The sequence below is a fragment of the Anabrus simplex genome, chromosome 2 (assembly GCF_040414725.1).
Source record: "Anabrus simplex isolate iqAnaSimp1 chromosome 2, ASM4041472v1, whole genome shotgun sequence".
Taxonomy (NCBI): domain Eukaryota; kingdom Metazoa; phylum Arthropoda; class Insecta; order Orthoptera; family Tettigoniidae; genus Anabrus; species Anabrus simplex.
In genome coordinates, this window is record NC_090266.1 from 1110463709 (window position 1) to 1110535797 (window position 72089).

A 72089-nucleotide genomic window follows, 5' to 3' on the forward strand; every position below is an offset into this window, starting at 1 on the left:
TTTGCTTGTTCCTTTGTGTGAGATCTAGATAGAATTTCCTGAAGTACAAGAATAGAAAACGTCAAATTTCTGCATTAAAATCTCTTTTATCGTAAAACTGATTACGAAACTACATCAGAGTTCCCATACGGTGCGGTTTAGACGACGCCACAAGTAATAAATGAGGTTTTCCAACGTCGGCAAATTAAGAAACAGCACGGCATGGCAGCGCATTCTATGTTCGAGAGTGGACAAAGCTGGTATTAATTTCTTAAAGTGACAACTATTGACAGTGACAAGAGCTGTGTCAAAACGCAAGGAAAGGTGTTCTTGGAGGCTTTGGTATCGCCTGAAGTCCTGCTTAAATAATTGCTACTACTACAAGTACTAGTAAATGTTTTTATTCTTCCCCTGAAGTGTAGAGGCGGGCCTCCTATACGGTGACGCCGTCTCTCAGGCCAATAGATTTGTGTCGGAGAACGGGTTGGTGGCCGTGGCCTACACCAGGAACTGTCCCGTCATTCGCTTTGGTGCAGGAGAATGGAAGACCACGGAAATTATTCTCAGGACAGCAGATGGCGGGAACCAGCCCCTCTCCGTCTACCGAATGCAGAGGCGTAGAGCCATGGTAGAGCCGTGGCCACCGCTCTTCTGCTCGCTTGACCGGTCGGAGTGCAGAGCTGTCGGACCTCTTGCGGACCGAGACGCACTCTACATCTGTCGACCTAAAATAACTGCAAACTGTTCGATATTAATCGACTGTGGTAGCCCTGTATCCAGACATTGTACGAGCTCTACTGGAGACACAGCCGACCAATAAAAAGACAGAAATGGTCGCGGTCCCGTTACACAGTCTCCGTAATTAAGCTGTTTGGAAGGTCCCTGGTAAGTATAAATAAAAAATCTCTCCTCTCTACTGAACATGCGTACGTGTACGTTACACAATATAAAAGACAGTTTCCCGTCTTCAACGTTTCGTTTACCTTACGTAAATAAGAACGCTGATGTTCACTAACTTACAAATATCTCCGGAAATACTTGTTCCCTCTAAATCCTGTACATAAAAAAGTTCTAGAAACTCGTATTTATGTTACCGCTCGGACCATGATGACAGAGATATTCGTGTATTTAGATTTTAGTGCCTAGTCTATCAGTAGTGATCATCGTTGATATGGAAAGGCTGTTCAATAGTTGTTATTATTATTATTATTATTATTATTATTATTATTATTATTATTATTATTATTATTATTATTATTATTATTATACTTGAGTCGAAAATATACATCTTTATAGTTAATGTAAAAGACAGTTTGAAGTACACAAAACATAACATGTGATATCACATTAGACATGTCCAGTATTATGTAATGTCCAATGCACTTTGAGTGGCTTGCTGGAGATCATCCTCTGTCCAGGATGTTGGACACAGAGGGCACTGAAATATGTGGCCCGTGGTTTGTTCTTGCCCAAATTCACACCTTGAATCACTTACACTGAAGCCCCATTTATTCAAGTCATCCCTGGATCTTCCCAATCCTGATCGTAGTCTGTTCAGGGACTTCCACACCAGCCAGCTTTCATTATGTCCAGGTGGTAACTTTTCAGCTGCTAGCATCCATCCGCGGTGTTGAGGAGTCCTCTTCTTCCACAGCTCCAGCCTTGGCTTCTCTGGTGAGACAGTAAGCACTACCCATGTTCTCAGGAAGCTCTTCCGGGATCTCAGCCCTTGCTTTAAGCCTCGCCTTGTTGGCGGCTACTTCTCTACGCACACAGGGTGGCGCTATTCCAGCCAGATAATGGAGCTTATCTGAGTAGGATTTCAGCAACTTGTAATCAACCTGCAGGATTCATTGAGAGCCGTATCTACTTGTCTGGAATGAGATGAACAGGACCAGACTAGGGAAACATATTCAGCAGCAGAAAAACACAGTTCCATTGCTTAAGATCGGATTGTTTGACGATGACTGCCCCATTATGACCCTGCCAATTTGCGAACAAGATTGTTTCGTGTGAAGATTTTCATCTTTTTACTCTTACAATGGGAACGTAAGAGCTCTATCATGGGGCACTCCAGGTATTTTGCAATGTGAGAGTGCTGCAGTTGGATACCTGACCATTCTACACGTAACTCGCGATGAGCTTCCCTACTTCTTGAATGGAGGGTACATACCTGTGTGTTAGAAGGACATGGTTTGAGTTGGTTTTGATTGTACTACCTTGACAGAGTACTAAGGGCAGCTGTAAGATTTCTGTTCAAGGATTCAATGCTTGAGTCTTGCCCACTAAGGGCTAGATCGTCTGAGTATAAGAAGCTTCTTGTATTTGGGGTCAATAGCTGCTCGTTGGTATAGATGTTGAAGAAAACTGGATCCAAGATGCTCCCCTGAGGTAGGCCATTTTTCCGCTCTCTCCAACGACTGCGCTGACCTTGAAAGTCAACAAAGAAGAACCTGCAGTTTTGAAGGAGAGTACTGATAAGTCTAGTTAGATGGAAGTCTTTGATTAGATAGTACAACTTGATTGTGATAACGAGTTACGCAGTTGTTACTGTCATGATTAGTCGCGTGATCATCAGCACATACTGATCGAGAAGATAACCTTCAAAATGAGAAGGAAAACGCGAAGGAAATTATTATGAGGAAATGGAGTCATGAAGGGAGGTGGCGATGGCGTGGGATACTCTACAATGTCCTAAGCCCATTCCAGTGAGAGCATTCATATGCCCGCTAGGTACTATAAAAACTAACCCGTCAAAGACAGATTCAGCATCTGGTCTGCTAATAACAGTCCGAACATTATAACTGATCAAAACCATTTAAATATCAAGCATTTTACAACAACGACCAGGGAACTTGCGAAAATGCAACTCTCTTATTATTTAAAATACTAGTTGCCAGTGCCGGCACGTATAAGAACTGTTGTTGTTGTTGTTGTTTGAGTCATCTGTCCATAGACTGGTTTGATGCAGCGCTCCATGACACCCTATCCAGTGCTAACCTTTTCATTACTACGTAACTACTACATCCTACATTTACTCCAATCTGCTTGTCACATTCATTCCGTGGTCTATCACTACCGTTCTTGCTGCCTAAACTTCCCTCGAACACCAACTGCACAAGACATGGGTGTCTTAAGATGTGTCCTATCATTCTATCTCTTTCTTATTCTCGTCAAATTTCCCCAAATCGGTCTCGTCTCACCGATTCGATTTTGTACCTCTTCATTCGTAATTCGATCTATCCCTCTGACCTTGGAGATTTTTCTGCAACACCACACTTCAAAAACTTATATTCTCTTTCTTTCAGGTCTAGTTATCGTCCATGTTTCACTTGTATGCAATGCCACGAACCAGACGAAAGTCTTGAAAAACATCTTTCTAATTCCTTCATCAGTGTTCGAAGTGAGGAAATTTCTTTTCCTAAGAAAGACATTCCTTGCTTGTGTTAGTCTGCATTTTATGTCTTCCTTACTTCTGCCATCGTTAGTTATTTTACTACCCAAGTAAAAATCTTCACCTAGTTCCTTTAAGACTTAATTTCCTAATCTTCGAAACTGTAAACTATTTTCAGTATATTAACACATTCCATTTGGACCCATTCATTTATTCATTCATTATCATTATAGACTGTTATGCCTTTCAGCGTTCAGTCTGCAAATGAGAAATATTTTAAGACGCGAAGTTTCATGATACTTGTTAATATTTTGAATAGGAAGAGGTCCAAACAGAACAGTCACCATGAACACCTGCGGTCTTCTGAAAGGAGGGTCGGAAAGAGTTCATGCACCTCACGAGTACTGTCTTGAGTTATTCACCGGTGAAAGTACAATTAAACTCCAAGTGCATTAAAATGTTTCTCATTTTGTTTTTTTGAAATAGTGCTGTGAATTGAAGGGCTTAATTCCAAAGTGACGCAACTCCACTTTTTTCGGATTTCAAGTTGAACGTGCAAATGTATTCCCACAATAGTATTTTATCATGTGAAATAGCTCGTGGTTAAAATGCCATCCAAAAGTAGTATTAGTTTTCAGATTGACGGAACTCCTCGCTGTTTTTATTTCCAAAGTGCACGAACTCCACACGACCAATAGCATGGCGCGCACGTCATTGTGACTGATTACACTGATAAAGAAAAAAAATATTTCGGTGGATACAATGGTATTCAACATGCGTTCTAAGACAACTGAAACATGTTGATTCAAAATATACAAACCATTTGTCTCCATCGCCCACTGTTCTTGAGAGATACGACATCAACCACTTGCATATTTTTAACATGATATCTAGGAAACCAGCACACAGATATAAGTTTCACTGTAGCACTGATTGTTACGTGGAGTACTAATGAACATGGCTTTAGCTAAAATTTGTAGGGGATAGTCTGATGAAAAAGGGTACTGTACTTTTCTCGTATAATATGTGCTGCCATCTCTCGGTAAACATAGTAACCTCTTTCCCACTCGATGACCTTCATTCTTAGAGTAGCTGCAGTCCGTTGAAAGCAACCGTGAGTTCTCTCGGTGGAAAAATATATTTTTACAGTGTTGTGTTGTAATTTTCGACTTGAGTTGTGCGTTTATATTTGCAAGACACTATTTTGAAGACTGTAAAGTAGTTAAACGTTGTCTGCACTACAGATCGTTGAGTGTTTCAAAATGATTGTCCCGCTCAAGGGCTGTTGAAATCAACTTGTTCTTAACATGGCGTTGTCGGATAAAACAGGATGGTTCCCCGTTTTATCGAACTGATTTAAAAATCGCCGTTTGCGATTTCAAATGGTTTATTTAGTTTGTTCAGTTAGAAAATTTATGATTTATGATCTAACTTAAATTATGCCATAATTATGGCGCCTTATAAAAGGAAAACCGACAGACAGTCATGGAGTCAAGAGAGTATGAAAGAAGCTGTAGCGGCAGTTTTGGCCCAAAAAATGGGCTATTTGAAAGCATCAAAGTCCTTCGGGGTTCCTCAGAGTACTCTGGAAGCCCGTGTAAAAAAGGCCCGGAGTGGAATGTGTTTAGAGGATGCTACCAAGAAAGGTAGGCCTATTTACTATTTTAGAAGAAATTTATTAAGCTGTTGCAGTTATTATTATTATTATTATTATTATTTATTGTTGTTGTTGTTGTTGTTTTATGTCTAGGCTGCTACAAACAGGTATTTAATCAGGAGCTGGAAAATGAACTGGCTGAATATATCCTGTTAATGGAAAGCAGATTGTTTGGATTGACCATCGATGAAGTGCGGAGTCTTGTTTTCGAAATGGCAGAGAAAAATAACTTGCCGCATAACTTCAGCACGACTAAGAAGATGGCAAGAAAATGCTGGTTATATTCGTTTTTGAAGAGGAATCTGGAAATAAGCCTTCGTTCTGCCGAGCCAACGTCTCTTGCCAGATCAATGGGCTTTAACCGTGCAGTGGTGAAGCATTTCACAGCCGATAGAGTCTATAATGTGGATGAGACAGGAATAACAACAGTCCCTAATAAGCAATCAACGGCGCTTGCCTTGAGGGGAAAACGTCAAGTTGGCGGTTTGGTTTCTGCGGAGAGAGGCATCTTAGTGACTGCTGTAGCCTGCACGAGCGCTTCTGGAATTTATATGCCCACAGTGTTTGTGTTCACTGAGCTGCTGGATAATGCTCCGCCAGGATCTACTGTGGAGTATCACCCTAGCGGATGGATGCAGAAAGATATTTTCCTGAAGTGGTTTCAACGATTTGTTGAATTTTCTAAACCAACTGCAGAGAAACCCGTTCTTCTGCTCTTGAATGGTCACTCAACACACACAAAGAGTATTGAACTTATTGATATGGCTAGAGAAAACCATGTTCATCTCTTATGCTTCCCCCACACTGCACCCACCGAATGCAGCCCCTGGATGTTGCATTCATGCCCCACTGAGTAATTATTACTCTCAAGTGGTTCGAAAGTGGCATCAGTGTCATCCTGGACGAGTGATAACCGTCAATCAAGTTGCAGGGCTGTATGGGACAGCATTCATGAAAACTGAGACTGCTGTAAATGCATTCCGTCAAACTGGAATCTTCCCACTGGATGCAGATATTTTCCCTGATTGGATTTATCAGCCTGCTGAAACAACACGCACTGACCCACCGTTGGGAAAAGGTGATGTCCCGCCTTCGGAACCTACTTCAGAGTCATTAAACAGAGAAAAATCTTTTCCAACCACACCAGGGTCTTCCCAGTCGGATAGGCCCAAGCCTTCAACTTCAGCTTTCCACGTCTCTCCGAAAGACATAAAAGCAGTGCCGATAGCTAAAGGAAAGGAACAAAAACCTGATAGAAGAAGAGGAAAGACAGCTGTTCTTTCAAGTTCACCTTATAAGGAAGAATTAAAGTCTTCTATGAAAAATGGGAAGACTCCCAAAAGGAAACTTCAAATGGGGTCACATGCTAACAGATCTAGGCCAACTGAAGTCAGAAATGTTGGACAGAAGAAAGCAAAGAAAGTTGGAAAAGTACGGGAGTATAACACATCGTCAGAAGAGGAAGGAGAAGATAATAATACAGCTTGCATTTATTGTAATGAACGTTTCTCCAATTCTAAGTCTAAAGAAGGCTGAGTGAAGTGTTATAAGTGTAGTGAATAGGCTCATGAGCAGTGCGCTGGCATTGGTGATGATGATGATGAACCATATAAATGTGATTTTTGTACATGAAGTAATTGTCAGGGTTTGTAAATGGAGTTTTTTAAAATTTTCATTAAAACGTAGTACCCTGTTTTATCCAATTAGTCTGATATAACGGGGTAGTTGACACAATGGTAAAAAATTCTTTTCTGTGATGAGGCATTTTTTAAATGCATGTTTTTCATGCCCAATTGTAAGCAGACAGATTGGACAATTAGTCATTAAAAACTCAACTGATAGGTATACATAGTTCATTAGATATGCCACTTTGTTTACTAAGTACCCTGTTTTAACCGACTCTCCCCTACAAATGCACCACATGGCACATTAATTAGATTTGTCTGTTGCTTAGCCGTACACGTAGCAAAACAAATCTGGAGAATTTGTGCAAATTCTGGATGCCATAATATCCACTGTCACTGATAATAAAAAGAAGCAAAGGAAAAATTTCGTCTTTTAATGAAAAAAACGTAAAAACAACGAAAACTATTCCGGGGTATCTGTGGAACAGCAGAGGTGAAAGAAGGTGCCGGAATGAATGGGTCTAACTACAGAGTCAAAGTAAATTTAAAATTTTAAGAAAAGGTTATCTTTTCTTTTCTTTAAAAACAACAACAAATAACAATGTAACAGGTGCCAGTATCAACAAATAGGTCGAGTCAAGATAAGAGAGGTGGCATAAGCTGATCTTGGGCTTCAAGCCCTTACTTTACAATTTTGAGCTCCTAGCTCACATTACAACCACAAATTCGTTCAAAGAGCAGAAATACCCTAATACGTGGAGCCCTTGCTCCTCATTACAATATTAAGACTCCCAGAGGCATTCTTACAATACTAGAAAAGAGCTGGCACGCTCTCAGATTTCCAAGTCTCTTAAAGGCAATACTAGACTTTACAATTAATTGCCATCAAGGCACAACTTACAACAATGACACGGGGGTATCTTGTACCCAATCTACTGGACCTTAGCAGAAAAGAACAAGTTAAGTAAATGGCCCGAAATACAAAAAGTGTACTTGCACTCCTAAATACTCATTTTAAAACCTAAAAGGCGCTAGGCCGATGAAACAGGGGCTATTCCCAAACTATGGAGGTGACTCGTATAAGAATAATTTAAGACATTACAGAAAGCAAGAAAACCAGTTACCAAAACGCAGTCACCTCAAACCAATATGGAGGGGAGCTCGAGAGGGTAAATCACTCTCTATCCCCGAATTACAGTTGCAGATTTTATGAAGTCTTTATATAAGCCGGCAGAAAATTACATGTTTAGAAAAGTAGGTTACATATTAAAGTTTCGGACCTTTCCCGCGGGTTAAACTGCTGAGCTAGCAAGAAATAAGGTGTTAAGAGATGCTGGCTGATGAAAGAGGCACCATCCGCCTCCTGCTACACGTCCACACACTAGGTTAGATATTGATCAAGTGGCCGAGAGACGAGAAAATCAACAGTTTATGAACCCTCGGGGAAAGTTCGAGACCTTTCATGAATAATTAAGCCACACCCTCTCGGTTTTATAGGTAGATGAAAGGTTACACACAAAATCGAAGAAGAAGCCCGTGATTGGTTAGAAATTAATTACAGAAATTCTGGATTGGCTAAATTCAAAACTGGCGGAAAGAAAGATAAATATTGCCAACCCACAACTGAATGAACGAAATTTAGTAAAGAACAAACTTATGAATACAAAATTTCTTCAAATAAAGTTCCTTCACTTCGCACCAGGGTGCATGATCATAGTTTTTTAGCAGAGACATCTATGAGAGAGTGTCCACACTTCTTGAGAAACAGAAAACAAAACGAGTTGAAATTCACACAGTACTGGCAACTTCATAATCACAAAATTAAGGTTGTGACATCTTCTGAGCAAAAGTTTAAGGATGTCTAGTTTTAAATTCAGAGTTTCTCCTGTAGGGGAGTTTTATTGGCGCAAGATTTAAAAGTGCGGCGTAGAGGTGTACCTCCCGGTACAGACCTCCCCCACCAAATGTCCTTCCAAGGGGTGACACAGAAGAATTTAGAAGAAAAAAAGAAAAAAATTGTTTTCCAAGAAAATTTCCAATTTTTTATAAGTTGATAATTAAAAATTAGTTGAACTCCAGCTTTAGAGTGTCTTTGTTGCAGTATACTTTGAAATACATGCTGCCAATTTTGACGACAAGACCTGCCGCCGCTGCCGATATCCAGTTGAGGACGCCCGGACCCCTCAAGTACCCTCAGATACACCTCTCCCGCTGCTATGAGAGGGGTAGTCGTGGTGAAGGACGCCGCAGATCAAAGACATATGTACAGTCCCCAGATGAGTTGGCGGTTAGCCTTTGCCGGGAGATAGACTCCGGCGGGCCGTACACAGGAAGACATCACGGGAGTGGAGTGGGCCCGTACCCCACCTCGGTGGCGGTACGGCGCCGAACGGCTGCGGGGACACTGAAACAGTAAGATCTCGGCGACAGAAAAGAGTGTTGTTGGTGACTTGTGATTTAGGGTACGATCTTTATTGATGATGCTGAGGACTGGGCGACGTGGAAGGCTTTACATGCCACGGTGTGGATCTGCAGGAGGCGGGGCTTGGTAATGGCCACTCAGGGGCTGACAGCAGGAAAACCAGGGGGAAAGATCGTACATCTAATGTACATATTTCTATAACAATTAAAATTAAAATAAATTGGGGCAGAAGGCCTCTTAAACAAAATATAACCTTCACACTGTTGCAAAACATAGATGGCTAAGTTAACATTGACATTACACAGGTTTCACCCTAAAGATCCTCTCGGTGGATGGATTGCTCACTAATAATGTAACAGGAGTCAGGAAATCTAAACTGATGCACGGCCCATGAAATCTGGTGGCAAGCTTGCCCGTGGGAACAAAGTTTTTAACCATGACTTGTTTTCCTACTTTTAGATTGGTGGGCCTCCATCCACGATCATATCTTTTCCTAACCATTTCATAAGAAGCCATAGGATTGGCCTTAGCCTTCTTCCATAGATCTCTAATGTTATCGGGATCTATTGTCTCAGGTAGAATATCACTAAGAGGCCAAAGGTTAGAGATCGGCGTGTTAGGCACAAACTTAAACATTAAAGAAGCAGGAGTGAACTTATGAGATTCATGAACCGCCGAATTCAAAGCGAAGGCCAACCAATGCAGGGATGTGTCCCACAAAAACATTTCTCCAAGAATGCTGTTTCGTGAAATATAAAACGTCCTCAGTTTCTTCATATCTTGACGTGATAGAGCAAACCGGTTTAAGATTTGAAATCAGCATGAACAATTGCACTGGAGACAGCAAACATCATGTGAATCAGTGTTATCGGTTGTGTGCAAACAGGTAGGAAATGTTCGTCTCTTGAAGTGGAACAAGGACCATAGGACAATGTATTGAAAGAAGGCCAAGTCGAGGATATTAAGATCCTCCTCGTTAACCTGGGTGTACGTGAGGGACATTCTGCCATGATTTCTTCTACTTCAAGTGCTGAATATTGAAACCCACAAAGAAAAACACTACGTCCTTCAACTCGAATGTAATAATGATTTTTAAGTATTTTAGTTTGTGAGGTGAACATGTGAAGTGTATGGAACAATAGCTCCTTCCAAACATTTTCCCCCGAAAATTTTATGTGTTCAAAATTATATATAACTCGAAATAATCATCTTTATGTTTGTTTCCAGTCATATGTTTGGTTTTGTTAATTAAATTTTTATTTTAGAATTGTAGACATTTTTATTTTCTATTTATTTCATATGTATTTTGAAATTCTTAAATTGTGAATAAATACGGCATTTGTGAAGTATTTGATTAAATATATCATTAAGCATTCATTATATTTGAAAGTTTGAGCACCTTTAAAGTAACCTAGCGTACACCGTTCTGCATAATTCGCATTTTGAACCCCTGTTTAGTTCCAAAGTGACGTAAATCCAACACCCCCTACCCTTTTTGATGGTACTCTTAGCACAAGGATTTTAGAAACCATGACAAGCAGATTTTGTTTGAAGAGATGTGGCTACATAGAAAAAATGTTCTTTATCTCATTATTAAATCAGTTAATAATAATGGTGTTTCCTGAAAAAAATGTGTTTCTTGGGGATGCGTCACTTGGAAATAAGCCATTCAATATTTTAGGATATAATGATAAACGGTTTTATCCTGCATATTTTTTACAGTGCGTGGATTCGAATACAAAGTTCTATTCGTAACTGTTCTCGAATTTTTCTTGTTCGATTCTTGAAAAGTTTCCATTCTGCCCATGAGAGGTTTAAACTTACTTCAAATTCACCCGTTCCCTTCCCCACTTGATCCAAATGATCGTGCGGGTGAGTTAAAAAATCTGGCACTCTAACGAGTCAATTTTGCCCCGTCAACCAGGACTGCAATAATTAGGTGGGTCCCGCAGAGTGTCACTGTTGCTAGAATTCGTCGATACAAACGCAGAACGAAAGCTCGCTGTGTGAAGTGTAGTGACTAGCTGTGCCTCTCCAAGGAAATCAGCTGTAATAAACGCCCGCACACGTATGTAATGTTGAGAAAACATATTGAATAGAACGTCTAACTGGATCCTCTTCATATAAATTGCTCCAATTTTCAGCCGTATAATTTGTTGTCTCTCCCGAATTGGAATTACAGTCCTTACATGCTGTTAAAATATTCTACTTATTGTTCTTTTCTGTCAAGTAAACGGGAATTTTCCTCAGTAAACACCATTGTGTTGATACCTTTCCAGAACACGTATTTTTTCAAAAGTACTTTTTCCCTTTTCATGGCCTTGTGGGCCTGCTCATTCAAAACACCATGTCTAAAAATCAACGAAAAAATGTTCAGATTCGAAAGTGATAATCTGAACGTGAATTTCTGTCTCGTCCGCACACTCCTCCAGTTGAATTAACGCGTGGCATGAGTTGTTCACACCAGTTTCTAGGAAATTTCCTTGCTGGGTCCAACGCACACGAGTGTGCTAGCAAGTGCCCTGCCTTATTTAGTAAGCAGATAAATGCATTTCCTACTTGGGTGCCCACAGGCTCCCGTGACGCATACCAGCATATCTGTCCGGCACCCTACAGTTAGACATCTAGGCTAAAAATGCAGGAAAATATCACATGTGTTGATGGAATGGATGAATTAATTGACTAGTAATATGCAGCTTTGGTCGTACAAAAACTGTTGGATGTGAGGAAAATAAACTCTCAAATAAATATAAATTAAAACATGAAATTAAGTACTTCACACTTGGATCGTTTACTACAGAAACCTCCATTCGCCCCAAATCGTAAAAACCTTGTTCTTATTACATTCAGGGGCGTACGCAGAAATTATTTTGGGGGCATAGTATTGCTTCATTATTTTTGATCTCGCATGGTTTACCCATAACATTTAAAATCACAACTTTAGGAAAATATTAACATTTCGGGACAGCTATAAAATAATGTTAGGTGCATATTGTGAAATTAGAAGCACACAATTAAAACTTTCAAAATAACACATTTATTCAATATTAAGACACATTAGTATTCTTGTTGATTATTACAATAGCAGAAACCTCCTGTTTCTTTTGGTCAGCTCATGGCATATATTTTCTACTTCCACACGTTCTTCTTTGTGTTTATACAAAAGAGCTAACCAATTCAATCTTTCCTGTGCAGTCATATTTCACAAGTAACTTTTTCAGGTATTACGAGAAACTTTCTGGTGTGGCAGTTTCGGTACTCAATGTAATCACTGTCATAAAGGATGATTGCGTTTAGAAGAAAAATTTCTTTTCCACATTTTGAGTTCATTGAAAATACAGTTTTACCCATGAAGATATCATCTGGTCATTGATTCATAATGGCATCAACAGCAATATTTATTTCATAATCCGATGCCTTGACAATTGATTAAGGGAGAATTCTTTCCATGTTATCCAGGATATATTTGTGTTGTAGAAAACGATAATATAACAGACTTACCATGTAATCAATGAAGGGGAAGAAAATTGATATCCAGTAATACTCCTCTTCGTCATTAGGCCCAGTGTATTTGTCGGCCAACTTTCCGAGGAATCTCCAGTTTATCAATTCCAATTTGTTTTGAAGTTTCTTCCGATTGCAAGTAAATCAAATTGAACTTGGATTTCATGCCTATCAGTTCTTTTTCAAGATCTTCAGACAGATTAACACAAGTCTTAATATCTACCTGCTTTGATTGATGAGCTGTGGAAAGTCCAAGGGACAAACTGAAAATGTGATTGACAATAACATTTGACAATATAAATTCAGAATGTTGAATAGCAGCTGTGAATGCAATTGCCTTGTTTGACGTTTCAGAATCTACAAAGTTTTGAATTTTTAGAGGAGAGTGAACAATGACATCGTGCAGCAAGAGCATCCAAGTGTTCAACCCAGCGTGTCTTGCAGAATTTAAGTAATATTTTCCGTTTAGCATTTTACGTACATTGCTCAATGTGTTTCTTTAAAATACGCTCAATTTTAGTATACTATTCATGGAGGCCAAACAATTTCTTATACAAGGCACGCTGCATGCTTGGGAAAGTGCTAAATTAAATTTATGGTTTGCACAGTGTTCATAAAGTGCCAGAGGGTACTTCTTCCATATTTTAGTAGCCCAGCCAGTAAACTGTCCACTAATATTGCTGGATCCATCAGAACCCATAACTCTTAGATTGTTCACATTTACACCAAGATAATGCAGGTTTTCGATAAGAACATTGGCAATGAAAAACCACGAGCATCATATACGGGAAACATTTTAAGGAAATATTCCCGAATGACAAAATATTGTTTCTGAACGTGTACATAACCAAATACACAGAGAGAATAGTTCAGTACCTGGACATTTTCTGCAGTTTCATCTGCTAAAACACTAGAATATGCACACTCGCTAATTTTATTGGCAATATTGTTGGTAATAGTTTGTCCACATACTTATTCTGTATCCTTGGACTGGTATAAGTTGCATTAGCATCACATTGTGCAGGATGTTCTTTAAGCTCACTGTCTCGGGCGTCAATCCCAAAACATAACAATGCTCTAAAATTGCCGTCAAGCAAACCTTGATTTCCTTCCAAAGAAATGCGATCGGATACTCTATGGCTTCTCTGCGACAAAAGGATAAAGTTTTGATAATTGGAGTTTTTTCCGGTTTTCCTCTATTTAAGATTTCCTGTCTCTGTCTATTTCGTCAGTAATACAACTAGATTCGTTTGCGAAAAAGAGAGAACATTTTGAATAATAATACTGGGTATTTTGTGATATGCTTTGTTTTCGTGGTTTCTAAACTCTTCTTTGGCATTCCTCCATTCGTAAATATTTTAACCAGAGAACAAAGCAGAACATGACTGCCTTTCCCTGCTCAAAAATCAGATGAAAATATCACAAAAGGCTCCTGGTTTTGCATCTGAATAGACCAACCATCGAAACTCCCGTGGTCAGTTCCATGGAGATTTTAAATTCCACTCTCCTGAAAGTCGTCAGCAGGGGACCATGGTTCTTTCAAGTATTTACATTTTTCTTCGTCATAAGAACACACAGATGAATAGAGACCTACTGTATATCATAGTGAGAAGTAAAATCAAGTTTTAGAGGGCTCCCTTGAGAAATAGATGTACAACGCCTATCCGTTCGAGACAACACACCAATAGAAGATCCTTTACCCCCATCGTCATTATTTAGTTTCAGCTAGGAAAGTAACTCTGTAATTGTTTCTTTATGCAGTGAAAGAACACGTCGGTATAATCACATGCACTCACACATCACTTTCTGCTGAAACCAACATCACTAGTTTACTTCACAAGGTGTAGGCTGCTGTCTCTGGCTGAAGTTCTGTACTCGCCAAACCACAAATATTTTATCTGTTCGTGTCACCCATTGTTTACAAAGCCCTGTGCTGTTAGTCATTCTACTTCCGGCTTAACTTTACCCTTTCTCCAGGGATCCACACTTCCTCTAACTCAACTCTTTGGCGGTAAAGGTAAGGGTAAAACCATTCTCTTAAAATCACAAGACCTGACAGAAGTCGTATAATATCCTTTTTATCTGTTGCTAATGACGTATGGAAATTACCTGCGACCTGCGATGTCTTAAAAACTGCAGAATGCATACACGGACTGAAGGTCAATTTCACTCTATTATCAGCACATTGTTGGCAAATACATGTAGTTAAAGTTAAGTAAAGTTAAACGAAAACAATGAGCCACATTTACGTAGTTACCACAACCAATCATAAGTTCGAAAATTCGGGGTGGGGGATATATCCCCCAATTCCCACCACCACCACCTCTGAGTACGCCCCTGAATACAATATCCTTCTTATATTCGTATTTCTTATGTGAGTCTTCGCTGTTTTATTTAGAAGCATCTCTGCTGACAGATTATACACCAAACTGCTGGGGCACATAAGCTGAAATGAACATTTCTGTGGTAGTGGAGTTTGGTAGCATTATTTCAAACGTGTTGTTTTAAATTGGCCATCTTCATCATCATCATGATCATTGTCATCTCCCATTTTCCAGCTACGTTTGATTGTATGAAAGCCAGTATGTAATTAACGAAATCCCTAAAAAATTGTTTTAGAATTTGTACATTCGGGGTTTCTCCAATAAACTGGTTTTCCACGCTACGTTTTAATAATTATTACTAACAATACTGGAAATGTCCTACTTTTATGAGCGAAACCGTGTAAACAATTATTTAAACAAATAAAGTATTCTTTTCTGAGCATTTTGAAGCTGTACGCGTTAAAATTTAAAGTAGAGAAACCATTTTTATTAACAATGTACATATGCAAAAAGAAGTAACAAAATGTGAATTGGAACTTAACACAGGCAATTATTTTACTCAGAAAGCCTATTTATGTACAAAGAACGTACAAGTAAAAGCATTGAACTCTAAGGACCAAGACTGTAAGGGACGGACTTAGTCAAAACTTATACCCTTTTGACAAACTAAAAATTCACAAAAAATACAGACGAAACTCCATTACTCGAATTTTCATATCTCAAAGTAATTTAAATTTCCCGGCCGTTTGTCCTAGTCTTCACATGTATTTACTTCCCTATTACTCGAAATTCGATTACACGAATTTCTCGATTTCTCGAAGCAAACATTTCCTCCCGCGAAGCAAAAATACTCTGTAACTCAAATTTTGTGCAACATTAACTGTGCAATACGGCATTTGTGGTTTGTGAGGAGCAGTTGTCAAGTAAAGAAAGGGTTAGAGTGATGCTGGGAGCTAATATGACGGGAACCGAAAAACTAAAACTTCTAATGATCGGAAAATAGGCGAAGCCTCGCTGTTTCTCGGGTATGAATTAATTACCGGTCACGTACGGAAGCAACTCCCGAAGTCGCGGATGACAAGCTCCATTTACGAATCTCGGCTGCGTGGTGTTGACGAGAAGTTTCAACGTGAAGGGAGGAAAGGTTAACAGTAACAAGCACAAGAGACTAACGGCTTTTTTCAAGGGAGTTAGCGGAGGTTTGTTTCTTGTTTCACTACTGTATATACTGTATCCTCTCTCCTAAAAAGTGACTATAATAAGTGTAATAATTATTGATGCCATAAAATAGAGTTTGTTTGTATACTTTTATGTAGGTACTGTTAAAAATAATGTATTCAATATAAGCCGGCAGGTACATATAGACTAATTCAATTATGTGCTATACATGCTCAAAAATGGTATTCTCGATATCTGAGAATTTCGATAACTCGAAATAAAATTTAGCTCCCGAGGTGATTCGAGATATCGAGGTTCCACTGTGTTTCAGAGAATCTCAGATCTGGTCGTTGTTGTAGCAGTAGTACGGTCTTTTCCTAGTTGTAGGCAGCACTTCTAACGCTTGAAAGGCTGACGGAGACAGGCTGAACTCAATGGTGTCTGCCTAAATTTAATGTTCCTTAAAAGATGTCACTATTGCTGATTTAGAGTGCCACCTAGGGACTTGGATTGTGTACAACTTAGCACAGTATGTCTCCCGTTTAGAGGTTGGAACAAGGATGGCTTGAGTCATTTGTGTCTTTGTTGCCACTACTGCCTCTTTATTTCAAAGTATCCAATCAGCTCCCATTAAACTTGATCCTTATTTTTCTATTGGGATCTTGAATTGTGCAGCGTTAAGTGAGGTTCTCCTCCCAGAAGACGGCGGACTGGCTGGGGCGGCAATAAGGTAGGCAGCTATTTGTCCTCAAATATGAACTTATCTTCATGTGGTGACGTTCCCCTCTCGCATGTAATAGTTTGGGCGTGCTGCGGATACCTTGGTTTTAATGTATGGTCTCCTAGCATTCACTTAGTTTCTCTTGTGTAGATTTCTAGTCTGTCTGCGTTCGGAATGTAACCCCCTTTTGTGAGTACCACGTAATTTAATGACGTACGAGTGTGTATCCTCGTTTCCCTTATTAACTTTGCTTTATGGTGACTAAGCCTTTAATAATATTAATAATATTATTTATTACAGCCAATGGCAATTATAATGAAAAACATGTAAATAATACTATTCACTGCATAGTTTATTAATCTAAATAGTCCTCTTCGCACACGCTAGGGAGTGATATCTATCACATTGTTTCCCACATCACTCACATTTGCAGTCTGAGGTCGACTCGTGAAATTTCTTATTTGCGCATACGCTATGATGAAATCCATGTATTGAGAGACATGTAACTGTGTGTCTTAGCTAGTACCTTCCAGTTATTGGATGTCATAGCGTCTGTGATGTACAAATCTAAAGATATTTCTTCTTTTCCCGTCCTCCTGCAGCTTCGAGTTGTAGATGGCAGCAACATCCGATATCTCAAATCTTCTGTGCCATCCCATATACAAATCTTGACGAGGATTATTTCGATTTACATACGCCTCTTTAGATGGATTTTACTTGTTCTAGCTTCCGCAGATCAATCTTAGTTAAATACTCCCACGAAATCATACGCCACTATTGGAAAAATCTTGAATCTGAATAGTTTACTTACTGCCTTTAAGGATAATCCATTCAGACCGTGAAGGCCATTTATCGCCCGTATTGCTGCTATGGCCCGTTCTCGTCTGTGTACTGCGAAACAATCTCCACTGGTCTGAAAAAAGATTCCGAGATACTTAAATCGGTTTACCAAGAATGATAATTTTCTTCCATTCATGTATATATAGTACCCTCGTCCTTAGATGGCCTTCCTCCTCTCTTGAACACCATAGCTATAGTTTCCTTTCATTAATTATTAGATCACTTTTCTTTGTCAATTCGATGAGTTAGTAGAAGGCTTCCTGAAGACTTTCTTGTTTAGGTGATATCAGCGTCATATCATCTGCATATATATGCATACTAGCTGATGTACCCGTGCTTCGCTACGGGATTCTCAGTAAGACTGACTTTTTGGTTTTCCTAACTGAAGTCAACACAGGCCATTACAAAAATGTCAGTAGGAATGTAGCGATTAAAAGCAATGTTATCGTATAAAATACTCGATCAAATGGAAAACTACATATTTTCTCACGTTTAATGAATAGTACTACGGTGCCGATCTAACGGTCCAAAGTTCCAGAGCTGGAATGACCAGGCCACAGACAGCCGTGAACACTTCTCTGCCATTATTTCGTTAAATATGCACACTTCTCATTCCAATCAGTGCCATCGAATGCTATGATGACCCAGTGTGTTACGTACCAGTAGTATCGGAAAATTTATGAAACAGAGGAATGGCATGCTAAAAAAAGAACATTACCTAACTCCCCAGCTACTTCCAGCCAATATTTAGGCAGACTGTTGTACTTGTACGACTGGGCGAGTTGGCCGTGTGGTTAGGGGCGCGCAGCTGTGAGCTTGCATTCGGGATATAGTGAATTCAAACCCCACTATCGGCAGCCCTGAAGGTGTTATTCCGTAGATTCCCATTTAAACACCAGGCAAATGCTGGAGCGGTACGTTAATTAAGGCCAAGGACGCTTCCTTCACACTCATAGCCCTTTCCCATCCCATCGTCGCCATAAGACCTAACTGTGTCGGTGCGACTTTAGGCAAATTTAAAAGAAAATACTCGGTACGCAGCAGTAATCCTATCTATCGGAGATGAGTGGCGATATAAGACAAAGCACATCACAACAATGGTCAATGTAATGTTGAGCTTTCTATATTGTAGTTCTTCACATTTAGTTTCCTTCAGACTCTGTGATATTAGGGTGTCTTATAAAATTATTTATAGCGTAGAATGTAGTTCCTTATTCTCCGACTTTACCTACCGATTTTCATTAAATCCTGTTTACCCATTTTCTCGTGACTCGGCGCTGATAAGGACTTAGTAACTAAAATCCAAATTCATTAATATCTCTGATCATAGCCGGTATGGAAACAATGTATAAGACATAAATAATCGGAAATAATAGTATTTATCGATACTACCACTAATAACAACTATTTGGGAATTAAATTTTAGGCCTACCCCTAAACTACCATTTCATTCAGCGTGAATACAATTATTTATGGCCTAGATTGTAACGACTTATTCCTCGACTTCCCCTACCGATTTTCATTAAGATATGACCATTAATAACAAATATTTGAGAATTAAATTTTAGGCCTTTTCCTAAACTACCATTTCACTCAGCGTGAGTAAAATTGTTTATGACCTAAATTATAGCGACTTATTCCCCGACTTTGTATACCGATTTTCATTAAGATATGACTACTAATAACATAAATATTTGAGAATTAAATTTTAGGCCTTCCCCTAAACTACCATTTCAGTCAGCGTGAATAAAATTATTTATAACCTAGATTGTAGCGACTTATTACCAGACTTTGTATACCGATTTTTATTAAATTCTCTTCAGCCCTTTTCACGTGATGCGTGTACAGACAGATAGACAGACAGACAGACAGACAGACAGACAGACAGACAGACAGACAGACAGACAGACAGACAGACAGACATTACGGAAAAGTAAAAAGTGCATTTCTTTGTTAATGTGGGCACGACTGATACAGAAATACTCTCCTTTTTAAATTCTGAGCAATGTACAGACACAACTCTTATTTTATATATATATATATATATATATATATATATATACATTTTTACCTGTTCTGTTCACGTCTCTGTGACCACATCATGAATAATAACGGGCCTGATGGGTCCCCTTCAAGTACACCCATTGTTTGTAAGACAGGTCTGGAAATCGTAATGTTGTCATCTGTAGTTAAATAATTCTTGGATAGGATATTTCCCATAACTGAATAATGTATATTGTATCCCTATGTCCTGTAGTTTCGATAGTAGTGTGCTCCTGTTTATGAAGTCAAAAGTTTTGGATAGATGTATAAATAAAGCGAACAACTTTCCTCGGGGACGTCTGACCGATTCTCTTATTTGGTCCTGTAGAGATCTTGCTGCTTGAACTGTAGATCTACCTGAGCGAAAGCCAAACTGCTCTTCAGATATTTTTGAATCTGCAGTTGAATCTATTCGTTACACAAGGAGTTTCATCAGGATCTTAAAGAGCATACATTCCAAAGTTATACCTCGATTAGGGTCACTGGAATCACTTTTCCCTTTATATAACAGAATTGCAGTCGTAACAGATAGCTCTACCAAGAGCTCATCACTTAATAAAAAGAACCGTAAGGGTGAGTGAGAATTTTCTTTCGACAGTATACCAACTTGTTCAAGTCTTCATACATAATTTCTAGATCTAGAAGAAATTCTGTGACCAGATGAGATTTTTATGAATACGTCAAAGCTAGGTGGTACATTCTGAAATATGTGATCCTGATAACCAATCTGCTGAATCAATGTCTACTTCTAGGCACCATATCAAAAATATGGAGGAATGCATCACTCAAAGTGTGGTTTAAGGAACTTCGTCAGATGCTATCAGTTGGCACTTTAAATTATTGTTATTTATTTATTTATTTATTCGTATCAGAAGCATACATTTTACATTGCATAATGGTACTTAATGACATACATATCAAATAGTGTATAGTTGATGTTACTTTAAATTATTGTGATTATTATTGACATCATTATCGTAGTTTAAATTGTTTTGGAATGATTTAGGGGTTGTAAACATGATAATAAACGTTTGGACTTACGCCGTTTAAGAAAACAAGGTGAAATTCTTTTCTGATATGGCAAAAGCAAAAAAAGGCTTGTTTATATATCTACAATTACGGGCCGTGAAAGCTTCAGGATTTACGGGATGTTTGAAGAGTATGAGTGAATTAAAAATCATATAATTTAATGGAGTTTGAATGTTTGTGCTGTACTGATACGTGATTTAAATTATTGGAGTCAAGCCCGAGGATGTTTAGGTGTGTGTGATCGCTGAGGTTATTCTGGTTCGCTTTTGCCGCGATGTGCATTTCTTTTACCGCTTTTATATTTAATAATGTTATATTATTTTTGATGTGTAATATAGTAAGATGCTTTCCTAGTTCCAGACTTTCTGTACAAGGGCATAATAAGTGATAGATGAAGCATCGTTTCCTGGAGTCGTGTTCGGTGAATGGAGAAGGTAAGACACAAGACCACAGGGCTAGTTGTAAATGGTGGATTGTGAAAAGAGAAACGAAGATCAAATCACTAATGATATATTAGTGGTAGATCTCATACCTGGTGTTCACTCGACAGACGTAAAACTCAGTCAAGCAGCTAGTGGAGTAATGTATCGTATGATTTTTGGATTTTCACTTCTCTTGTCCCAGTTGTTCGCATTCCACGCGAGAATGGAGGTCCCGTAGCTCTCATCTGCATAATTGGAACAGAACCTTCATTTATGATTACTTCAGATTTGATTTTGTGTTGTCACAGAAGTTACTGGTGGGTTTTAGAGGAAGTTAGGCCTTTTATATTACGGTAGGCCTACAAGCAAAACTCATGGAAATAACCCGCCTAACGATAGAAGTGGAAGATGAACTCCCTACAGCTGGAACCAGTTGTGGACAGAGCAAACAAAGTTCAGTGCTTCATAAATGTCAACACAGAAGTGGGTAAGGGTGTCAGGCGGTCCGGTAAGAAACATCTACTGCACTTTAGCCCGGAATGCAAGACGCCTTAGATAAACTGATAGCTAAGAGGAAGCGTGGTTTACTCATTGCCACATGGTAGTCCATAGATTCAATACCTTAGCACTTTATAATTGATCTGGGTTCCGTGGTCTCTCTTTGAGGAACTGCATACATCTTGCTGGTTAGATCAATAATAAATTTTAAAAGAAGGGCTATTAATGAATGTTTTGAATCACAAGGTTCACCCTTCTGCGCAGCTGTTATTTCGGTGCCAAGCTAAGGCCTTTCCTTTTAAAAGGACAGTGGGCAAATCTGGCCTCGTGATATGCTCGTATGCTATATTCTGATCTTCTATTTATTTATTTATTTATTTATTTATTTATTTATTTATTTATTTATTTATTTATTTATTTATTTATTTATTTATATTGTTGACAATACCACGAATTTTGCAAAATTATTAATAAGTATGTAAAATTTTATATTCAATGGTTTAGAACAACAACACAATTTATGCACAATATTTGGTACCAAGAGTTTTAGTCACAATATATTTGTTTAAACAAGTCCCCTTTGATCTCCAAATATTTATGCAAATACTTTGTGTTACAAATTGTTGGCCTCTTCCCGAATACAGTCTTTTTCTAATCAAAAACATCGGACATATTGTTGAAGATCCCATAAGAAAATTCCCGTGAATTACGATGGTTGATTGTAAATGATTAGCCTTTTTACCAGTCTTTTCATTTTCCACAGTCCATCATCTTACGTCCTCTGGTTTTCTTCACCACTCAACTGCTAACACTTTATACTGAAGAGCATCCTTTATTTTGAGACTTTTTGAACGTGCTGAATCTGGATTAACACAATCTTGAACTACACACCTGGAGTCGTCACCTGTGTAAATGTTAGTTTTCTCCAATCCAGCACCAGGCAATAATCTCGTTGCTCGAAATTCAATTCCCGTTTAAGTTGTTAATGGTAACAGGGCCCTCGTCCTCATCTCCACTGCCCTCATAACTTGGGTGGTGTTTCTCCGTTGAGAATATGAAAATACAGTGTGTGTTTTTTGGGGCTCGCACCGTGTGTCTGCGGAACATGCACGGAAAGCGATAGCTCGGCCCGGTGACTCACTTGCCAAAAGATATGCTGCTTCATGACCGGCTAAGATGATTTAATGCAGTACGGTGGCGATAACCATTGTTTCACACAACAATAGTTTAGTTTAACATCTGTGGTATTGGTAGCGTGTTCAATGTGTTCGCTTTAAAATAGCGTCGTTTCTGTAGGAATATTAAAGTAATCGTGTGTTTAACGAGTGATGTATACAGAGAACAGCGTGTATTCATTGTGTTGTGCTATGCGAAGCATTCTTCTCATACAGAGTGCCGCTTGCGATTCATTCGCAAATTTCCTGGCATCCTCCCTCCCCATAGGAGTAGGGTACGTAAATTAGTAAGGAAGTTCCGCACCACCGGGTTCATGCTTAACCAGAAATCATGCAGGAGACGAAAGGTTTTAACTGAGGAAAAGCTTGACGAAATAGGAGCTCTCTTGGAAAGAACTCCAACGAAATCCCTCTCAGGTCTCGCCGTACAAGCTAATTTGTGATTATCTTCTGCCAACAAAGCAACAAAACTGTTAAAAGCAAAACCGCACAAACCCACCCCTGCCCAATATTTAAGAGGACCTGAGAGTTTCGCTAGGGTTCGGTATTGTAACTGGTTGCTTCAGTCAGTTCACGATGGGTATGATGACCCAGAACGTTTATTTTACAGTGATGAAGCATGGCTACAGTTAAGTGGCTATGTAAATAGTCAAAACAATTGCTACCGGTGTGCAGAACATCCCCACCAGATGCATGTCCGTCAACTTCATGATGTAAAGATAGGAGTTTGGTGCGCAGTAAGTGCTCACAGAATTATATAGCCTATATTTTTCCGTGAAACAATGAATGCTGATCGATATATAGACCTCATTCTCAGACCATTCTTTCAAGAGCTGACGGAAGAAGAAAGGAGTAATGGTTGCTTCATGCAAGATAATGCGACGGCACACACTGCCAATCGGTCTATGGTGATAATACGGGAAGTTTTCGGAGATCGTGTGGTTAATTATCCCTCTAGATCTTCTGATTTAAATCCCTGTGATTATTACCTGTGGGGGATGATGAAGTGTATGTGAAGAACCCTCACACAAGAGAAGAACTACAAGAGAACATTACGCAAGTTATTTCGAACATCACACGGGCTGAGATTCGCCGAGTGCCTGCAAACCTATTTACGAGGTGTCAGGCGTTTTTGACAGCTGAGGGACAACATTATAAACATCAAATGTAATGCCAGGTAGGTTTTAGACTAATAGTTTCACTAGAAATGGATTTCTATAAGAGTGAATTGCCGCGAGTAGTGGGGAGGAAAAGCACGCATTATACCGGCTAGCGACGGAGTGTCATTACGCCAGCCGTGCCGTGCTTTGAGTGGTGCTGCGAAACGAGCTGAAAAAAAGACCCTGTATATCACCACTAACAATAATAGGCCACTGGCCAGGTCGTGAAATGGTGGGGGGTTCCGTGACAAAACGCCATGTAGATTTTGATTTTTGGATATGTTGTTTGTATCTAGGCCCTTACTAAAAATCCAAGATTTCTAATTTGGCTCGCCTGTGCTCGCATCAGTACGACCACTTTTGTGTCACTTCTTTCTATTTTTGCTCGATAACTTTTCACTAGTGTGTCTTACAAAACCATTAATCTACCATTTCTTTTAGAGCACAAACTTTGCTACAATATACCGTAGTTGGTCTGGAGTGTAATTTTGTTATTTTGTTACAGGGATACGGGGGTCACCCAAGTTTATGAACTGGTGGAGAGGTGAGAAGAGTGCCGCGTCCCTTCACCCTCTGGAGTCTCAATCGTTCCGATGAGTTCAACGTGTTACGTATTTTGTTCATTGTGCTTGTACGGTGTGAGTTAAAATGGCATCTTTCATGTCATCTGTAAAAATATTTTGGATAAAGGTTAAAATTATTCTAGCATAAGAGAAAGGAATTAATAGACTCTTGAGATTCCAGTGTTAACGGGGAGAATCATAAAAATGAAATCTCACTGCAAAATTTGGATCACATAACTGTTCATAAGGCTTGTCGAAAAACATATAATCATGAAGGAAGTATTCTTGACTATGTTCGTCGTGGAGAAGACGCTCCAAGACCCACTGTTAAAGAAAAAACTCGGTCAAAAGTTTCAAGTCTTTACTTTAAAAATAATTCCCTATTTTGTGTAGGGAACATTACATGTGATTTTATTGAGAAACAAATAAGTTGTCTCTGTCAAGATGTAATTGTTTGTTAAGTGGAAAAAATGGATATATAAATAAAAGCCTAATGAGTGCTGGTAAGAGAAGTAGTGATGAATGGGGGTAGAAAGTAGTTGATCGCATCCAACAAGTGAGAAACAATGTAACCGATTTCGTTGCAGTCGATGCACAGTATCACCTCCTCTGTCAGCAGAAAGGGATATCGTCCCACTACAAATGTAGCTAAAGCAATGGAAGTTATTTACACATCATCATTATTAGTCTTTTTGCTCATTGCTGAGCGTCGTGACCTCATAATTTTATCCTTCCTGTGTTGCAGACTTGACGAAGTGTCGCCATCCAGAGCGGTTTTCAGGTCTCCTTAACATGATCTGAAGAGGTAGACCAGTGATCTTCTTCGCCATCTACTTGCTGTTCTTACTAGTGGTCTACCTGCCTTCAGCTTTGCTCTGCAAAATGTTTTCTTCCAAGCTCTTTCCTTCTCTTCTGAAAATGTGGCCAGGGAATTGGAGGTTACACTCAGTCACACGGGAAGATAGACGTATCTTGATGCTCAGTTCGACAATAATGAAAACATTAGTTCCTCTTTCCGTCCAGGGTACACTTCTCCACCAACACCATATCTCAAAGGTCTCAATTCCATTTTTGTCTCAAGCATTCACGGTCCAGGTTTCATAGCCGTACAAAAAGCCTGAGAACACTAGTGACTCCATCAAGCGCATCTTCTTAGCTTTAGATATTGTCGCGTTGTGCCACATCTTAGGTAGTTTAACCATTGCAGCGCGACCTAGGACAACATGTCTTTCGATCTCTCTCTCATAGCTTCCCATGTCATTGATGACTGACCCCAGTAATACGAATTCCTTTACTATCTCCAGGTCCTTTAGACATCCTTGACCTTGCCGATCAATTACCATTAGTTTCGTTATTTTTCATGTTTATCTCTAGACTATAGTGAAGGCTAATATTATTCACTCTCATGAACCGGTCAGCAAGTTCTTCTTCACTTCCACAGATGAGAGAAATGTCATCTGTAAAACGGAGGTTGCTAATTTTTCTGCTGCCAATCGATATTCCACCATTCTAGCCATCGAGAGCTCTCTTGAAGACACACTCTGCATAGATGTACAGTTGAGGTGATAATATACAACCTTGCCTTATTCCATTAATCGCATGAAAATGCCTGAGAGATCACTATCCACCTTTGTGGTTGCTGCATGGTTTTTAGAGAGACCATTCAATAACGATATTAATTGCCGTGGAACCCCAAATTCCTTTAGCAGCTGCCACACCTTGTCCCACATAACACAATGAAAGGTCTTTTTGTAGTCAATGAAACAAAGAAAAAGGTAGGGACACAAAAATCAAGTCTTTTCTCAACATCTGTCTCATGTTCAGGATCGACTCTCGTATTCCTTTACCTGCAACAAAACCTGATTGTTCCGCGGATATTTGAGGTTGCAGGAATGGTTTTAGGCAGCATTTTGCTTACACGAGATATTAAAGCAATAGTGCGATAATTGAAACAATACCTTACGGACCCCCTTTTGTGAAGCGTGTCTAGTACAGAAGTGGTCCAGTCCTTAGACCATTCATCGGTTTTCCACACTATATTACATACTGAATGTAAATATGCATGTCATCCTCCCACAACACTTTCAGTATTTCTCCGGAAGTACCATCAATATCTGTGGCTTTGTTCTTCTTCAGGTGATTGACGGCATTTTCGATTTCACTGAAAAGAACACCAGGTTCCTTGTCAGACCTCATAGAAATTTCCTGCTCGGCAGAATTTTTCCCTTTGCTATACATTGTTTCACAGTATTGTCTCCATCGCTCTATTGTTTTGTTCTTATCAGCAATATGGTTGCCATCTTCAATCACCCATGTGCGTTGTTTGAACTCACGGGTAATACTGTTAAACATTTTTAAATCGTGTGTTGGATTCAACTTTTGATGGTAATCTGCTTCATGAGTGAGGAAGCGTGTCTTGTCAGTTCTGCAATTGCGCTGTATTTCTCGGCAAAGTAACTGTATGCTTCTTCGTCTTGATTGGTCTGAACGCCAAGTTTATTCATTATTCTCCTCTTTTCTATCATCAGAAGAGTGGTGTTATATATTCAGGGGTGCATAGCTTGGGGAGACTTAGTAATTGGCTGAGGGAGAGAAGAGTTAATTATTGTCTTGGGGTTGTCCCATGTTTGGGAGGCTTATGCTTCCTCTCGTACCCTTGTTGGAGTTTTGGTCGTATTCTTTCCCCAAAATATTGGAGGACAATTTTGTCAGTAATGTGAACCTGTCTCACTCTCTCCTTCTTGCAAAATTTCAGTTTGACCCGCATTTTCATTGATAGCATATCACTATCACAGTCTGCTCCAGGACAGGGCTTGCAATCCAGTACAGAAGTTCACCAGCGTTGTCTTACCAAAATGAAATCAATAAAAAAATTCGAACCATGTCGCCAGGAGAAATTACACATATCTTGCCGATAATTCTGATGAATGTCAGTTTTCTATTGACCGCTTAGTTGATCAAATTTGGGGAGAATATCTGCCAGGTATGAGAACTGTTAAGAGTCGTCTTAAGGAATACTATGGAGGGGATATTGTTTTAGCTGACGCTCCTAACAGAGGCTGTATTGTCTGATTTGTAAATAGTGTCATAAGGTACTCTCCGACATCTGGTATCAGAACAAAAGTGCTAATAATCAAGAAGAAAGTAGTCAAAATTGCTGGTAACATTACTTTGGAGAACATTTGCTCTTCAATTTTCAGTACTGCTGAATATGCACCAATAGATAAGTTCTTGGGCAAAGTAAATTGTGTAATACCAGGGTCATTATTGCACGCCATTATTTTGGTTAACAAATGAAGCTCATTAAATTCTTGGAAAAATAAATGCGCTACACTGGCACATGCTATCGTAGCTGCTTTAAGACCGACATATTTTCTATCCTCACTTCAGACAGGAAGTGGGGTGCTAATTTACAAAATAAATCGCCAAAACAACTATTAGACTTTGAATACTGAATTTTCACGACAGCATTGTAATCGAAACCGACTTTCAACCTATTGGGTCGTGTTACGTACATTTAGTACGTATTGAAGAGATGTTAAGCACAGAACAAAAATGGCCAACCAGACACCAGTGGGATCCGAGGGATCCGTTGTGGGTTCGGATCCCACTGGTGTCTGGTTGGCCATTTTTGTTCTGTACTTAACATCTCTTCAATACGTACTAAATGTACGTAACACAACCCAATAGGTTGAAAGTCGGTTTCGATAACTATTAGACTTCTTTCCACGCTGGGATTCTAATCTACTTAATATGAAGCTGTTAGACTTGAGACATCATTCATTCTGGGGGCATCTGAGAGCAAAATTTACAAGTGAGGGTTGAACATTCGGTCAGTTCACCTTCGATAATGCTGACTAAATGTAAACAAACTCCAAGGATTAGATACGTTCCATGCGCTGGGAGGCGTAATAGCTGTCACTCCACGTTGTGTAATAAGAAGCGTGAACCAAATCATTCCGCGCATGACAAAGTGGTCGGCAACTGTATTATCAGTAAGTCCGACTCGTTGGCTGAACGGTCAGTGTACCTTCATTGGTTAATTCCAATTGCCCGGAGGCTGGCTGTTTGTGCTGTCCCCTACATCCCTGCAACTCACACACCTCACATAACACTATCCTCCACCACCATAACACGCAGTTACCTACACAAGGCAGATGCCGCCCAACCTCATGGGAGGATCTGCCTTACAAGGGCTGCACCCGGCTAGAATAGCCACACGAAATTATTATTATCAGTAAGACGGTCAAAAAATGGAACTGAAAACCTACCACACACCAAAAAACAAGAAGGATTGAAATCTATCGCAATAACTGATATAAAATGTAAAGTTCTGATAGAATACTGCCATCTTTCTCAGATGTGCTTGGACTAACGGGAAGTGGTCAAAAATTCCTTCAGTACCGTTGCACGGTTGCAATGGCTTTATGGAGTAGGCAAAAGTGGTAAACACTATGAAACTTCAAAAATAGTATGTTTCCCAATTATCAATGCTCCCCGAAGCGATCTTAACGCAATGTTCGCATCTCTCCTTGCAGCCAAGGAACAATGTAAATCCCTTCATCTTAAATCATGTATCATCACGCCTTTGTACTGGAAGGCTCGTGATATGGACGTGAACAACCAAGTTCCAGATTTGAGCAATGTGAGACTGGGTGGGTACAATTTGAGGAGTGTCTTTTTAAAAAGTGCTATTTCCACTTCCAAAAAATAAACCAAAATTACGTTCTAATGCATAACAGTAGTTGAATATTATCGATTGCCATTAACAATCCAGAACAGGAAGTACAGTACCTCAGCCGAAACGTCTGGGAGGAAGGAGTCCGGACAGATCGATAGAAAACCATGGCGGTAAAGAAGTGGCCTATACCCATGGATAAGCCCCATCTTCGAAATGTCCTGGGCTCCTGCTCCTATTGTCGATTTGTCATAAGATTTTCCACATCGCCATTGGGCATCCCACCCTGTAGAACTTCGTCTTTTCAAGAATGACCTACGATTGATCTGGACGGAGGAATATCTGGAAGTCTTCAACCACTATGCTCTGTATACAGCATTGGTATTGGCATCTTTTTAAAGTGGGCGGTAGGGACGTACTTGAGTGTAAGGCCTTCTCTAAACTAGCAAGAAATTTCTGTGTCAACTCAAAGGAACTGTCGGCCACTGTGAAGACCATCGAACATTTCGGTAAGTACCGGTATGACCTAGAATTCCTCATCAGGACTGCACAGATCGCCTTCATTCCAACGCCGACGCTCTGCCCGAAGACCTTGTCTAGAGGAAAGCAACACGAAGTTCTCTGTCGAAGGAGTACCGTCGATTTTGAAGGGAAACTTGGGTCGTGACGCCTGGATTGAAGAGCAAAGGTTTGTCAAGGTTATCGGACTGCAGGCCATGTGGAAGATACACCTGCACCGTGGCCTCGATAGACTCACGTCTGAAATCTCAGCCCCAAGTCTAAGTGGTGCTGTTCTCAAGGGATTTGCTGGTGATCAGGGATGGATTACTGAAGCGTATCTGGAAAAGCAGCGACAGGAAGAGTTTTTAGTAGCCGGTGGTTGACCAACGAGGTATGGTGGTAAAGTCTTAAAAGAAGCTCATGGTGGAGCTCCGGGAGGACACATCAGGATCAAGTACACCCTAGAGATAGTTCTACAGGGTGGGATGCCAAATGGACGTGGAAGTCTCCCGCACAAAATGCAACGAGTGTGAAGCCAGCAAGGGAGCAAACCAGGGACGCAGAGTTCGGATGAAGACGTACGACAGGTGCGCACCCCTAGAGAGAGTAGAAATACCTAGGGAAATTGATTAATAATCGACGTCACTGTCTACTTGATGAAGTGACCGGAGGCAAATGTACTCTCGAACCACGAGGCAACTACGGTAGCGGAAAACCTCATGAAATGGCTCGTCATCAGATACAGAGCTACAATCCGACTAAGGGCGGAAATTCAAGTCAGTGGTCTTCCAAAACCTGTGCCAAGCGTTGGGTATCATGGAAACTATGACCACATCTCTACATCCTCAATCGGATGGAATGGTGGAAGGATTGAACAGGACCGTCGAGAAACACCTGCGAATAGTCGTCAGCGAATATCAGAAGGTCTTCCTGGCATATAGGTCTGCAGTGCATGAATCCACGGGATGCACACCAGAAGGGACACTGTTGGGAAGACAGCTGCACCTCCCAGTGGATTTAGCGTGTGGCCGACTTGAGGATCGTCCTGCCCTGCCCTGCCTTTACATGGCAAGAAAACTGGATTGAGAGACTGAGGTCAGAAAGCGATCGAATGAAGGCACAATACGACCAACGAGCGGACATTGGCATGTATCATGACAACGTTCTAGTGTGACTTTCTAATCTCTTTAGGCAGTGGCGTATTTTGGATTCCCCACGAAGGCATGCAACTAGTAACCATGCAGTAGCGCAATGTATTTAGTAAAGTCGAATTCTGCTCACCCTAATTACATGTAGGTGAACTGGACTCTGCGATTCTTTTCTCAGAATTCCTTGGTGATATCATTGTAGAAGTCCTCACGTGTTTTCAACTCAACCAGATGATCCTTATCTATAGACATCATTCTTAATGCAGAGACGACTCTGACTTTGAGAATTGCAGACGAAGGATTTTAATCGTTCTAGGGCAGAGAAAGAGCGTTCTACAGAAAATTACGTAGCGGGAATAGTTGTAACCAATGCGCACTGTGGAGACCACTGTTCAATAGGAACTTCTGGATTTGAGCCACAGTTTTATCTTTGAAGAGTTCAGAAGTAAACATTGCCCTCAATTCGAATTTAAGTCGTGCTATATCCAAATATTTTCCATAGACTTCCCTCAATTTACTGAATTGCTCTTTAGGAAAATCGCCAGAAAAAAGAAAATTTCTTACAATCAGTGTGTGGTGCCCAGAAAAATCGAGTGAAATATTTCAGTTTATAACTCTGACCTGTAAAGTTCAGTTATCTAAGGTTCAAGAATTATTGTTTTTAATGATATATCTGCCGCGTGTCAGTACTTCATAGACAACATTGTCACATATCAATATTTTCAGACGCAATGAAGATATAGCCTGGTACTTGCATACATTTTCAAATTCATTTTATTTTTATTTGGCGTGATGTAAGGAATATGAAAAAGGTCATTTTTATTCGTTGAAATTACACCCCGCGTTTATTAATGTTTTCATTCCATCTTACTGTATATGCCCTAACTTTTCTGTTGGATTAGCCTATAAATTATGTTCAATCGAATGGAACACTCTTAAGAGTAGAATGATAGTAATATTTCTGTTATTTTCTTATTTACTTACGCAAGAAAGCCAATACTACTTAAATTGAATAGATCTGCTTGCTCAGTTTAAGTGTATGTTGGCTAGTCTTTACTGAACTTCGGCAGCTGCTAGATTTAGTGTTGCCAACTATCATGAAGTCACTAATTGGGTTAAAATGTCACTACACGAAATTTTGTGAACTAGGTCTACAGGGGGAAAATAATGAAGCATTAAATGGATGAATAACTACAACATACCTAATTAAAATGAGAAGACTCAGGTTTCTCTTCTGGTGTAGTAGCAATTGGAATATGTATATGCAGCTGAGGTTCCTATCTAACACAAGGCAGTTTCAGAGAATTCCTAATTATGTATAACAGGACGTTCTAACCCTTCTAAGAGCGGTTTTGGTGTGAAGCGTGAAGTGGTTGTGATTTGAGTCTGTTGCGCATCTTTATTTTCACCAAGTTCAGCTGCCTGAAAGCACCTGCGACTTCTGCATTAGAAGAAGGTAGAGACTCCTTGAATATATTGACAGGAACAGAATCTAAATCCAAAAAATCCTCCACGCAGCTGTGTGCTAACTATCGTTGTTAAGGCCAGTCCTGGAAAGTAGAGCAGCCGTGTGGGATCCGTACCGAAGAGAGCTCATCATGCCAGGGGTAACCGTGCTTCCCGCTCGACGTTCGTTACCTTGGACATTCCGAACTTTCTCCAAAACTTCTAACAGTTGGCAAAGGGTAGCACGTGAATGATGACAAAGATTCAAGTGAACTGACATCATGCGGAGGGTTTCAGAAATACGTCTGCCATTGAATGCAATTGTAAGATTGAATGCGTTATGTCCTTAACTCCTCCATTTGCTGTCTCTTTCTTTCCACAGTGGATTACATGGCGAGACTACACCAGCGCCACACGTAGTCAAGCAACGGAACTAGTGTAGTTGTGCGGAAATTTTGATCTTCTGAGAGATAAAATTAATAATAGTTGACTTGAAACGACCTAAAATCGTACTTCAGACAGTACTTTGCGCTATCATGACCCATGCAATGAATGCCTTGCATGCAAGGAAAATACTCCCCTGTCTTTCGGAATTGAAGCTTCCCCCACCCCCAAGCTCCAAAAGGCGCGAGAAGGCCCTTATCAATTTCTGAAGTGAAATAATGACGTCATCTATCGCATACAATGCAGACCGAGATGCAAGATGGTGGTCTCTGGACAAAATTTCGCCTTACGAGGAACAGTTGAAGAAATAACTGATTGGGATAATCAGCTCTGGAAGGGAAGCAATGCTACGTGGTCCTGGGCCTATCGGCCCACTTAAAATCCCTTCTGTATTTCCTAGAAGTAATGAATCAGTCAAGCTGGGAGCTACCTGCTGGCCTGCGGGCATATAATGGCCTTGCTTCTGTTGTCTCCTTCATCAGGTGTCTCCGTGAATTTTATGGAAAATTCTAGAACTTCATCACCAGGTACGTGAAAGAAAGCTCAGCTCGTAGGAGTGGTTGTTGTGTTGAACTGTTGTCTTTTTGAATGACGTGTGTTGAGTCATGAGCTGAGAGCTCAGTGTGTTGAGTGATCACATTAATAGCTTGAGTGACTTATTTGTCTTGTTTGGACCCGAATGTTCTTCTTCACCTCGTATGATTGTGTTTAGACAAGACATTCTGCAGACCGAAATCACTCGATGCCCCACGTTTCGATCGAGTAGATGGATACATTGAACCACAGGACTTGTCCTATATAGTTCTATTGTGTGATTATTGTAACTTGACGGAGGGGAGGGTGGTTTGAAATAAACGCACAACTAGTAGCGTATTAATTCTACTCAAGTACGTATACAAAAAGCCCTACCCCCGTCGCGCTGCAACTTGTGCCAGAAGTGCGGCAAACTGCTAGTGTATTTCATAGTTTACAGTAATTTTTAGTTAAATGGATACCGATCAGTTTCAGTCTCTCCCCAGTAAGCTCTGTCAACTCTATAGTAAGATCATAGGCGTAATGATACTCGTCGAGATGAACTGGAGAAAATTTAAAATGAACTTATATACAACCGGACCAACTCATTAGAGAATTCAAAGACGAATTTAAGTGTGTACTAAAATCGAGTCGAGAACTTAAAAATGTGAATTGAATTCAGAATTACGTGGGCGTAAGGGGTGAGAGTTAAAGTTAGAACTCAGAACTGCTCTTGACAAACATACTGAACTCCTAACGCACACAGACACTCAGACTGTACGGCGCTTAGGACAGTAATCCAGGCAGTAGGCACCGTTTGTCCATTTAAAGTTGAAGTTCGGGGTTTGAGACCCCTCTGATATGCAATTATTTGAAACTGAAGGTTGGATTCCCATCTGATGTGTAACAATTCTCACTGGAAACTCTTAGCTTCTTGTTTGCTGATAAAACAAAAGTATTTTGTCAAACCGAAGATTGTCTAGCAAGTCTTGTCTTATAAAATGGGAGTTACTTCTCTCGTGTTAACTATTGCTGATTAAAATTATATATATATATATATATATACTTTTCTAAATTTTTACTTCGCCTGTTACTGTTTGTTATAATTGAATACCTCGGGGGAAAATAGTGATAACCCCCAAATTTTAAAATTTTCAGTTTTTTGTAGTAAACAGTTCTATCCAACATGAAGTTTCATTTTTATCAAGAATCTAGTTGATTTTATGAGAGATTGCAGCACAATTCAGATTCATTTTCATAACAAGCCACATGTCTCTGCAGTAAACAATGTCAACCCACATTTCCAAGATGGCGGATCATGTTTCTAATGATGTGCTTTCTGCCAAACAAAATGTCATTTATGGTACAGAAAACAATGAAGCTGAGTAGTTTATGGACGGAGATGACAGTTTGAAGGATCCGGAATATGTTGAAACCCAGGAATATTATGGAAGTTCATCTGGGAGTAGTGAACAAGTACGTTTTCGAGATGGCTAGCAGCCTTGTTTACCATGTAGTTTTGAATGTGGGTTATAACTATTTACATGCTGTGATGTAAAGCACCTTTTGCAAAAGTATTAGCATTAGTATTCATTATTATTATTATCAAATCATGCTAACACGTACAATTAGCTAGTGTCATTAAGGAGGCGGAGTGTAAGTGTACCCAGGCGGCTAAGTATACGCAGTCAATTTTTTCAGCCGTTGGCATCACTGGTCGACAGCTGAGAGTGTAGTGTGGTGATGTGTTACATACAAGGTGGTATCCGCAGCTTGGATGCGTTATCTGTACGATCATAATTCAGAAAAGTAAGATATTATTTTCCGCGAAACGTACTATAATATTTTAATGAATAAAACAAGCCCCTGATTTGTCCAGAATAACGGCACCTGCTTGACTTAAATGCTGTGAAGTATGCTATTAATGTTGGTTAGGATTCCATCATTCGCATTTAAAAATAGTATCACTAGTGCCATCTACTGTGAATCAAACAAAGAAAATTAACAGCCAGGCAAGTGTGCGCGCCTAATTCGAGCATGCGTACACTTGGCCACCACACGGCTGCTGATATGAGAAGCTCAGTTTACGGTGCCTCATCTTCCTACCTTACTGGGTGAACATGTTGATCAGTCAGTAAGCGGTGATCAACAGGATGAAGATGGAGACAAAAAGCAAGGAGAAGAAGTAATAATGAACGACCAAGGAACAAACCAGGAGTCACAAAGTAATAATGTATTTGCGTTACCTTAAATACCAATCACAAACATTCACCCCTACCTAAGAGTGAAAATAACAACAAAAAGAACAGGAATGGTTAGAAATCTCAGATTTTAACATCGTCTCCTTATTAGAATAATCTTGAGGAGAAACAAAATGTTAAGGAACAGGAAGAAAGGATGAAAGCAACAACTGAAAGACAACTTGCGAAAAGAAATTCTCATATATCTAAAATTGCATGAAGTGGTAAACAATATGAAGGTGCACGACCAAAACATTCAACTTCACAAAAGCTAACATACAGGCCTAGCACATCCAGAAGTCAACAATCTCCGGGTGTCTACATCTGTTCTGGGTGTCAGTCATGTGAAGACGATGATTGGGTACTATGCAGTAAATTTGGTGAATGGTGGCATGAGTTGTGCACGTGATATGAAGGACATGGAGGATTTGTTTGTGATCATTGTTGAAAAGTTGTTATAATTAATTTTGTCTGAGCGAAATGAAAGGAAATGTAATGAGAAAACAAATGCGCACACTTAGGCTACAGCCTGCGCACACTTACCCGCATATGTCGTCCAAGTGTTCGCATACGTGAACTTGTCTAAACTCGTGTGTCACAATAAATCATTATCACTGTATATTATTTTAACAATATATAAATATTCTTCGTGTTTCCTTCTACCAAAATATGTATTAAAGTTACAAACATATTTATGGAAAACAATGTTTAAAGGGCTTAAACATTAAGTGCACACACTTACCCTCCTCCACCTTATACTGAAATTTTATAAACATAACCGCTCTTTACACGTCCTTTATGTGACTATGTGGGTTATAACATTTTTCACTTGTTGATGTACCGGTGCTATGTAGATTATAATTACTTTACCTGTTATTTTCTTTAAAATAATTTGGTAACTGCATTATATGACATTTAAAGAAACTTACGAAAATCTCTTTAACATGCCGGGGTGGGTAGCTTAGCCGGTAGAGCGCTAACTTTCTGACCTTAAGTTAGCGGGTTCGATCTAGGCTCAGAGCGGTGGTATTTGAAGGCGCTCAGATACGTCAGCTTCGTGTCGGTACATTTACTGGCACAGTAAAAACTCCTGCGGGACAAAAATTCAGCATCTCGGCGTGTCCGAAAACAGTAAAAGTATTTAGTGATACGTAAATGAAATAACATTATAATATATTATTTTTCTTTAACTTAGTTAATTTTAAGTCTACATTCAGAATTTTTCTTCCTTTCCTAGGGCTGTAAGGAAAGTGCTTCAGTGAGTACCACCAGTATACTCTGAATTTGATGGTAGTTTGAAGTGCAGTGGTACAAACAGTACAGAAATGTTCATTGATGAGGAGGATGATGAGTGTTAGATAATTCCATTGAGAGTGAGAAGGATTACTTAACTGACATTAATCAAAGTATTTTATTATTGTAATTGTGTTACTAACTTTTTCTTTGTTTCACAGAGATGTTTTCTTGTATTGTATATTGTTCACTACTTTATCCACATTGCATGTAAATAATTATAACCCTCAAATTGATAGGCACATTCAGTGTTTAATATACTCTAATTCCCTATAATACTGGTTTTTAATGCATTTTTTCTCCAGGATGTTATAAAGAAGGACTACGTGTACCACTGACATGAGTAATGTGTTTCAAAGATCAAAAATATTAGCAGTAAATATTTTTTTGAAAATTAATGTCATTATATCTCAGAACTTACAAAATGAGGGTTATCACGATTTTCCCCCGAGGTCTTCAATTGTTGCTGTTGCCTTGAAAAGTTATTGAAACAATAAAAGAAGAAATAAACTATATTTTGGAAAATATCTTCAAAATTAAATTTATTTGTGTCGTCTCTTTGTTCAGCAGCCTAGGCCCTGCATCTTCTTCTCCTCTCCTGCCATTGTAGGCGTATCAATAAGTAATAGATTATTAATGTTCTTTGTATTTTAAGTTTTTCTACCCCAACACATTCCTTTTTCTATTTTTGGGCTTTAGAATATCACACATATCGGCACAAGATCCACTCGCGTCTGTCCTTACGCTGCCACTAGCGTCAAATACTTTACTGAGTGCCTTCTGCTGCAGTGCGTTACTTGAGTCACATGACTGGAGTTGGAATGGAGAGTTGCACACAACACTGAAACCCGCTGCCACCGAGTAACGAGTAAGCTACTGATGGTGTTAGCCGACCTTAGGTTGTAGACTGAGCCACGGTTTTAAATGTTATTAAATAATATAATCTGTACCCTTACCTCTACGAGTTGAGTGAAGGTCAATCAGGCTTTGCCCGCCTGGTGGCTACGACCGCTAAGTCTGCATGTAGTGACACTGTGCTTGACCGGTTCGAGTCTCGACGGTGGAAAAAGAATCACCATCCGAATGCTGGCCGGCCAAAACTCTCCACAGTGCTCTTATGAAGGGTAGGAGATATGACGCTGTTGAGGTGATTCATTCGTCAGATGGTGACGGTGTTATTCGGTTTTAGCCTCTCTATATATCATCATCACCACTAACACCACCACCACACCTAGACGCGAAGGTCACTCATGGAAAATAGACTTGTAACAGCCCTCTTTACCACTGTACAGCACGTCTTGTGGTCTCTAAATGATTTAAATAGCCAAAGAGATCCCAAGGGGTTAGGGGATACATTTTAGTTTAGTTTAAAATACATTTTTTTTAATATTTTCAAAATTATCAACATTTTTAGTACTTTTTGTATCCAATATTTAGACCTATCTCTTATTTTGATATAATTATTGCGAGAAAACGTGACGTGATACGTAGAAACGGACAACGGATTCGTGTTCAGCGACCCAAAATTAGTTAAGATCACCTATCACACCTCTTGCAGCAAAAAATAAGTTTGAAAATGCTGGGTTGTGTTATTTTTATTATTATTATTATTATTGTTATTATTATTATTATTATTATTATTATTATTATTATTATTATTATTATTATTATTATTATTATTATTATTATTATTATTATTGTTACGGAGATATCCGTGGTAGTCAGAGGTGAAAGAAGGTGCGGGCTGGACTAGGTCTCAACTACAGAATTAAAGTTAATTTAAATTTTAACAAAGGTTATATTTTCTTTTCAAAATCAACAAATAACAGATAACAACATTTAACAATTTCCACTAGGTGAAATAACAACGAAAGGCAGGTACAAAATAATTTCACCCGTTCAGGGTTTCTTTTACAAGGTTTTGGGGGTTATTACAAGATCTGAGCTTCGAGCCCCAAGTATAATTTCTGAGCTCTCAGCTCACAACAACGAAATACCAAAGGGCAGAACACCCTTAATTACATGGAGCATTAGCTCCCAACTTTACATCTCAAGCCTCTCTAAAGCACTTTTACCACAGCCCTATAAAGAGCTATCCCGCTCTCGATCTTTCAAGCCTATAAAGACAATTACGGACTTTTACACAAACTGCCATCAAGGCATAATAAAGAAACAGGGGTATCTCGTACCCAACCTACTGGGCCTTAGTGTGCAAAAACTAGGTTAATTTAAATGGCCCTAAACAAACGGATGGAGGCGTGAATTTGCACTCCTAAATCTACACTTTAAAACCTAAGTGGCTCTAGGCCGATAATACAGGGGCTAATCCCAATCTATGGAGGTGACCCGTATGAGAAAACTTTAATACATTAAGGAAGAGAAGAAACGGTTATGAAACGTATTCAGCTCAATTTCAAAATGAAGGGAAGCTCGAGAGAGTACAGCGCTCTCTATCCCCGCTTTACAGTAAAAGATATTTGTATTTTTTACATAGACAGAAGAGGAATTTACATTTTAAAGTGGTAGGTTACATATTAAAGGTTTCGAACCCTCCCCGAGAGTTAAACTGCTGAACTAGCAAGAAATAAACATGTTAACAGGCCATTACCTTGTTGAAGAGCTGCTGCTTGAAGAAAGAGGCGCTTCCCACCCCCTGATACATATCCACACACTAAGCTAGATGTTACTGAAGTGGCCCCGAGACAAGAAAATCAGCAGTTTTTATACCCTCGTGGAAAATTCGAGACCTTTCAGGAATGAGTAGACACAGCCCCCAATTTTATTGGTAGACAAATAATTACATATGGAAATTCGAAGAAGAAAGCAATGATTGAAGGAAAATTAATTACAGAAATTAGTGAATGGTTAAATTCAAAACAGGCGGAAAGAAAGGATTAATGTTGCCAACCCACAAACCACAGAACAAAATTTAGTAAAAGCAAAACTTAGGAACACAAAATTTCTTCAGGAGAGTACATTCCATTACACCAGAGTGTATTACCATAGTTTTTGGTAGAGACATCTGTTAGAGAATGTCCACACTTCTTGATCCATGAAAAACAAGAGCAAATCAAAAACACTCAGTGACATCTTCTGATAAACCGTAGAATTAGTTCAGTAGTAAAGTTCAGAGCTTCTCCTGTAGAGGAGTTTCAATTGGCGCATGTTTTGAACTTGCGTCGTAGAGGTGTACCGCCCGGTACAATTATTATTATTAAAATGAAAGCGGTCCAATTCCAGTACAGAAAGTGTTGCAGAAAAGAAACTTTTCACATTGCGAAAAGCTAATTATCATGAATATTTATTTCAATAAATGAACTCAAATACTGATAACGAACAACTTATTTGCATCGTTTCACAGAGCATCTTTGGCCTGCGGTAACGACTAATATGACATCAATTGCGTCACATATTTTGTCTCGTAACACAAATCTTCGCATGACCTCAACCACAAGGCATATCCATGTCAAAACAATGCTCATCACACGTCTGGAGCGTGGCATTGTGTGGAAGCGAAACATTAGCTCAGAAAGAAAGAGAATATAAGCTCTCAAAATGTGGTGTTACAGAAGAATACTCAAGGTCAGAGGGATAGATCGAATCACTAATGAAGGGATACTGAATCGAGTTGGTGAGAGGAGATCGATTAGGCTAAATTTGACCACAAGAAGAGATGGAATGATAGGATCTTAAGATGTTTCTTAAGACACCCAGGACTTGTGCAGTTGGTTCTTGGGGAAAGTATAGGCGGTAAGAACGGTAGGGGTAGACCGAGGTATGGATATGACAAGCAGATTAGAGCAGATGTAGGATGCAGCAGTTAGGTAATAATGAAAAGGTTAGCATAGGATAGGGTGGCGTGGAGGGCTTCATCAAACCAGTCTATGGACTGATGGCTCAAACAACAATTATAAAATTTACGGGACGGTTCACACAAACGGGATGATATGCGTCCCGTATATTTTTTGTCGGGACAACTGGACACTTAGAGAAGTAAGGGACGTCTGGTCACCTTAACGTATGGGTATTCATAAATGTCGCCCACCAGCGCTCAGAAAGCGGCACTCTTTAATTTTCGAGTATACATAACAAGCATACGTAGAACGTATTACCGCCATATGTGAAGGCATAGTTCTAAATAAAACGTTTCGTGCATTTGCAGATGCCCAGAAAATGTCGTGTTCCTATGTGCCGTAGCAATCATAACGTGAAAAAAAGAAAAATATGGTAAGGTTACGTCGTTTCAGTTCCTTCAGATGACGTTATACGGGATATTCAGTCGTGTGCATAAAACATTTCACAGATGGAATTTTTTGAACAGGGGAAAATCCACAGTTCTAGCCCTCCAGGCTAGCAACTCAGTGTTGAGAACATCCTTGGGATATGAGCCAAGAAGTTTAGGTAAATAAAATATAATATAATATGAGAATATGTTCTTTATGTATTCCTAAAAATTTACAATCCTTTTCTTAATCATCAAAAATGTGCGTGAGAGTATTAAACCAATGAGCACATTTGAGAAAGAATTATGTAAATAAGTTAATTTGAATAGAAAGAAAAACGAGTGAAGAAACAAATGATGTTTTTTCGGAAGTTCGTTTAGGCCGGAAGTGATTTTCGAAACTTTTCTTAGTTTGATAGAGTTATCCAAGACTCACAATGTGAAATCTTTCCGAGTCTTTCAACTTTCAGCACAATTGAGAAAACTGCTTACTTTAACGTTTTTCGTAGTACGGGGACCCCTAATTTGTCTGCTTAGAAAAAACATATTTTCAACATCAACATTTTGAGGTATTCGAGTCATTTAGTTAATCAACAGAGGCTTGCAGACTGAATGACGAAAGGCAGAACAGTCTATAATTAAGATATACCTATGTATATATGTATGTATGTATGTAGGTAGGTAAAACTGGTGAGTTTTTTGGTGTTTCTAGAGCCCTGGTCAGCTTGGCTCGCGCGCGAACTCCACCAACACGCACTAATGATCGCATCCTGTCTGGCATGCGAACATGTCCCTCAATAATTATGAATGCCGGTTATAACCCTACTTTTTGACCACCATTACGTCAACACAGCACGTAAATCAACAGGCTGATACACGAGAGAGTACTTCCTGGCCTACTTGCACCAGTGACGGTGAAATGTGACGTGATCGGTGAAGACTAACGAACAACGCGGCATGACCCACACCTCTGCACGACGCGCGTGACCTGTTTTCTAGAGTACCAGCTGCATGTTCCTGTTGGCCCCACAATAATAATAATAATAATAATAATAATAATAATAATAATAATAATAATAATAATAATAATAATAATAATAATAATAATAATAATCCATGGCATTACAAGGAATACAATACACATTAAATCAAACATCTTACCTTTGAGGAAAAGAGGTTTGAAAATTTTCAGATTTCATTGTTAAAATCTGGTTTCAAAATAAAAGTAAGTGTATTTAAAATAATAATTATAATATTTCGTGTTGCTATTTCTAGCCGTGTGCAGCGCTTGTAAGGTAGACCCTCCAATGAGGGTAGGCGGCACATGCCATGTGTAGGTAACTACGTGTTATTGTGGTGGAGGATAGTGTTATGTGTGGTGTGTGAGGTGCAGGGATGTCGGGGACAGCATAAACACCCAGTCCCCGAGCCAAGGGAATTAACCATTTAAGGCTAAAATCTACAACCCGGCCGGGTCTCGAACCTGGGACCCTCTGAACCGAAGGCCAGGTACGCTGACCATTCAGCCAACGAGTCGGACATGTGTGGTATTAATACAATAAAACTTTCTCCAAAGTAAGAATAATTACACATGTATTACAATGAAATAGAAGTGCGGCGTGATTATAGAATTTAGAATTTAAAAGTACTTTAGTGTTTGAAGAGGCCTTCGCTGGCATGATGTAGTGTTTAGAGTGCGCTATGTCTTCTGGTATGGGCTAAAATAAATTTGTTACTTTCATTGACCTGTCTCACAGTCTTACCCTTGGCTTTGACAATATGAAAGTGACTGAGGTATGAGTGATGCTAGTAATACCATTCCTTATGCCGCCAGTCCCTGTTATGAATGGTGTGAAAATGTTGCTCATAGGGTCGGTTGGTGCACGCATTTCAGTGGACTTGGCAGACTGATGTGCAATAGCAATTTCTGGCTCAGTGAGGAAAGCAACGGCAAACTACATCACTCCTCATTTCCCTAGTACGCCTCTTCAGTTACACTTTGGTCATCTATGACAGCTAACGGTGAACCTTTTGAGGATCCAACCAGCCTTTGGGTTGAATATCCAACATACATAGGCCTACATACAGTGTTTGAAGACAGAGTAACAAAGTAAGAGACACATTGACTGCCAGACTGACCAACGCGCGTCAAGCGGGTGACTGCAAAATTCTACCCCTGCAACCCTTCGTCGCAGTACATGCTACACGTCACTCCGCGGGTCTCCACCACTCGCTGTGCCGCGACTAACGCCATTTTGTGCGCATTTCCGCCAAGTATTTGTCATAATAATGAAAGAAATTAAAGGAAAGAATGATCTGAAATGACAACAGAGTTTGCACATTTTGTTTTATAATTCCTAGTTTCAGGCTGCTAAAATGGAATAAAAATGCAATACCTTTCTCCAAAAAGTGGGGGGGGGGGGGGCTGCTGCCCTATCGCCCTCCTAATCGCCACTACTGTACGTCAGTGACTGCGATTTCATTCACTCAGTACTGAACTGCATTTAGAGCAGACGCCCAGGTGGCAGATTAAATATCTGTATTTTTTACCTAGCCTTCTCTTAAATAATTGCAAAGAATTTGGACATTTATTGAACATCTATCTCCCTTAGTAAATTAGGGGCTGCCTGGCCGAGGCGGAAAAGGCGTGCTCGGTTCGCCCGGAAGGACGTGGGTTCGAATCCCCGTCAGGAAGTCGTAAAATTCAAGAAACGAGATTTCCACTTCCGGAGGAGCATATGGCCCTGAGGTTCACTCAGCCTACACCAAAAATGAGTACCATGTTAATTCCTGGGGACAAAGGCGACCGGGCATAGAGCTAACCACTCTACCCCATCACGTGCCGCGGTTAACAATGGTGGGAGCCTTTACCTTCCACTTCTCCAAGGGCCTTCATGGCCTGTACGGAGGTGACTTTGTCTTTTTTGCCTTAGTAAATTATTTCAATCCCCAAAATCTTCTTCCTATAAACGAATATTTGTCCCAATTTTTCCTCTCTAATTCCAACTTCATATTGTGATCTTTCCTACTTTTTAAAACACCACTCAAACTAATGTAATTCCACAACTTGTCTCCATTGACAGCTCGGAACATAGGGGAAACAGGGGCATGTAGCAACAATAATTTGAAGTTATTTTTTATAAAGATAATATTTATTGATATTGAAATTAAAACAATCGGTAGATACTTTATATTTTTATCTATCAAAAACATCATTTTAACAATAATTTGAAAATGATAATGCGACTCAAAATTAAAATTGAAAAATGAGTGTCACATGTTGCAATGTACCCCGCTTGAGAGGTAAGTTGCAACAGTGCATGTAAGATGCCGAAACACTCAATCTGAGTCTTCATTATTGTTAGAACAATACGCATAGATATACTGTGCATTGTTTTTAGTACACACCCAATGCAACTACTGTTTACATTCCCACACTGGATCAAAACCTCCCCTTTTTCTATACACGTACCCGCAATTCAAATAACAACAGTCGTCTTCTTCACAGATGTAATCTTCCTTTTACCGTTAGACACAGTTTATCTTTTCGTTGAACCGGAGTTTCCCGCATGGTTATTTTTCCTCTTGATATTACTTTTTTCTCTGTCTTTCTCAATATACTGTTTTTCAGGAGTGTCCGGTAAGTATAGCACAACGTCTTGGTTTTCGTCCTCTGTTATGGAATAGTGGATATTGAACTTGTTTTTGAAACTTTTCCAATTCAAATATCACCGTCTCAAGGACAAGTTTTGCAGTTCTCTCCACCACGCCCAATGCTGTTACACCTTTTTCTGTTTTCCGCTTATATTTTCTCATGTTGCTTGCCTAAAAGTACATACAACTGTAACGGTAAGGTAAGGGTTATTCTGCCCGAAGGCAGGTCCGAACCTCCGAAGAGGTATGCCTGAGCCGGAGTTTACGTGCGGTAGGGTGGCCAGTTCCTTTCCGCTCCTCCATTCCCTTACCCCCCACCAACAGCGCGTGGCAACCCATCCAACTCCTGACCACGCCCAATGTTGCTTAACTTCGGAGATCTCATGGGATCCGGTGTTTCAACACGGCTACGGCCGTTGGCAACACACAACTGTTAAAATATATTTTAAATTAAATATAACCTAGCTATCAAGAAATATGATTAAGCTAAAGCTCAGCTTCTAGTTTTACAGACTGTTGATATCGTGAGCATAGTCACGGTACCTCCAGTTTTACGTGGAATCCGAATCACAGGGACGAGACTTTTCATTTTAAAAATCCCACATGCATTGGCCGGGATTCGAACCGCGCCAGCAGCTATCACGCCCACAAATGCGATTATATTGTAAGAGTTATTAAGGGGCATATAGTAGTTAAGACTGACTACAATATATCAGACCTTAATACTACTATCGATTGGGAGGAAAATGGAGCTTCGGTGGGCGAACGTTTGAGCCATGTGGCTGTGTTTACATTGTAATAAAAGTGTAATTGAAGTATTAAGTATATATTTGGTGAAAAAGTAATCTATAACGGTTTATTGGTATGGTTAGGAGTGTTGGTATATAATTACGTATATATTGCCGTACTGTAACATTTCACGAAATGGGTCGTTCCTGCTGCGTTCCTGGTTGTAGACCGAACTATACCGTTGCGGATACTTCAACTTTTAAATCCCCTAAAAGTAGAGCTTTTTGGGAGAAATGGATAAGGAATATTCATCGGGAAAGTTTGGAGGTCAAAGACCAAATTGTTGTGTGTGTGAAACATTTCGAACCAAAATTTGTGGTTAGGGAAGTTCTCTTTCCAACCGAAAATGGTGAGCCTATTCGTATCCCTCGTACAATTCCTAAATTAACTCCTGATGCAGTTCCTGCGGTTTTCCCAAATCAACCTTCTTACCATACAATTAGACTCCCCAAACGTAGGAGAAATCCAGAAGAACGATTACAACAAGTGATCGACAGGGAGGAGAAGAATTTTGCTAAGTGGTGTGAGCGGGATTTAATACCATCTTTTGAAGACTTCAGAAGAATTCTCGGCAGCAAACAGGTGGCTCCGTTCACAGTAATTATGAATGAAAATAGTGTTCTTTTTAGAAAGACAGATGATGGTGGCAAATTAAACGATGTACCATCAATGAGTGTATATTTCAAAGTATCGAATTCCTTAGATGTAGAAGTATTTTGTAAGAATCTGTGTGTGCCTACTGAGAAGTTTAAGTGGATACTGCAGTGTGAAGGAAACAGTGACCTGAAGTGTAATAGGTGGAGTAAGCTGGACAATTTGGTGAGTCATCTTTCAAAATAGAGTGATGGACATGTTTCCACATTTGATAGAATTTCTGTCTTAGTGAGGCCTTGGTTCATGACAGTGATCTGGATATAGTAAGACGTAGAAAAATTAAATTTTCTCTAGAACAGTTGGAATTGTCTGTAGTAAGTCATGTACAGTATTCGTGAGAGCTTCTTATAAGGGCTGCCACAATTTCCTACTCATATCCAGGAGCCTATCAGTCCATTTGTAAAACAAACCGTATGACTCTACCTCATGTATATCTTCGTCAATTATTAGATAGAATAAGTCCAAAAGACTGTGGTATTGGATCTTCTCAAAAATGTTTATTAATGGAGAAGTCTAAACTTTTGAATGATGAGGATGAAGCTATTACAGTCATGATGGATGGAATTTATGTTAATGCCAAGCTGACATATAACGCAGGAAAGATAATAGGGTTTGTTAAAAATGGGTCTCAGTCTGAGGCAGCCACCGCTGTGCAGGTTTTTATGTGTTCATTCTTACATTCGAAGTACAAGGACGTCATAGGTATCTTCCCAGTAAAAAACATAAATGCTGAGACACAACTGAAACTAACAGTAGATGTTCTCAAAGTCATGAATGAACTTAACTTTGATGTAGCGTGCTTAGTCTCTGATAATCATCGAATGAATAAGAAAATGTTTGAGTTATTAAGCGGCGGGATCCTAAAAACTTGTGTCTCTAATCCAGCTGATCCTTCCAAGTCTCGGTTTCTTTTCTTTGACAACGTGCATTTATTGAAGTGTTGATTGCGACAATATGGAACTTTATTCATACTTCACTCAGCTAAACAGAGGTGGATTAAAGCATCCTTCAGCTTTCCTTCTATCCCTTACTTTTGATGTGTATTTTCTCTTCCAAACCCTTATCAGTGTTGAATATGAACCACATTTTTTTGAAATTAGACAAACAGAGAGGTACTGTAGTGAATCTAGGTCTCCAAATGGCTGAAAAAACCTTAAGTAATGCTGACTATATCTGCAAGTGTCGCATGATTATTAATAATATTATTGAATAAGTGCATTAAAGTCCTGGCCAACATTTGTGTCAAAAACTACTCAGAACTTCTGCATGACAAAATTTCTCCACGGACATTGCTAAAAATATTCCCATTCAACAGATTAAGAGGAGCAATACTGAGGAGTTAGGAGCGAAGCAGAAGATCCACAAGGGTCTTAAGCCCATCAGCATATAAACGTACCAGGTAAACTGATATTTACATAATGTTTCTTTCTATTTTCTACCTGTTCTCTCTTAATAGTCTTGTTACTATTTATTTAAGCAAAGTTGTTCATCAGAAAGGAGTCTATTGCGTGTGGTATTTATTTACTTGCATATTTCTGTATGCCAGAGTTGTGTTATTCATAATGTACCTGATGCTAAAGGAATTGATTTGACATAACTACATGTATGTGTGTGTATACCTTCAGTAGTCTCTTAGGTACTTGTTCTTTAACGTACATCATTTCAATTATTTTCCTCAAAGTAAGTACGTTTAAACATTAATCTTGAAATGAAGGTGTTCAAATACGTCAGTCTCGTATCGGTAGTTTTACGCACGTAAAAGAACTCCTGCGGGACAAAATTCTGGCATCTTAGAAAACGTGAACAGTAGTTAGTGGGACGTAAAAACATTATTATTATTATTATTATTATTATTATTATTATGGATATGCGGCGGTTTATCGTTGAAATGAAGTTATTACGTGCTACCTAACCTTCGCCAGTCGGCACCTGCTGCGCCCACGACGTCCGCCATTTTGGTTTCGATATTACGGTCTGATATACTGTAGTCGGTCTTGCCCGGTACGTATTCCTTGACAGAATCTATCTATCTATGTATGAATGTCTTCACTCCCCACCCTAGAGGGTTACGCCCTCTCTCTGGCCAAGAGATGCGGGCGGGTTGGAGAGATGTGATGGAAAAAGGAGGTGGGTAAAGGATGTGAAGGAGGAGGAGATGGGAGAGGAATTTTGCCTATGCCTAAGGATTTTACTATTTATTTATTTATTTATTTATTTATTTATTTATTTCTGCTTTGCTCTTTTCCTTTTTTATAGAACGTACATACAATCTACAAGTATATGCATAATAAAGTGGAAGTTTTTTTTTGGTAATAATAATAATGGCGTATGGCCTGCGGAGAGGCCTGGTGCAGGTCTTTTTCTAGTCAACGGCCTATTAGGCGACCTGCATGTCTGTGAAGATGAAGATGACGGCCCTACCTAGGATGATTTCTAATGTTCAATACGCCACACACACACACCCAGCCCTCGAGCCATTGGAATTAACCAATTAAGGTTAAAATCCCCGACCCGGCCGGGAATAGAAACCGGGACCCTCTGAATCGAAGGCCAGTACGCTGACCATTTAGCCAATGAGTCGGACGTTTTTTTTGGTAATATCATAATATACATCTTTAACAAAACTTGAGCGATTGCCCATTACATCCGACGCCTGGGACACCAGGTATGAAAACAGACAGCGAACGGTGGAAGTACGTAACCATATGACAATGTTCTTGTAATACACTTACAGACCTGCAAGATATACGGGAGAGTATGGGGGTTAAACCAGTGTTTCCAGGGGAGTGAAACTGAAATGAGAATTTAAGCCGGAATGGGGGGGGGGGGGTGGAGAAGTGGAGGTTTAAGGTTTGGTTGGCTGCGGCCTGCAGGTGATGGAGGATTAAGGAGCGATTGTAGGGGTGAATGTTGAGCAGGGAGAGAGTGACGAAACGGACAAGATCTTCAACGGTGGGTGGTGAGAATAGAGCGTGATTGGGCGATGTCGGCGGGTCTGTGGTTCTAATAGGGGCTACAAGGTCTGTGCGATTATGGGGAGGTGGAGGGCGGCTTCTACAACGGCGGGAGTATACGGGGTGAGTGCCTCCACAGGTATGACACTGGGGTGATTGGTGGGTGTTGGGACATCTGGGCGTAGCGTGTTGTTGGTTGCAGTGTCCACGTGTCCACATGATGGGCTTTGGGCAGTGCAGTGCGTGGTGAGATGATGGTTGTAGGTGAGGCACCTCTCACACCTGTTGGACTGGGGAGGCGGTGCACGTGATGGTTCAATCTTATGGTGGTGACTGTGAATCGAGACTCCTCTGGCCAGTACCCGGTCGATGTCAGCTGGTGTGGGGAGAATAATCCGGACCATGTAAGTTGGACCTGTCGTGTTCCTGATCCGGAATGCCTTTTTTTTTTTTTTTTTTTTTTTTTTGCTATTTGCTTTACTGTCGGCAGCCCTGAAAATGGTTTTCCGTGGTTTCCCATTTTCACACCAGACAAATGCTGGGGCTGTACCTTAATTAAGGCCACGGCCGCTTCCTTCCCACTCCTAGCCCTTCCCTGTCCCATCGTCGCCATAAGACCTATCTGTGTCGGTGCGACGTAAAGCAACTAGCAAAAAAAAAAAAAAAAAATCTCGTAAATTCACTCCAGCTTCTTTGATGTTTAAATTTGTGCCCAACACGCCGCTCTCTAACCCTTGGTCACTCAGTGATATTCTACCAGAGACAATAGATCCCGATAACATTAGAGATCTATGGAAGAAGGCTAAGGCCAATCTTAAAGCTTCTCATGAAAAGGTGAGGGAAAGATATGATCGTGGACGGAGGCCCACCAATTTAAAAGTAGGAGATCAAGTCATGGTTAAAAACTTTGTTCCCGCGGGCAAGATAGCCCCCAGATTTCATGGGCCGTGCATCATTTTAGATTTCCTGACTCCTGTTACATTATTGGTGAGCAATCCAGCCACAGAGAGGATATTTAGAGTCCACATCTCGCAAAAAAAGTGTAACGTCATTGTTAACTTAGCTATCAACATTTTAGCAGGAGCTTGAAGGTTATATTTTTCTTTAAATCTAAGGCCTTCTGCCCTTTGGTTGTATTTTTTTATCTATATGTATACTGGATGTACGATCTTCCCCTCTGGTTTTCCTGCTGTCAATTCCTTAGTGGCCATTACCAAGCCCCCGCCTCCTGCATATCCACACCTATGGCATGAAAAGCCTTCCACGCCGCCCGGTCCTCAGCATCACCAAGTCACCAACAACACTTTTCTGTCGCCGAGATCTTACTGTTTCAGTGCCCCCGCAGCCGTTCGTCGCCGTACCACCACTGAGGTGGGGTACGGGCCCACTCCACTCCCGTGATGTCTACCTGTGTACTTCGCGCCGGAGGCCACCTCCCGGCAAAGGTTGAAGTCCGGCGCCCCCACCGCCAACCCATCTGGGGACTATACATACTCCTATGATATGCGGCATCCAACACCACGACTATCCCTCTCATAGTAACGGAAGAGGTGTATGTGAGGGTACTTGAGGGGTCCGGGCGACCTCAACTGGATATCGGCAGCAGCGGCAGTACTTGCCGTCAAAAGTATCGACATGTAGTCCACATTCTAAGGCAACAAAGACTCTCTAAAGCTGGAGTTAATCAACCTTCCACCTGTCTACTTCAAAAAAACTTAGAATTTTTCTTTCTTCAAGTTAAAAAATTATATGTTTCCCAAATTCTTCTGTGTCACCCCTTGGAAGGACATTTGGGGGGGTGGGAGGTCTATACCTGGAGGTACACCTCTACGCCGCACATTTAAATCTTGCGCCTTAAAGAACGCCTCTACAGGAGAAACAGTGAACTTGAAACTGGACCAACTTATAAATTTTCTCTGAATATGGCACCACTAAAATTTTGTTATTGTGAAGTTTCCAGTACTGTATGAATTTCAACTCGTTTTTGTTTTCCATTTATCAAGAAGTAGGGACATTCTCTCATAGATGTCACTGCTAGAAAACTATGATCATGCACCCTGGTGCGAAGTAAAAGAACCTTTTTGAAGAAATTTTGTATTCATAAGTTTTCATACTAAATTTTGTTCATTCATCTTTGGGTTGGCAATATTTATCTTTTCTTTCCGCCAGTTTTGAATTTAGCCAATCAAGAATTTCTGTAATTTATTTTCAACCAATCCCGTATTTCTTCTTCGATATTGAGTGTAAACTTTTCATCTACCAATAAAATTGTGAGGGTGTGGCTGTTTTATTCGTGAAAGTTCTCGAACTTTCCCCGAGGGTTTATAAACTGCAGATTTTCCCGTCTCTTGGCCATTTTTCATCGTCATCTAACTGAGTGAGTGTGTCAAGCAGGAGCGGCAGGCAGCAGTTCTTCAGTAAGGTAATGGCCAATTAACATCCTTATTTCTCTGCCCCGCAGTTTAACCTGAGGGAAAGGTCCGAAACCTTAAATATGTAACAAACTTCTCTAAAATGTAAATCTCCTGTCGGCTCATGTAAAATTTCATAAATCTTTAACTGTAAACCGGGCATAAAGGGTGATATATCCTCTCGAGTTCCCCTTCATCTTGGTTTGAGGTACCGCATTTGTTTCTGCAATGTATTGAAGTTATCTCCTTGCGCGCTACCTTAGTAGTTTGGGATTAGCCCCTGTTTCGTTGGCCAAGTGCCCTATAGGTCTGTACATTTTTTGGGGGAGATCTCAATCTTTGACTCCATTCCAGTTGTACTCGGGCCGTTTATTGAACCTGTTCTTTTTCACTAAGGCCCCATAGGTTGGGTACTAGATACCTCTGTGTAATAAGATGGCTATTTGTAAATAGTGCTTTGTAAGGCCTGTGATGATTAGATTTTCATATTGTGTTGCCTGGAATAGGCTTGAGAACTGAGAGCGCGTGAGCTCTTTTTCATGTGTTGTAAAATTGCCTCTGGGAGGCTTGATATTGTAAATTGGGAGCAATTGTTCCATGTATTAGGGGTTTTCTGCCCTTTGGGTAAATGTATATTCTTTGTAAAATCGAGCTGGGAACCCAAAAATGGTAAAACTAGGGCCTTATAGCCCAAGAATGTTCAAGTTCGGAAATCTTGGATCTTTCTAAGTCTTGTTTCTAATTTGCTATGTCATTGTTATTTCAATTAGTGAAAAGTTGTTAAAGTTTTATTATTTTTCCAAAAATATAACCTTTTGTTAAAATTTTAAATTAACTTTGACTTTGTAGTTAGACCCATTTATCCCGGCAACTTCTTTCACCTCTGCTGGTCCACGGGTAACCCCGTAACAACAACAACAATAATAGTAATAATCGAATACTGACAATAATATCTCTCACTTCTACATATAGTGCGAGGGTGTGATATATGTACTATCACATAACGCCCCCTTTGTGAATCGATTATATCACATATTATGATTCACCATAAAACAGAACTTCATAAATGATATAAGTGAGCACTCAAATCACTGTAGTAATGATATATACATTGCGTCTACTGCATTGTATTCGCACACGCGAAGTACAATTTGTCCAAATAATAATAATTACTATTATTATATGGCTATATTCACGCAACTCCGATTGTTTCATATATCATTGAACACAATCCCTTCTTACTACTGTACACTTAACTCAAAATTGAAAATATATACATCAAAGGTGCAGATCCTATCTCTTATATCTGCGAGGGCTATAGATATTAAATGTCCCAAGGACCTTGTTGTCAGCGGTTAGGAGCCTATAAGCACATTTGCCTATTCTACTGTCCACAGTATTCGGACCCTGATACAATTGACAAAAACTATATATATACTTAACATTGGCATCGATAGACGAGGAATACGTACATTAATAAAAGCCGAATACATCTCGAATCCAATCTATCTCACACACAAACATTCATCCCATCCAGTCACACAAGAATCATACAAGCTTTCATTCGGATCATGCATAACAAAGAAATCCCTATTTCTGAAATGTGCAAGAATATCACGTTTCTCTTCCACAAAACCATAATGAATGCAGACAAACAGATCACATAGTTTTTCACACATTCCACATCAACATAATTCAACACGTCATTCAAATCATTCACACATCTCTCAGTCTTAAATAAAACGTTACAAACTCGCGTATCAAACATACGCACTTCATTCTCGCTCTATCACTGAAATTCTCACCATAATTCGCTATGGAATTGCTATCATTACTACTGAATGACCCAACAATTAATCCATCTTCACCACCTTTCATATCAGCTCCTACTTTCACCACTTTCATGCCAACAACACTGCTACTCTCGACTCTCTTACCAGAAGTTTCATTAATCTCAAAGTCACCATTTTCACACATAATGGACCTAACTTTACTCTCCTCACGTACACTTAAATCAACAAAAACATCCTCATGATGTATACTCCGTAAACACTCTTCACTTACTAAACAACCTTCATCAACTTCACAAAAACTTCACTTTCAATTTCAGAATCTTCTGTAAGATTATCGATCGCAACACCGCTATTACCATCACCACTAGCACAAAGTAAGTCATCCGACACACCTTTCTTACTTTCATCACGCCCCCATTCTGAAAATCCCTCTGATAATCTATTTCACTCTCTACTTTATCAAATGCCACCCTTAACACTTTACCCCGCTCGTCGATCTTATTGGAAAATTCCGTGCAAAATGAATTTAATTCACTATTAATACTGTATATTTCATTACTTAAAAAACTCAATTCACTCTTCAACTCTTTACTCTGACCATCAATCTTACTGGACAATTCAACACTTTCTGAATTTAATTCAACACTCTGATTTATCGATTTTACTGGGCAGTTCAACCTTCAACTCTTCATTCTTACTATCAATCTTACTGGATAATTCATCACTCTTACTGTTTAATTCATCCTTCAATTCATTAAGTAGCGATTTAATCATACAAAAAGTTAAATCCTCCTCTTGAACCGTTTCCTTAACAACCCCTACATTCTGAGTTTGAGATGGGTTACTCGGTTCCTCACCTGTCGTTGTCAATTGATCTTTCCTACTATCAGTTATTTTGCTATTCTCACTTAAATTAGATAAACTCAATGTGGTGGAATTCTTTTGCCTTCTCTTATCCTAATTCTTAGTACCAGTGACTTTAAAAACCTCTCTATTTCTCAGTTTTATAATACTCGACTCGCTATAACATTTATTCATAGTCCAACATACATATCACGTACATATAAAACACTTCACTGACATAGTTTGCAGAATTCCAACCACACCTGACAAGTGCACCTACGCTTCTAAGCCTAACATATGTACCAATCATTCAGCCCCATGCTGGGCGCCAAGCTTCGCCTACTCTATTTCTCTGAGATCTATTTTCTAGAAATATATCCACCCATTCAGTCGCCCTTTTGTCTAGTCATATTACACCCATTTTTTCCAGTAGTGTCCCATGATCTACCCTATCAAATGCCTTAGAGAGAACAATCGCGATACAGTCCATTTGACCCCCTGAATCCAAGATATCTGCTATATCTCGCTGCAATTCTACAAGTTAAGCTTCAGTATAATAACCTTTCCTAAACACGAACTGCCTTCTATCGAACCAGCTATTAATTTCGCAAACAAGTTTAATATAATAAGAAAGAATGCTTTTCCAAAGCTTACGTGCAATGCATGTCAAACTGTAATTTTCAGCTTTATGTCTATCACCCTTTCCTTTATACACATTAGCTACTATAGAAACTCTCCATTCATTTGGTATTGCTCCCTCATGCAAACAATAATCAAATAAGTACTTCAGATATGGTACTGTATCCCAACCCATTAAGGGGGTGCCTGGCCGAGGCGGTAAAGCCGTGCTCGATTCGCCGGGAAGGACGTGGGTTCGAATCCCCGTCAGGAAGTCGAAAAATTAAGAAACGAGATTACCACTTCCGGAGCTGCACATGGCCCTGAGACGAGTACCAGGTCAATTCCTGGGGGCAAAGGCGGCCGGGCGTAGAGCTAACCACTCTACCCCATCAAGTGTCGCGGTTACGGATAGTGGATGCCTTTACCTTCTACCCCTCCAAGGGCCTTCATGGCCTGTACGGAGATGACTTTGCTTTTATCCCAACCCATTGTCTTCAGTATATCCCCCGAAAGTGTTCATAGGTAAATTTTAATACTTCGTTAGTATTAGTCACCTCCTCTATCTGGAGATTAAATCATTAGATATGGATATATGATATCTCCTATTTCCTGTTTGTTTTCATTGTTCCTGGCTTTTTATTTTTTGTTTTCTTTCTTTTTTTGTTTGGAGGAAAAGAGGTTTTCTAATAGAATTTGGAAGGTGAGAGAAATGGAGTGAAACGACGGTGACCAAGGTTGTACTCAGTTTCTAATGATTTAAAAATAAGAGGTGGGCCACATACCTAGTTGCAAATAGAGAATTGTGGAGCATTTCGTTAATTCACAGAGGTTTGCATACTGAACACTGAAACGCAGAATATCGTCTAAGATGAAGGTATTCTTTCTGGTCGTTTTAACGTCACACTAACTCAGGCGGTGGGATAAGGACTTGGAAGCAGCCCAGTGCATGAACCCATAATCCCCCGTACCACGCAGTTACTCGGTTCTAGTTAGAGCCCTGCACGGATGCGGATATCCACTGATTTATCCGCGGTTATCCGCGATGTTACTGTCTTGGCGGATACAAACTGTATGGTAGTGCGGATAATTTTGCTGATCATTTCAAAATAATGAAGTTTATTAATTTTCATCAGGTTTACTCTTGTTTTTGCTTGTGGTTATGCGACCCTTGACAATGGTATGGGAGAACAGTGATATATAAAGAGCCTTGAAACCATAAAGCCATAAATCTGACCTAAGCCTAAGTGGCTCCTGCCCGCAATTAATGGAAGGAAGGAACGGAGGTCAATACGTCGGGAGTTGTCGCATGAGAAAGTCACTCATAAACACTGACTGTAGGGGTTCTAGTGCCAGGCCTATTGTATTATGTTAACAGACCTATCCTCTTCAATACCTTGGGTGTAATATACTGTCGGTAAATATGTAAATTATGCCCTGATAACCATTTTCGTGGATGCGGATGCGTGTAAGGATGAAGGAAGTGCGGATGTGCTCTAGTTGTAGTCTCCTAATGGGGTCCAGAGCGGCTACATCTGTCTTCAACTGTCCCCAAAATCCCAGCACTTCAATATTATCTCGCATCTCAGAAATTGCTTTTCTGACAGTGGCGTAGTGTTGTCAAGTTCCTAAGTCGTCCGTGTAGTGTGTGGTGGTCATCCACTACAAGGACACGCACGTCTCGATTGAACTGCCATTGCGAATTTGTCAAGCAGGGTCGGCACACCAACAGGAGACTGCGCCCTTCTCCGTGAGTCACAGACCATAAGCTGACTCAGGCGGGCCGCGCCAAGGTACACAGTTTCCACCTATTGAATACTAAGATGTATTTACAATCTTTAAATTACATGGGACTAGTTTCAACCCTCCTCGGGGTCATCATCAGCCATATTAAAGCATACACAATTTATGGTGAAATCCTAAAACATGTTATTTAACGGTAAGAATCTTATGGATATATAATTTACAATGTGAAGTGTGGTTGAAATGTTGTAAATAAAAATGAGAGATATCACGTGTGGTACAGGTGAGTAATAGTTAATACAAGTAAATAATACATACCGTACTAAGAAGTCTGGAACAAAAGTACAAATAAGGTGCTCTGTGTTGTAAAAAATATACACTCATGGAATTCAGTAGGTCCTCGTAATGAAGAACACAATGTAAAATGACACATATAAAAATATATACAAGTATGTACATCGTCTGGGTAGTAAAATGTGATACTCTTTAGATGCAGAGGTTACTTTACACTGATCAGCTTAAGCAGAGAGATTTGGCAGTTGGTGTATTAAGTGACCAAGCCGTGTTGATGGGCAGCATTGTTGACTGTTGGTGTTGTGCTGGATGTGAAGTTCTTGTTAAGAAGTTGCACACCATCAGCTAAACTACACACACCGCAGTGCGAGGTCCAATTTGGTTTCCGCTATGAACTGAGAATTCCAGCAATTAATATCTCCACGTGCAGTGTCTACTTTCTTCTTAACAAGAATTCAAAAATAACTTCACATCCTGCACAACTCCAACAATCAACAAAGCTGCCCATCAACACGGCTTGGACACTTAATACACCAACTGCCAAATCTCTCTGCTTAAGCTGATCAGTGTAAAGTCGACTCTGCATCTAAAGAGTATCACAATTTACTCCCCAGACTTTATACATACTTGTATATATTTTTATATGTGTCATTTTACATTGTGTTCTTCATTACGAGGACCTACTGAATTCCATGAGTGTATAATTTTTACAACACAGAGCACCTTATTTGTACTTTTGTTCCAGACTTCTTAGTACGGTATGTATTATTTACTTGTATTAACTATTACTCACCTGTACCATACGTGATATCTCTCATTTTCATTTACAACATTTCAACCACACTTCACATTGTAAATTATATATCCATAAGATTCTTACCGTTAAATAACATGTTTTAGGATTTCGCCATAAGTTGTGTATGCTTTAATATGGCTGATGATGATCCCGAGGAGGGTTGAAACTAGTCCCATGTAATTTAAATATTGTAAATACATCTTAGTATTGAATAGGTGGAAACCTCTGCTGTGTTATAATTTATATGTTATTCTCAGTTCAATACGGACCAACAACATGAAATTCATAACCCTTGAAGGTACACAGTGACAACCACATTAATGTCGACCCCAGATAATTGGGAAAAATGTCCAGCATAGAATGAATGAATGAATGAATGTAATCTTGATTATACACTGTTATGTCTTCCAGTACTCAGTCTGCAAACTTCTGTGAATTAACTATGCACGTCCATAATTTTCTATTTAAAAATAGTTCTGGGTTCGAACCACACTGTCGGTAGCCCTAGAGAGGTTGTTCCGTGGTTTCTCGTTTTCACAGCAGGCAAATGCTGGAGCTGTACCATAATAAAGGACCACCACCACCACCTCTAGCTCTTTCCTATCCCATCGTCGTCATAACACCTATCTGTGTCGGTGCGACGTAAAGCCAAGTGTTAAAAAAAGTTATTCTTCTTTCTTTCTTCTTTTTCTACCGCTTATCCCACACCTGTGGGGTCGCGGGTGCGAACTATGTCGCACATGTGGATTTGGCCCTGTTTTACGGCCGGATGCCCTTCCTGACGCCAACCCTATATGAAGGGATGTAATCACTATTGCGTGATTCTGTGGTGGTTGGTAGTGTAGTGTGTTGTGTGAATATGAAGAGGAAAGTGTTGGGACAACCACAAACACCCAGTCCCCGGGCTAGAAGAATTAATCAGAGACGATTAAAATCCCCGACCCGGCCGGGAATCGAACCCGGGACCCTCTGAACCGAAGGCCAGTACGCTGACCGTTCAGCCAACGAGTCGGACAAAAAAAGTTATTATCAGATAAAAATGTTTGTTGTGTACTTGATTGCTAGGGAATTTGAAGGAAAAGGACGTGTATCACGAAGTACTTGGTATGCTTACCAATGATGAGTTTGAAAGGAGAGGGAAAGAAGACCAAATGCGCAATCATAAAGAACGAACTAAGCATTGGAAGTTCAAAGAGAAGGATGAAATACGTTAAGAATGATCAACGCCGTGGCAGAAAAACGAAGCGGTATGAAGAAAATTGAAACCTGTGATCCTGCTTGAGAGCTCTCTCATATTTGCAGAACGTTGAATGAAACATCCCATGACGAACTTGCCATTGGTTTGGATAAAAAAGCACCATAATTTATAAAACATACAGGTAAACCCACCGGTAGTGGACACTTCAAGGAAATTTTTTTCAAGTACATTTTTACTATGCTCTTATTTGTACGTTACATAACATAAAAAATAAGTATTCTTATAGACTGAACATTCCTTTATTCATTTCTTGCTTTGTAGTCACAACTGCACAATACAATATATAAATACAATTTATCCTTGAGGTTGAAAATGTATCAATGGCGGACACCGAAAACATTTAGATGTTTAGTAATAGACACTCATCTGCGGCAGAAGTCAATACATTAATTAGGAAATCCTTTTTATTTCGCAATACTTCCCACTCTTTCAAGTGGTACAGAATGTCCTGTCCTCAATAAGTCATTAGTTGACTCTTCGCAGGTAATCAGCCGGTCAAGTTGTACGAAATATCGTAAGGTCGTAATACTGAAAGATGCATTCTGACAGTTCTTAGAGGGAGGTCCTCTTACTGCCTGCCTGGGTGGGAAGAAGAGAGTAGGGGGTATGGTCGCCCACTGCGGTTGCCATGGAGATAAACCTGCAGGCCGGGTCGAGTTGCTTGGAGTTGCCAAACCTCTCACTTCTGAGCAGTGTGAACGAACTAACAAGTGAGCCGGAAGCGAGGGTAAAGAGAATGGAATGCAGGAAAGTGGCAATACCGTGCAATGCTCCACCCTGCAGTCCCAGCTGTCAGAATGCTTCTTTCAATGTTAAGAGTACAGAGCCCTTACTAATGATGATTGCCGGAGTCGTGTGCACTGCTCCAACTGGATTTACCCGTCCATCACCTTGAGCGTCAAGACAAACACATTACTGTTCCAAAACTTTCGGGGTGATATTTACAAGCATTTCTTTTCGACGTGATGACCTCTGCCGGTAGGTGTGCTACTTACCGCCCACTCCTTGGCTTTGTGTGAGCAGCGCGCCGCGGGGGAAGGGGAGGGGCACGGCCAACTTCGAGAAGACGCTGTGATTACTAGGGCCACAATTATTATACAATTCAAAATTAAATGCCCCATTCCTTTAGTTGTAAACAGCTGAAAATCAAAAATGTCGATGAATTGTGGATTTTTATGATTCCCCTTGGGTTTCACTTTACATATTGTCACACCGAGTTCGGCAGCTGCAGTTGCTTAAGTGCGGCCAGTGTGTAGTATTCAGGAGATAGTGGGTCCGAACTCCACTGTCGGCAGCACTGAAGATGGTTTTCTGTGGTTTCCCATTTTCACATCAGGAAAATGCTGGGCTCTACCTTAAATAAGTCTACAGCTGCTTCCTTCCTACTCCTAGCCCTTTCCCATCTCTTCCCTTGATTGGTAAAGAGCAGGCATCCCTGGGTATTTCCCGGTCTAATGAGGTGCATGTACTGGCTGCAGTATACAGTATATGTTAGCTGTGAGATCCAGTCCAGTGATTGCTTTCCAGAGTTATTTCGCTATAGGTCAGTTACGGAGAAGCGTTCAAGTTTTTTTTGGTCTTCTTTCAAGGTGTGAAGATAGGGCGCCTGGCCCTCTCTCACACTTAACCACATTTTCAATACTTTTCTGCAGGTACATTAACCAATCTACATATTTAAAACACAAGGCTGATTTTTGTAACATCGATATTGAGAGAACTGCTGAACCAATGGTCATCGTAAAGCATTCTGACGAAAGATCTTGGCCCGTAGATTTTCGGAACGTCTTTAAAAGCATAGAAAGTTCTTGCCGTATATGTTTAAATTATTAAAGAAAAATGTAGCATTCTGATTGGCTAATGCGCTCGCCTACTCGCGAGCCCAAATCCACCTGAAACATGAGAGCGATGAGCAGCAGGCTCGATAGGGGAGGTGGAAGGGAAGTAAGCACGCTTGTGCAGTCAGCGTCTTACTGATCAGCTGGTAATTTGTGGACAGGGAAAGCTGCTGATTTGATACCCAGTTGTTGAGCAGTGCACACTACATTCAACATTCATCTAAATTTAATGAGAATTCGGTATCTGGTTTAAAATTAAATTTCAAAGCAGCTGGTGATATTCGATTAGCACGACTCAATATAGGATAAAGCCCCAATGGCAAATAGTCATTCATTAATGTGTGTGAATCATCTTCTAAAATGTATCCTAGATAACGACATTCCATTCCTTCAGGTGGGAAATATTATTGTCCTTGGGGGAGATTTCACAAACGTTTTGTCTGTTTTGCTACATGCTTATCGCCAAACAATTAATTATTTATAAAACCTAACCAGATGGCGTAATAGCCCCGAAGGGACATGGCCCACCAAGCGACCGCTGCTCATCCCGAAGGCCTGCAGTTTACGAAATGTGTGGTCAGCAAGACAAATCCTCTCAGTCGTTAATTTTTGTTTTATAGACCGTATTTATTTATGATTGTATTTAATAAAATCCTCTTTGAACATTTTTAAAAATACACCACTTAACTTACATACAAATATGCGGGCAAAACCACCACAAAAGAAATGGAATTCGCTGATTTGTTTTACAGGAAATGGGTAACGCTGACTGCCCCTTTGTACATGGTGACGGATCAAATTTTATAGAACTACCAGCCAGAATTTTGACACGTGATGAAATCGTATTTGAAATTTGTAGCAAAACGTTCACTTCTGCGAAAGATATCATGTTCTCGAAAGTTGCTATTCTTAATTAATTAATTAATTAATTAATTTGAAAATCATTGGGCATATACCCGGTAATTCAAAACCATACACTAGCGTCTACAAATTAATACTGAAGTTGAAAGCTAGCTACTTCAGTTTCCTACTTCATTCTTGAATTCCTTGGAATTATTTTTTTGTCTCCACATATTATTATTCTAAAAATTGGAGCCATAACTTAGTTATGCTCCTTAAAAATCGGAACGTTTTCCAACTGCTCCTAAATGGAAACATATTAGGGCCTAATTCTAACAAGTAGGCCTATGTACGAAAATTGTTCAGATTTGGAAAAAAAAATGAATATCAAGCTGGACAAGAGGCATCAATTTCCAATTTGCTTGGCAGTTTGTATCACGGTCAATAAACCTCAAGGCATGTGAAGGTCTCTATTTGCCTCTATTTACCTCAGCCATGGCCAGTTAAATGTTGCAATGTCAAGAGAGCGATATTTTAAGTTGCAATAGCGCCGAAAGGTATAAGGAATACATCGAGCAAGGAATTGCATGGTTTGGGTCGCATAGCTATCAGCTTGCATTCGGGAGACAGTGGGTTCGAACCCCATTGCCGACAGCCCAAAAGAAGGTTTTCCGTGGTTTTCCCATGTTCACACCAGGAAAATGCTGGGGCTGTACTTAATTATGGTCACGGTCACTTCTTTCCCAGTTCTAGCCATTTCCTATCCCATCGTCGCCGTATGACATATGTGTCCGAGTAGGGTAAAGAATACCGTAAAAAAAGTACAAGGAATGTCGTATATAAGGAAATCCTTTAATAAATATGTTCCCCATTGACCATCATGTCTTGGCGAGTTTCAGCTACAACGAAGTAATTTTGCTCAAACGCACACACAAATAAATGCACATATTACACAATTATCAACTAGGTCTACATATACCAGAGAAATACAGTCTATCGCCATTCACACACTCAGTACACACGTCAGTCGGTAGCTTTCAACAGGTAATCTCGGCCAGATCTCTTGAATTTATTTAATGAGTCACTGTCCCTGACACTGACTAGTAACGCATTCCGAAGTCTGAAACCGGTCACAGTACGGTAACGTTTAAATTCGAGTGATTCAGTCTGCGGAGAAACACAGTACCGGTAATGTGACTGTAGGTCAATACTTTTGTTGTTACAGAACATATTATCGTTTTAAGTTCGATTTACTAACTTCCTGCATATACCTCGCACCCCGACTTTTAAGCTCGAATTTTCAGGAAAACATATTATGAAATATGCACGAGTAAATGCAATACTGTGTAGCAAATTTCGGCTGCTGAGAGCGCAGTACCTCTCGTATCATCGTCCCACATTGAATACATTGCCGTTCGCCCACTTCGTCGGAAGTGTCGTTTAATTTGTAATGATTTTGTAATAGTTCCAGTTGACACTTTATCTTGAACACTAATAACCAAGTAATAAACGTGTATTTTGAGAAGCTAGTTGTTGTTTCATGTTATCACGTGATCACGGGGATGATGATGAGGAATCATCATCATCATCACATCATCATCATCATCATCATCATCATTTCCCGTTCTTCCAGCTTCCGTTGTCCTATGCTGTTCTTGATAAGAGTCCATCCATTGTCATCTTCGTCTTCTTCGTCCTCTCTTCCGTGTCATCTGTCTTTCCAGTGCTTGTCATGGCAGTCTTTTTCTTTCATCCACTTGACATGTCCAAACCACCTCAATCTGTTCTGTTACAGTTTGCCATTTAGTTTTTCCACATTTAGCTCTTTTCGTATGTCTGTATTCCTCATTCCATCCCTCCTTATCTTCCTCGGGTATTTCGTTTCAGCTGCCTGTACTCCACTCTCATCTTTCTGAATCACTGTCCTCTTTTCTGTTGCATATGTCATAATAGGTAAGTAATATCCCCGGTACATTACTTCTTCAGCCTTCAATGGTACATCTTTATTCCATATTAATCTCCGTGCCTGGTGGTAAAAGGCACTCCCCAGTTGTAATCTTCTACTACTTTCCATACCCGGTCTTCCATTTTCTGTCAGTTCACTTCCCGAGTATTTCAAGTGCTCTGTTATTCCCAGTTCCTTGTCTCCAATTTTGACAGTTCCTTTTTCTTCTTTACTTCCTCTACTCATTACCGTTGTCTTGATCATCTCCACGTTGATCCTCAATCCCCGTTGTTCAATCCTTCTACTCAGTACATTCAGCTGTTGTTGTACCTCCTCCTCAACTTCTCCCCACATCTCATCATCCACAAATATCATTACGATCATTCTTTCCCATCCAAAACCTTCCCTTGCTGCCCTTACGATGTTATCCATCACCATTATGAACAGTCAAGGTGACATCACACTCCCTTGTTTCAGCACATTGTCAGTTCTACCCACTGTTGTCTTCACACAGCTGTAACTGTTATCGTATATTGCTTTTATCATTGTTATTAGTTCCTTGCTAATGTCCCTTTGTGTCAGGCTTCCCAGAACTTTTCATAATGGGGATGCTTTCATATGCCTTTTCTAAGTCTATAAATGCCTTTACTATATCCTCCCCATATTCTCAGCTCTTTTCCATGATCTGTCTCAGAAAGAAAATGGGCCCCACTGTTGATCTCACTTCTGAATCCAAATTGTTCCTCCTGTAACATACTTTCCATCTTTTCTGTAGTTCTTATTTCCAATATCCTTTGCATTTTCTTGGCAACATGGAAGAGGATGGCGATTCCTCAGTAGTTACTGCACATTTTCTTATCTCCTTTCTTGAATATGGGCATATGAATCCCCTTCTCCCAATCCTCGGGCACTTCTCTCTCTCTCTTCATACACACTTGAGAATTCTGCAAGTCCAGTGGAGTCCCGCTGGTCCTGCAGTCTTGATCATTTCTATGGTTATTCTACTTCATCTATTCCAAGCGCTTTTCCCATCTTCATATTTTTAACTGCCTATTCCACCTCTGTCAATGTAATGTCGGATTTCTTCTCTGTTACCTCTATTCCTGCTGTCTGGATACCTTCTCCATATGTCTGGTTTCTCAAGTTCAGCTGTTAGCTGAAATATTCTTTTCATCTGTTAATGATTTTGGTTTTGTCAGTATTACTCCTTCTTTCTTCCCTACAAATGATGAATATGTCACTAAAGTCTTCACTATACAGAGTGAGTGTCGCAAGTGTTGCCGCGTGTCGGTCATCGTTACATCCCGTAGGCGCAAGCGTTAAAGCGTGCTATGATAGTCTGGTTCACTCTCTGAAATTCAGCCACATGAATCCTCAAAATGTCAGTGTACATTGCATTTAAGTATCGACAGTCCTAGAAAATATGTTGTTCAACATTTAACTCGGGAGCCATGGAACTTTCTGTTGTATAGGAAACAATGACGCTGTACGGCAGCTTATCGCAGACCATGAATGAACTACATCGGTCAGGTGGCTATTGCATCATCCACTCGTCCAGACACCACACAGGGAGTATGGTAAGGCTATACACTAAAAGGAAAATATTGCCGCCCTATTCTCTTCTTTTTAATGGCTCATCACTGCTGCCAACTTAACTAGTCACATATTGAAATCACAAGAAATAACCATCAACAAACTAACCTCAGTGTAAGTATCAGTAAAGGAGGTTACCTTACCCAAACATGATAAATGAATGATCAATCAAGATACTCATAATTAAGTCGGTTTTCAAGCATAATGAGGAATTAAGGAAATATACACTCACTCGCAGCCTCACGTAATTTAATGCTATATATTTCTGCATTTATGTTGATATACGCATTACTATAACAGTATTCCTCGGTGTTTGCCTGGCGTAAATAATTCAGCTCTCTTATTGAAATTTGCTATCACTTGTCGGACTTACGTGAAACCACACTGCAATAACACGCGCAAGCAAATACATTGCATATATATAAATATGCGGTAAGTGAATAAAAACACACAAAGGCTAAGTCTGCAAACCAAAGTCGTGACAAGAGAAGGATAGGTTAGGTTTATAACGAAATTTCCTTCGATTTCAGCTGAACTGATCTTTATAGAGGTGGTATGTTGCTTCCTTTTCGGAGGAGTTTTTGAGGATTTTTCTTGCCTCTTAGACACAGTAATCGAATTATATACGTAAGAATTGGACGAAATAAGGGCGCAATTCATAAAAAGCTGCGCTGGTCATTTTCACACCAACTAGGGTATTAAATGTATCATTCGAAAATGACACAATTCTACTTATCTGGTATTACACAAACAGATTTACAATTCCGCAGAAAAGGAAAATATGCTTTAATTATTCCCGCAAATGTAACACTAGTGATTTTAACAATACGGCATTGGCAACACGCAATTCTCGCAAGTCTTGAAAAAAACATTGGTTGTTTAGTGCCAACGTGCCACATTAACATTGACTGTATGGTCCATAAACTGTATGGTTAGCAACACTGAATCGTATCAAACAGTTAGAAAATAACTATAAAACACTACTTTCAGTATTTTTTTGCTAGGGGCTTTACGTCGCACCGACACAGATAGGTCTATGGCGACGATGGGACAGGAAAGACCTGGGAATGGGAAGGAAGCAGCCGTGGCCTTAATTAAAGTACAGCCCCAGCATTTGCCTGGTGTGAAAACGGGAAACCATATAAAACCATAATCAGGGCTGCCGACAGTGGGATTCGAACCCACTATCTCCCGGATGCAAGCTCACCCTTCAGTATTGACAGGGGAGAAAGCGTAAGGTTGTTCCGTTACTGTATAGGCTTACGTGCCACGGAGTATAACCGGCAACTGGACTGAGGCTCGCACTGTGTTATAAATATTACTTTCTTGAGTTCAACTTACTTTACAGAAAAATATTGCACTTTAGCTGTGGAAGTCTTTTACCACGACATTTGTATCGAGCTCCCATCCAGTACTCCAAAAGTGTAGTGCAACCATTTGGAGGAACTACACAGACAAAATGGTAAAAATTGAAATAGCGTATGGCTTTTAGTAGCGGGAGTGTCCGAGGACAAGTTCGGCTCGCCAGATGCAGCTCTTTTGATTTGAGGTCCGTAAGCGACCTGCGCTTCTTGATGAGGATGAAATGATGATAAAGAGGACACATACTGTACACCCAGCCCCCGTGCCAGAGTAACAAACCAATCATGGTTAAAATTCCCGAGTCTGCCGGGAATCGAATCCACGACCGTTGTGACCAATGGCCAGCAAGCTAATCATTTAGCCATGGAGCCGGGCAACAAAATAGTAAGAGAATCATACCCGAATTCGGAAGGTTCATCGAAAGATTCAGATATCACCGGTAATCGGTTGACAGGTTTGTTCTGTACTTAACATATGATCGGCACATACTGCACTGCGTATACTGAACACGCTTATTTGGAGATTTTCACTTACGTTAAAACTTGACGATTGAGTTGGCACCTGTCCAGAAAACCTACATCACGAGTTTGCCGCAGGATAACGGTGTTAAGTTTATGAAGATAATTCAAGACATCGTGTACTCTGGAGATAACTACGCTAGATACTCGCACACCACACATAACACTATCCTCCACCACAATAACACGCAGTTACCTACACGTGGCAGATGCCGCCCACCCTCATCGGAGGGTCTGCCTTACAAGGGCTGCACTCGGCTAGTAATAGCCACACGAAATTATTATTATTACTACGCTAGATGTCAACCATTGGTCGAAAGACGTCAGGATATGGATGCATTTTGAAAGCTAATGTTTATGAAGCGTCCGAAATTATAGACAAAGGTTTAGGGCGAAAAGATGCACCGCACTGTTCCCTTTGAATTCAACAGACCCATCCTGACCGAGTAAGCCACGAGGAGAATAGCTCAAGTTAGTCGGTCAGTCTGGAGGATTTACGAAGTTCTGTGTAGGTAAAGGAAATCCTGTGGGTCAACATTCAGGCACCTCAAAACCGTAAAAGTCATGTATTTAACCGGGTATAAAAACAATACGTCGTTCTTCGATCTGTACATAGCAAGGCTCAAGCGGTTAACGATATAAATAACGTCGTTGTTTGATGGCTGTGGCTTACTTATTTTTATCATTTTCTGAATGAATATGCTGGTGCAGATGTCTCTACAGACTGTGCAGAGTTGTGGTTCGAGTCTCGAACCACATCAAGTAGGTATCACAAGGCCGAGCAGTAGAGTTACTGGAACAGCGAGGCGTGGCTCATATTGTTCCGTCTGGGAAATTTGCATCTCGGATGCAGCTTTATATGGTTTTCCTTGTAGTCTTTGGCTAGGAGTGAAAGGTGCGTACAACGTGACTCCCGCCCAGCGTTTAAGTTGATGAGGGAATAATCACACTTCCTTTATGTTATTAATATCCATTACTCGTTAATTATTCTATCATGAGATGTTAAGTAATTGTTCCACCAATATATAGGCCTATGACAAATCAGATATATGTTCTTTTTGCATATGGGACCAAATATATGTGTTGTCTCTTGTGTGGAAAATTGCTTTTTTGAAGTAATTGAATACAGTGTTATTTTCCCTTTGAAAGGTTCGTGGAGTGTTTATTGAGATGCTATTATTAAAGTTTGATTGTTGTGTGGCTCCTCGGCTGAGTCGAAGATTTTAGCATGCTCTGCTAACTTCGTGTGGCTCGGGGACTAAGCGCCTGCTAGGTAAGATATCTGTCACTTACCATTAGAAATGACATGAACGGAGACGAGATTTTGCACCACAAGTGAATGTATTGAAATAACATAGCATTGTGGCAGATACCCAAAACGTTCACCCGCTGCTCAATGGGAACCCTATTTAGCAGTTAGTTGTTCTAGGACTTGTTAAGGACGATCACCTCATATTCTATTTAAAAACGCGAGGTATTATTTCTTTAAATATTAGGAAATTAGTGGAGTAAACACTCGTAAACCGGAATTCCGAGGGAGCGGAAAATTGAGAGTTAAAATCTGCACCTGAGCGCTAAACAAACGTACTACAAGTCACAATGTATTCATTTTATGAAACATAGAGCCAAGTAGGCGTAAGTCCACCGTCATTTTATTTTTATGGTAATAAAATAATAATAAAGCAATTTAAGTGTAAATTATATTAATGAATGTGTTCAGTGACCAAATTACACAAATTATATCAAGAACAATGATGAACATTTATTGCCTAATTCACAATGCACCAAAAATGCTCTTCAAGCGACGGTTTTCCTCTCTCCTGTAAAATGACTAAAATGTGACTTACGTTGGTTCAGCTCTCAGGCACAGAGTGTACGGATCTGTCATCAGTGGGGTTTGAACACACTATCTCCCAAATGCAAGCTGACAGCTGCGTGACCCAAACGATATTATTATTATTACTATTATTATTATTATTATTATTATTATTATTATTATTATTATTAATGTTAAAGTAGAGAAAAACAAAATGCATGTAATGATCTGTACGCGAGAGCCAAGCCAACGTAAGTCACATTTTAGTCATTTTAGAGGTGAGAGGTAAACCGTCAGTTGTGGAACATTTTTGTTGCATTATGACTTAGGCAATAAATTTTCATCATTGTTCTTGATGTATTTTGTGTAATTATGATCGCTAAACACATTCACTATTATAATCTACACTTAAAATGGTTAATTATTAGTCTATTTTATTACCATGAATATAAAATGTCAGTGGACTTACGTTTACATCGCTCTAAGTTTCATAAAATGTGACTTACGTTGGTTTGGTTCTCACGTCAGGCATAGAAATATCAATAACTTTTTTACATTACAGGAAACTCAAGAATGTTTCGCTATCACTCTTGGAATGAAAGTGGCTGGTAACTTCACGACCAGCTCTACTGTACTCATAGCTGGTGACTTCGGATGTTGCAGCAAAATGTTCTAAAAACTTTCAAGGCGATTAATATTTCCTCGCTGCTAGGTGAAATTACACCGTCCTTCTCACAGTCTTCTCCTGACGACTGTTCTTGCACCTGCTTGTAGGCCTACATCATGTTCTACGAGAGCACGAAGGTAACATCATCGCCTGCATTAACGAATTCCTCAAAATTAACACCAGAATTCGCAACGTCTTATAGAATACCCCATTTGTCAAGTAGAGAGTAAATTCGGGTTCTCATCCTGAGGTGGTGCAGCTCTTTTTAGCCCCCCCCCCTCCCCCAAATGAGGTGAGCTGCATGTACCATTTCAACCTTTTTCCAAACTTCCTGCCAATTCTGAAATTTCTGGCAGTACCGGGAATCGAACCCGGACCCCTGAGGACGGCAGCCGTTTGGTATATAGGTGGACATTTGACGAGTGAACGTAGTACCGTCCCGGCAGCTTGCGATAAGCGACAATGAGTGGGCAAAAGGCTGAAGGCGACTTTCACATGAGTTAAGTTCAGATCGCGTATGTTGTGGGCTGTACACCAGTCCTGTTTCAGCAGGACATTTGTGTTCTAAGCGACCATACGAAGAAGCCACTTGATCCAATTTTCTTATGAATGCTTGTGTTTTTAAGGCAACATGGTTTCTCAGACTTGCCAATGATCCATGGACAGAAGTTTTCACTGCCGTCCGCATTACACACAAGGACAACAGACTGCGAGCTTCTCCGCGACACTTTTCACCTTTAATTCCCAGGGTGCGACTTAGAAAATGATTGTAGAAATGTCCTCTTTCAACCATCATCATCACTCACAACCGATATGCATTTAGGTCAGGTGGCAGATTACCTATCTGCTGTTTACCTAGTCTTTTCTTGAACAACTGAAAAGAATTTCGAAATTTATTGGTAAGTTATTCCAATCGAGAACTCCCATTCCTATAAATGAATATTTGTCATACTGAATTCTTAAACTACCTTTAAAATCTCCACCTATCGTATATTAATGTCATTCCACGCCAACTCTCCACTGATAGCTCGGAACATACCACTTAGTCGAGCAGCTCGTCCCCTTTCTCCCAAGTATTCCCAGTTCAAACTTTGTAACATTTTGGTAACGCTACCCTTTTTTTGCCAATCGCCCAGAACAAATCGAGCTGCTATTCTTCGGATTTCTTACAATTCTCGAATCAAGTTATCCTGGTGAGAGTCCCACGCACTTGGACCATGCTCTAGTTGAATTGCCGGGCTGATTGGCTACCAGTTTCTACGTTATCTGAGGTCAGTACTGCAGTCGATGAAGCCCTGCTTTACAGCCCGATGCCCTTCCTGACGCCAACACTATGTGGAAGGATGGATTGACCACCACGTGATTATGTGGTACTTAGAAGGTCACAAAAACTAAGCCCCCGAGCTGGGAAAATTAATCAAACGTGAATAACCTTCGGCTAGCCAGAAATCGAACTTCCGGCCCTACGAACACAAGGCCACTATGCGGACCGTCAAACCAAGGAGGCGCGGTTGCAGACGTACTTAGGAGTCTGAAATAAATATTCCTAGGACAGTTTTCCATAACTTATTCCCTTCGGTAACCAAAATAATATTCAGCTTTTAGTCTGAAATTTTTCAGCGTCCTACTAGGCTAAGTCCCAAACAATTGTCGCGCATTCATGCCAATGATTGAAAATTAATTATTTGTAAACAGTTCGTGCCGGGCTGAGTGGCTCAGGCGGTTGAGGTACTGGCCTTCTGATATCAACTTGGCAGGTTCTATCTTAGCTCAGTCCGGTGGTATTTGAAGGTTGTGAAATATGTCAGCTTCGTGTCGGTAGACTTACTTGCACGTAAAAGAACACTTGCAGGACTAAATTCCGGTACCTCGGCGTCTCCGTAAACCGTAAAAATAGTTAGTGGGACGCTAAAACGAATAACATTATTATTATAAACAGTTCGTTATGATAACCAAAAATATTTTATTATTTCAATTATTCCTCTCTGCCATATCGCATTTGTAAAAGTTTTACCAGGGTCAATAAAAGGCCAATCCCTGGCTCAGAAGCACAAAAATAAATGCTCGCAAAGAGAACCTCTAGCCCAAGGAAAACCCAGTTTATGTAGTAAAGATTCAGATATTTCAGTAAAACCCCAAGAGGTGTTAGGAACATTTTCCTAGTATACTCATTTTAGTTCCTCTTCGTTGTTTTCCCCAGCCAATGAGGCATATTTTCTGTAAAAAAGGGAGAAATGTACCAAAGTTAGATAGACCAAAGTCGTATGTGGGCATCCCAAGTCTAACCGTCACATTGTTGTGACTTCCAGATATAGTGATAACTTAAACGCGATCTCGTGAGTTAGTTATTCTGTCCTCACAACCCGCCTGCAAGTTTTGTGAAGACGTATTCAACTATAAAAATTGCTATAATAAACGTTATTATAATATTTATTTTTTAATTTATAAGTTTACCCTCCAGGGTTGAATTTTCTCTAAGACTCAGCGAGAGGTCTCACCTCTACCACCTTAAGGGCCGAGTCCTGAAGCGTGAGACGTTGGGTAGAGGATACGCCTGGGGAGGAGGACCGGTACCTGGCCAAGGACGACCTCACCTGTTGTGCTGAACAGAGGCCTTGTGGGGAATGGAAATATTGGAAGGCATAGACATGGAAGAGTGAAGGAAGCGGCCGTGGCCTTAAAGTAGGTACCATTCCGGCATTTGCCT